This window comes from Euphorbia lathyris, chromosome 1 (genome assembly GCF_963576675.1).
Source record: "Euphorbia lathyris chromosome 1, ddEupLath1.1, whole genome shotgun sequence".
Taxonomy (NCBI): domain Eukaryota; kingdom Viridiplantae; phylum Streptophyta; class Magnoliopsida; order Malpighiales; family Euphorbiaceae; genus Euphorbia; species Euphorbia lathyris.
In genome coordinates, this window is record NC_088910.1 from 138,999,073 (window position 1) to 139,071,161 (window position 72,089).

Here is a 72,089-nt window from a genome sequence, read left to right on the forward strand (position 1 = left end):
TCTCTCGTTGATCTTCTGAGGTTGTTGCTAGGTTCAGTTTCTGATAAGTTATGTTCTCCACTTCCTTCATTTTGTGTTGAAGACTCAGTACCAAGATCTGTGTCATGTGAATCAGCTGGCTCGTGATCAACAATATTATTGTCAATGGGTGAATCATGTCCTTCATTTGCATCCTCATTAATTTCAGAACCTGCATTCTCAACCAAAGTGTCAGTAAAATTATTTTGATTTTCATTGTCAATGAAGGGTTGATTTACTTTGGTGGAGCTTGGATTGAGAGGTTTTCGATCATAGGGAAAGTGGGTTTCATAAAAATGAACATTTCTGGATAGGGATATTTTATGAGTGGCTAAGTTCATCACCTTATAACCCTTGACCCCAGACTTATACCCCAAAAAGACACATTTGGAAGCCCTTGGAGTGAGTTTAGTCTTGTGTCTGTCGAGGGTGGAAGCGTAACACAGGCAGCCAAAAACTTTAAGTTCTTGCCAGTTTGGTTTTCTATTATGGAGAGTGATGAATGGTATAGATGCAGCATTTGTGGGCAATCTATTTATCAAATGAACTGCATGTGAAGCCGCCTCTGGCCAGTAACTATCAGGCATTTTACTTTGAAAGAGAAGTGATCTAGTGATATTAAGTATATCCTGGTGTTTGCGTTCAACAACACTGTTTTGTTGAGGCGTTTCAGGACAACTAGTTTCATGAAGTATACCGTGTTCAGCATAAAATTGAACCATTTTGAATTCAGCCCCATTGTCAGTTCTTATAGTTTTATTTATTTGTTGAAATGATTAACAACATAATTATTGAATGCTAATATTGCGTCTCTGGTTTTAGATTTATGTTGCATAAAGTAAAGCCAAACAAATTTACTGTGATCATTAACGACAGTGAGAAAGTAGTGTTTACTATTGAAGGACTTTTGGATTGGACCCCAAATATCCATGTGAACCAAATCGAAACACTCTTTTGATTTGCTAAAGCTGACAGGATAACATTTCTTCTTTTGTTTAGCCAAATGGCAGACAGTACAAGGATAATGATTATCAAAAACAGGGAAAATTGGAAAATGTTTTCTTAGAACTAGACTTCTTTGAATTGAAGGGTGCCCCAAACGCATATGCCAAAGGGTGGTTTCAGGAGAAGTGATTTTGGTGGCTGAACTACATTTCTTATTGACAAAAGGGGGATCCATGTGATAAAGGCCATCTCGAACCTTAGCATATCCAATCCTCTATGAATTGTTCATATCCTGGATAACACAACATTGAGATGTGAAATATAGACAAATTGCAGAGTTTTCTGTCAATTGACTGCAAGATACAAGATTATATTGAAATTTCGGAACACACAAAGCATTACGAAGCACAAGCGTGGGACTGAGATGGATTGTGCCTATGTGTGTGACAGGCACATATATATTGTTTGGAAGTTGAACAATATAATTTGCAACTGGCTTATGAGAAGAAAAATACTGTAAATCACAGACAATATGATCCGTGGCTCCAGTATCAAGGATCCAACTAGCATGGTTAATTTCATTATTTGAAGTTGAAGATACAATACCAGAATGGTGTTCATGCTGAGATGGTGTGCGATTGTTACTGACAGATGCAATGTGAGCTGTGTTTGCTGGTGGTGAGTTGTCATTCAGGTTTTGTCATTCTGGTATGAGACGCATAATCTGATCATATTGGGCTCGAGTGAGTGTGAAAGATGAGTTATCGTTTGTGTTGTTGGACTCGTTATGCTCTGCGTTGTTGTTCTGAGAGTAAGCTTGGACTTGATTAGCTCTGCCATACTTCCTGTTCTTGCCATACCCAGGTGGAAAACCATGTTTTCTATAGAAGATGTCCTCAATATGCCCTTCCTTATCACAATATGTGCATTTTCCATTGGGATGATTTGGGCGTCTTTGGTTGTTTGGTGCTCTGTTTGGTTGGTATCTGTAATGTGTCTGATTTGAAGTTTGAAAGGCTGCAAAGGCTGTTGGTTCTGGGGAATTTTGAGTGAGAAGGGCAACTGAGTTTGCTTGTCTTTCATGTTGAGAGGTGAGGTTGAAAACCTTACTGAGTGAGGGAAGGGGATCCATGAGCAGGATTTGTGAGCTAACATTTGCAAATCCACTATTTAAGCCTCTTAAAAAGGTTATTACTTGGTCAGAATCAAGGTAAGTGCGAAAATTTTTAATGGCACCACATTTGCAAATTGGGTCACAAGTGTAGGTGGGTAATGGGCGGAAGTTTAAAAGTTCATCCCAGAGAATCTTCATTTGGGTATAATAATCTGAAATTGAAAGAGTACCTTGATTGAGAGTTTGAATTTCTTTTTGAAGTTCTAAGATGTGGATGTTATCACTCTGTGAAAAACGGTCCTTGAGGTCATCCCACACAGCCTTAGCACCATCAAGCCAAATGATGCTTTTACCGATTGTTGGAGATACAGCGTGTTGAATCCATGATAAAACCAAGTTGTTGCAACGATTCCAAGATGAAAAGAGAGGATCTCCTTCCTCAGCTGGTGTTAGGGATCCATCGACAAATTTGTATTTGTTTTTGGACATGAGCGCCATCTTCATGGTTCTGGCCCATGAATGGTAATTAGATCCGGTGAGAAGTGTGGTGACTAAAATCAATGATGGATTCTCATTCGCCGGTAAGAAATACGGGCTGGAAGGGGTGTTAAGCCCAAAATATACCTAAAATATTATCAATAATTACATCAATATTGCTACGAATTTATGCTGTTTATAACTATTTAGAAAGCTTTTACTTTCGAATATGTTTCTTTCATGCAAGGTACATAAATATTTGGTAAAATCCAAATAGGAGTAAAAAGAGCTCGAAAATAGAAGAAAAGCCCTACAAAAGGAGTCGAAGACGACGAAAATTAATAATGCCAAGTCGAGGACACGAACGAGAGCGAAAAAATAAAAAATGCTCCGTGTCGCGACCGCGGCTTCCCCTTTTCACGGTCGCGACACGCGTCCTTCAGCCATTTTACCCTTCGTCCGAAGTACAATTGATGCTCCCCCATTCTCGGTAGTGAATTTGATAATTCTCGGTACGAGCAGGAGATTTTAGAAGCATGTTACACACTTTCGTTTTCGACGGAACGCGATCGTTCGGGTGGATAAAGACATTCCTTCACAACGGACACGATCCTTCACAACGGACACGACACTTCGATCAAGACTCTTCAACATCTATAAATAAAGAGTTGATGGAGAGTTGAAAGAATGTGATATGTGTAGAAGAAAGCAATTAGTGTAGAATTTATGTAGAAATTCCGAATCAAGTGATTCAGAAGTTAGATTTCGATTCTGTTCAAAAGCAATATGATGTACACACATTGTTTACAAATTAATAACAAATTCAGTAGCGTTTAGACATTGTTCCAGTTTAGTTTTCATTTTGGTAGTAGACCGACCCAGTCTCTATTACGAAGATTCAGCGAGAAGATTGAGTAGAGGATTCGCCCCTGAGCCTGACAAACTCGAACGAAACCCAAGGAAAGGATTGACAACCCGTTCACTTGCACGCCGTCGAAGAATTCAATGCTCCATGTTCTCTGTAAACTTGTATCAATTTATATTTCATCTAATAAAGTCCGTTCTATTCGATAGATTTTTATGCAGCACTTTGGTAAATGAGCCGAAGTGGATTGATGCTGGTGTTTTCATTAAAACGTATTTAATCCAAAATCTTTACAAGGAAACTTTGTTGAACACTTAGACAAATTATTATCTCGGCAGAGTTTTAATTTGGTTAAGGGCAATTATCCCGGATAAGGGTTTTGTCGCGTTCAAAGCCAATTAATTAGAGGTTCCGTCATTTATTTCATCTTTATAATTCGTACAAAGTTTAAAGTTGTTTCTTTGCTTAATGCAAACAAATATACCTGTTTACTTTTCTAAAGTACTAAAACGTTCCTGTTTTGCAAATTCATTTTTAATCAGATATTTTCTAACATCTTCATATTCTAATCTAATTCTCATTCTAGCTATTTCAAAACCAAAACCGATTAAACGATTTTTCCATATCATAAACCTAAAAGTAAATTTAACCGATTGTAAATAAGTTTTGTTAAAAAAGCGTTCCCTGTGGGATCGATATCTTTTATTACTACAAGCGTATACCGTGCACTTGCGGAAATCGCTCAACAAGGGGTATCTTCTTGTCTTAGAGGACGATTTACAATAGCAGCCATGGTGACTGTAAAAAGGAGGAAAAGATGGAAGTGAAAAGAATAGATCCAGATTTTGGATTTTAGAGAGAAAGCTTTGATACCATCATAAGATAGAAAATTAAGGAAGAGAAAACCTTGTGCAAAATTGCTTTTCTTACCATTAATGGCTCAATGAAGCACTGAATAAATACAGATACAAAAGTAATATGCTTTTAGCATGAAAAAGATAAAACTTACAGGTGTACTAAAAAACAAAAGGACTAACAAACTTTTGGTATTTACAACAGAACAAGGAATGATGATCGTTGGATGAAATCACCCATGGTCCTTCACTGAAGCTTGCTGGCTGTTAGGATTATAGTGTGAGCTGGTGACATGTAGGGTCCTGATTGTGGCTGAATTTACATTGTTAACAACACACGTCTTAAAAAAGTGAAACGACCAAGGTGAAGGTATTGAAGTTCTAATATTAGAGAAGACAGGTTTTATAATTAAACAAGTAATAACTTCCTTTTTAATCTATTCTTGAATTATGTAATAACATTCTAAGACGCGTGCAATACACCTTCCGCATTTAACTTAATTTTTTACAATCGAGTGATCAATTAATTACATTTTACGCAAGTTCAGGGAGCTAATTGAAAATTTTATGCAAGTTGAGGGGGCTACCGGAACACTTTGAAAATTTAAGGGACCAATCAAGTTTTTTGGACAAGTCAAGGGAGCAAATGATGTATTAAGCCCTTTTTCTATATAGATATGCGAATAAATAAGAAATTAATTGTTTTTCTTATTTATTCATGTATAAAGTCTATATAGAAAAATAATAATTGTAATATGTAAATGTCAGGTGTCAAAAATTGTATCATATAAGAATCATTAACATATCAGATAAATGTTCATCCAAAATGGATTAAATGTCACATATAGAAATACTAATGGGCAAATGTTACTAAATCATACCATATGGAACAAATGACAAAATTTTAGATACCATAAAGGCCAAATAAGTTTTTATGTTAATTATAAACCAAATTACATTATTTGAAAATTAGAATAATCAACTGTAACTTAATAAACTTTATGTGTTCACCATTATAATATTTCAGTTTGATGTAACTTAATAAGCTCTATGTGTTCACCATCATAATATTTCAGTCTGATTACAATAATTTTTCATCAAACTATTATTATTTTGAAATTATGCTCTTTATTGTTTAGGCAGAATGAAAAGTTAAATAAATTATAAAAGTAATGAAACTTATGGTCTGCCATTTTTAAAAAATAATAATTTTTATTTTATTTTTTAAAAAATAAAATAAAAAATTTGAGATCAGATTAACAAACCCAACATTATCCAAATTGGAGATCAAGCCAGTTTTTGGTCTAACCAATTGGGTCGGCTGGTTTGATCTGGATCTAACAATATGGGGTTTAAATACACTTATGGTACTAAAGTACTCAAGTATTTGAAACAAAGTTGTAAAAAATGCTGGACGCTAGTCGGGTGAATATGCCCCTGAAAGATTAATCGGGGATTAATCGGATTTATATTTTTATAACTTTTATTTGTTAATCAACAAATTGTTATATAAATTCAATTAAGATATAAAATTATTTTATTGGTCAAACCATGAGGTAATTCTGGAGGATCCGCACCACCGCGGTGACACCTATACACTATGTCCACATTCAGACTAATCCCCGTTCTCTCGTTAGTAGGGTTGGCCAAAGAATTTAAGATTGCTCCATGCCGGTGATATATAAAATTATTTAATACAAAAAACACGTATATTTATAACAAATATCTTAAAAAATAGGCAAACATTAACATTTCAACAACAATGATATTGAAATAACTTAAAATGTGAATTATAATAAAGTAAAAACTAAATTTACAATAAATAATGTTTTTGTTAATCGTCGCTCAGGCGGCACCTAAGCAGTCTAGGTGGAGTCTAAATGACTAAAAATCATCTGGAGGTCAAGAAAACATCTAAAGGGACTAAGCGAGAAAATTGGAACAGATTCTCGATTTCGAACGCCTAAACGTTACCTAAGCAGTTTTTTTTACCAGTGATTAGAAATGGAACATTAAAGAGTTGATGGATAGTTGTATGGCCACAAAATTCATTTATCTTCCTCCGTTTTGGGCCCAATAAGTTTTCTTATTGGGCTGGGCTAAACCATATCTTCAATGGAGAGAAGCCCTTCAAATTTTGGGAAAATTACACAGAAATTCATCTTTGAAAAAACTATTTACAAATATATCAAATCATAATTTTGGATTACGTTAAACTAGTAAAATCAGTACTTTTAATATATTTTAAAGATTAGAATTTATAAATTAGAAGTCTAGAATATATTTTCTAGAGTTTATGATTTATGAATTGGAGTCTAGAATTTTTAAATTATGATATAAAATCATAATATATAGAGAATAATGACATATTAAGAGGTTGTAAAAAAAATGACATATTAAGAATTAAGTTTGGTGATATGACTTGCTTGTAATTTTGTACTTAATTATGATATTAATGTATTTGACCATTCAATTTTTGGGGCAATTTGATGCATTGCAATGATGCCTATATTTGTGAAACTCAAATTTTATTTTTATTATTTCATTTTATTCTAATCCAGCTAGACGTGTCCACGGGTCCGGATACCCATCCAGGTTCATATTCTTTGGGTCGGACTTGGACAATGAAAATTAATCATAGGTCCAGTCCGATCCAGGTCCGCTAAAACCCACCTATTTTTTGGGTGGATTTGGGATTGATCAAAATAGCTCTGGCCAGTCCCGCCTAGCCCGCCTATTAATATTAATTATTAATTTATATATTTATGTATTAAATATTTAAATTTAAGTATAAATTTTATTTTTTATAATTAAATTTATGTATATTTTCTTTTAAAAAAATTATGTATATATTTTTAGGTGGATTTATATGGGTTGGACTTGGAATTTGATTTTTAAGTCCGAACCCAATTTGGTTCGAGTTCACCTAAATTAATAGTGGGATGGGTTGGATTGGACCGAGCATTTTTACATAAAAACCCGGTACACTTGATCCAAGCCCGACCCATGGACAAGTCTAATTCCAGCTAAGATTATAAACGTGATGAGACGATAATTTGCCATGAGAAATCGCTATTTATTTTTTCAATAGGGTAGAAATAGTGAAAAATATTTCTCCGTAAATAATATGATTGCGAAAATCGGACCAGTCAAGAATGGGAAAAGACAAAGAGTCAAGGTTAAAGGTTGAACTGATGTTCAAAAAATCATTTAATCTTGTAAATATACTACAATATTAACAATATTTAATAAAATTATGCTTAGGCTAAAATTCCTATTGGTTCTTTCTATTGAAGCTAAAATTCCTCATATATGATATAACAATGATTGCACTGTGTATATGACCAGATGGAGTGCCTGGCTCCGATGAGCGGCGTCTCGGACCTAGGTTTCTTCTCGATTTCATGTTACCCATGGCCAACTATGTGATAATTGCCCATCTATTCAACCACAAATCTCATGACAACATCAACGTCACCCTTACGCTTATTGATTGCTCGTTCGCAATTGTCCATTTATTCTGTAGAAAATCATTCGCGACATCCTTCACCGACATGCACTTCTAAGCATCACCGGAAAAATCTCCCCAATACAAGCCCTTTATCATATTGGGCGTGCATCTTCAAGCAATCAGGGGCTTACATATTAAATAATATGGTCCGAGCCATAATAATAATTGCGGGAATAACTAAAGCTATTGGGGTTCCATTACGGTTTGACCATAAAGATACCAATAAAAAGACAATGGCAGCCGGTTGCTAAAGAACAATATAATAATGATCTCCAAATGATAATATATAAACAACCAACTAATAAAGTTTCTATTATTGACTCGATCCCGTCGCCCCCTAATTTTTGGGACGTTACACTTTCTTCTTCAGCTATAATTGGTTCATTTATACATTTTTCAGATTAGCAAGAACAGAAACAGTTGAACTTGTATATAGATCACTAGATCTATGTGGTTACAAAAGAAAGAACTGAGGGGGTGTTTGGTTCACAAGGGGTAAGAGAAAAGGAATCAAGAAAGGGAAACTAAAGGAAAGGAAAGGAATGAGCATTCATACCCCTATGTGTTTGGATATGTTTAGGAAAGGGAATGCAATTCCACCATATTCACTTTGTGGATGTTTGGTTCAAATAGGGAATCAAAACTATTTTTTTTAATTTCATATATAATAAAAAAAAATTCAACTCTTTTACTATAGTTTCCATAAAACGTGAAATAACTTCATATATAATCCCAAACAATCCAAAACGTCACTCACTTGCTACCCTTATTGATAATAATATAAAGTTCATAAAAGTTAAAATTAATCAAAGAAAATGCATAAATATTATATTTTAAAAAAATAATTATTTTAAAATAATTAAAAATAAATATTAAAACTGAATAATATGATAAAAGAAAAAAATTTGGTCAAAATTATTTTTCAGGGTAAAAAGGTAAAAATAAATAATTATAAGGATGAAAAGTGAAATTAATCTAGTGATAAAAAAATATAAGGATTAAACAAAAATAAAAAACGTAAAATTTAGTCAAAAAATATTTTTTGAGTAAAAAAATTAAAAATATATAACAAAAATGAAATTAATCCAAAGATAAAGAAATGTAAAAATAAAAAAATATAGAAACCAAAATAAAAATAAAAAATAAAATAGGGAGTAAAGTAGAATTTTATAAGGAGTGTAGGTTAGAAAGAGAGGGGAAAGGGAATAGAAAACCTTAGGGGAAAGTGGAGAATGAGTTAGAGGAGTTAGGGGGTAAACCCAAAACTAAAAAAGGGCAAAAGGAATCATTTAATTAGCAAAACAAACACCAACAAAGGGAATGAAGCCTCCCATTTCCCTTACCCTTTCCTGAAACCCCCCCAACCAAACGCCCCCTGAGATTCTGAATGTTCGAAAGACTCTAAATGATTGGATTGCACTGTTTTAGATGTTATGGGTAAAATTACACAATTTTAGATATAACAGGTAAAATTGCTCCGGACTCAAAATGTTAGAGGTATTTTTGCACCTTAATCCAAAATTCAATCGTTTTTTTTTTCTATTTTCCTTGAACTTTTTTCATTTTTTCTCTAATTTTATCTATGTTTAAGTTAATGAATATTGAAAATTAAAAATTCAACACGGTATCGAAGCTAATTTATTAACTAGCTCTGATACCATGATGAAGCAATTTATTATATCTCATTTACACTTATAAATTGTAATATGTCTTTCATATCTTTCAATGTGGGATTATTTAACTCCACTTTTTGTATGCCTCTTTTGTCGTTTGTTTGTTTATTTTATACCAATATCTTTAGCTTGTTTGGCTTCAACTATTATTAGAGGTAAATAATTTATTATTGCCATAAAGCTTACATTGGCCCTAAACTATGCATTGTATATCAATTAGCTCCCCCAAATTATTAAAATCATTAGATTTGGGCATGGGCCGGTGAGTCTGCCCGGTCTAGGACCATTTAACCAGACTTAGACACACGAAATTGGTGTCAGGTTTGGCCCGACCCAAGCCCATATAAGCCATCCAGAAACTGCGCGGGCTTGGACTATATGAATTTTCCATCGGCCCGACCTGATATATATATATATATATTATAATTTATAAATATAAAATTAATTATATTTTTTACGAGATGATATAAATTAATTTATTTTGGATTTGATGTTTCAATAGATAATTATTTTGTATTGTGCGTACTATTTTTTTTATTAAGACAAATTGATGTGGTATTTTAATTGTATTTTTTTTAATATATAGATGGGCTTGGGATTCATATTTTAGGCGCCGAGCCCGAGCCCGAACCCGAGCCCGACTCAATTTATTACGGGCTGGGTTTAGAATCGTCAGGTTTTATTAAAAACCCGACAGGCCCGACCCGGCCAATGCCCAGGTCTAAAAATCACCAATCAAACTCTTAACATATTTTCAAATCAACAATCCTCACATTTGTAACTATTTTAAGAATTAATGGTAATCTAATTCTAATCCAACAATTAAACATATAATTAATATTATTGATGTAGGAGATATATTCACCTCAAATCAAAAAAGACCCACATATATATATATATATATATAATTTTTTTTTACTAAAAACATAGACTTCTATGAATTTTGCTAACGAAAAATAGGAAGTAAAAAGTGGATGGGGAGCAGTCATATGAGACGAAGAAGGAAAGGCGAGGATGATAGAGGCGTATGCATTGAGAAGTAGTATCATTTGAGCTATCGACAATGATATGGAAAAATTCGCATTTGAAACGGATGCGAAATCAATTGCCGATAGAATCAACTCTAATAGTGTGGATATCTCAATTTTTGGTGATTTGATTGAGGATTGTAAGCAGTTAATGCTAGTTAAAGCATTCAAAATGGTTTTGTCCCTCGTATAGCGAATAGAGTGGCTCACATAGCAGCGAGAAATGCTCTTTCCTATACTAGCGAAGTTAGTTTCTTTGATTTGCTCGATTGGTTTGATCCTGTAATCTCTGAAGACGCGTTTGATTTATTTTTTTTTATTGAAATACGGACCTAGCCCAACGGGAATCCCAACCAGGTTGGTACCTCCGAAAAGGCAAAGAACCAAATATATAAATGAAGAGATGAAAAAAGTATGAAACCAGTACAAAGAATGTTTTAAGAAAATCTAAACATATCCCTACCAAGAGCATTATCTCTAGCAAGAAGGGAGCAGAAGTCTGGAAGGGTATTCCACATTTGTAAATCTGAGACCAGACGTCCGTAATTAGCAAGAGCGTCCGCCACTTGATTTCCCTCACGGAACACATGGGAGACAACCACTTGAATATGCGTTATTGAATCTAAACAATTTAACCAATCCACACGCATTGTCCAGGGAATGATCTGCGCACGGGCACGGAAAATTCGAATAACGTAAGTCGAGTCACTTTCAATCCAGAGACGAGTCCATCCACGTGACCTCGCAATCGAAACTGCAAAAATAGCAGCTTGCAATTCCGCCATGTGTACCAAAGCACAATCAAGGGGGAAGGCAAATGACCCAAGAGGATGCCCCTGACTATTTCGAAAAACCACACCGCAACCAGCTCTACCCGAGATCACGGAGGCATCAGTGTTAGCTTTAATCCAATCAGACGGAGGGGGCTGCCATCTAACTTCAATGATTCGAGGGGCCCTATGACGACGAGCGTTTAACCCGAGATTATGGAGAATAGATAACTCCACAATATAATTCTTTCTTATATTAAAAAAAAAGGAAGTAAAACCCAAAATGAAGAGAAAAGGTAAAAATCGTAAAAAAAGCATAATACGTCTCCAAACCCTTCAAGTTGTCCAAAAACTACAACTGATCCCTGAACATAAAAACGTTATAACTAACCCCTTTAATTTGCTTGTTTGGAAAAAAATCCCCCCCCCCCCAAATGCCACGTGGCAACATGTGATTGGAACTTCAAAATATTACGACTAAACTCTACTATCATGCCTTGTCTCGTGTCATTTGTTCTAAATAAGCAAGTTGAGAGAGTTAGTTGTAACGTTTTAAAGTTTAGAGATTAGTTGCAATTTTTAGACAACTTGAAGACGGGAAAGGAATAGATTAGGCCTAAAAAAATGTTTTAATTATGTGTTTAATTATTAGATTAGGATTATATTGCTATAATTCTTAAGATTATTAGAATTAAAGGTGTAAATTGTTATTTTCTAAATAAATTATGGGCTTGGTTGATAATTTTAATAATTTAGAGAACTTTTTTTTTTGAATGAATAATTTAGAGAACATTCAATTGCAAAATTTATTTGTATCAAATCAAGTAAAATAGGATTAAATATTAATCCTCACATTTTTACGTAACATACTGTTTAGTCCTTTTATTTTAAAAAACATATTATAAAGATTCCTATTTTTTTTACCACCGTTAACCCTTTGGCCATTTTGTCTCTTACTTTTAGATTTTTAACTAAACATATTTTAATTTTTAAGACAGCCATAATATGATACAAAATGATTGTGTTACTTTGTTATTTTCTGTTTATGCCGAATATGAAGGTTAAAAATCTAAAAAATAAATAAATAGAAGGAAGTGACAAAGAATATATAAACCTTATAATATGTTTTTCAAAATAAAAGACTAAACAATATGTTATATAAAAAAAGAGATGATTAATAAATTGTTTATCCTTTACGACATAACATATTTTCTAAACTCAAAATTATTAGTTAAGAAATGAATTTATATTCTTAATAATTTGATGAAAATAAACTTCATAAAAAATAATTATTCAATAATTATAATTGAATTTCAAGAGGTTTAAATGAACTTTCGTACCAATTTCACATAATTTCACTTGATTACATCTCATATGAAAGTGAATAAAATTGGCTAAGGTTAATAGAGATACACACAAAAATCCAGAAAATCGAAATACCAATTTTTTTAGGATAAGGGTCAAATTTAACCCCAATGTTTCAAGCAAAGTGTAGATTTAGTCATAACGTATGAAATTGTGCAAATTTAACCATAACATTTCAAAGCAAGATTAATTTTAACCATGCACTATTAAAAATTTGAAAAGATTGGTTTGACTGTTATTTAACTGTCACATCAGACCTTCTAAACAAGTCTGTCGATAAATTGAAGCAATTTCGTACATTTTTGTATCTATATTAATAACACAATAAATATTTTAGACAGTTTGACAAAATTTTTTTGTAATTAACTTATATGTAGCAGCTTCAGTTTTTAGTATTTTAACAGAATTTTTTGTAATTTTGTTAGTAGTGCACTAAATATCTTAGACATAATTGATATTTGGAAGGTCTGAAGTCACAATTAAATACCAATCAAACTAGTTTTTTTATATATATTTTCGATAACATAGGACTAGAATTGATCTTACTTGAAAACATTATGCTTAAATTTTCAACACTTCATACGTTAATGCTAAATCTACACTTCTCTTAAAAAGTTGAAAATAAAAAATGGATAACATCAATAAACTAAAAATTATAACTTGCTCTGATTTAAACGAAGTCTAGGATCCGTTTGGCTACTTGCTGTTTGCTGTTTGCCTTTGGAAAATGCTGCTTTTCCAAAAAGCAGAGATCTCCTGCTTTTGTAAAAAGCTAATTTTCAGTTGTAAAAGGCAAACAAGAGTTGTCTAACTAAACACGTAAAATTCTGTCTTTTAAAGTGAAAAGACAAACAAGAGGTGAAAAGTAGGTAACCAAACACCCCCTAATTAATGGGAGAAGACGAGCTGCCGACGACCTAACCTAGGCGTCAGACGGAGTTGGTGATGAACCGAATCGAACCAAATTTGATGACGGATTGTTTTAATGAGGCATGTAATTTTCTTATATGTTCTTACACCAAAGAAATCCAAAAATCCTATTAGTAGAAGAGATGAAGTCAAGAAATCTCAATCCTTGATCCATTCTAAGGTTTTATCTGTGACGTGTTACTAATAAGTGATAAAATGATATACATGTGAAATGTAGATGATAAAATTGGTAAACTGACTCAACTTATCAATTTAGGAATAAAATTGCTCCTGACATTCATAGTTAGAGATAAAATTATATTATTTTAAACAATAGGAATAAAATTACTTATGACGGTATATTTTTATACCTTATTTATATTTTCTATGTAGTTTGATTTTTAGACTTTGTTTTGTCAGTTTAAAACTCGATTAATAGAAATTAGTTTGGTTGAACAATTCAAACATATTATGGTCGATAAAGTATATAATTTTATTATTTAATATTATGATTGTAGAAATATGTTGGTATTATCATATATGGTGCATTTTACGGAAAATTATTAGAAGTATTCAGTTCTCCATGTTAAATGGACGATCTCTGTACACATTTTGTCATATGTAATATGGATCCACATAAATTATAGGAGGTCTCACTCGTCTCTAATATTTTGAAAGCCCTATACAATAAATATCAACTAGTAAAATAATTATATATTGGTCAACTTAAAAATAACTATTTAATGTATTAATTTTGATATAACAATTTAAATCAAATAATAATAATAACTTAAAGTTAAGACATTGTTATTTTCCCCGTTTTTATATATGAAAAATCTCTAACTAAATAATCTAGTTTAGAGAATTTTTTTCCTCAATAGACAATATGGCCAAACGGATTCGAAAGTGTACTAGAGAAATTCATATTCAATAAATAAAAAAACTAAGTACAAAATATTAATAAGGATAAAGTCTAAAAAAAAATTATGTGCTTTCACATTTTGTCAAATAGGTACTTGTGAAATTTCTTTTTGTCCAAACCGGGAGTGAGGTTTTTTTTTTTTTTTTTCGTGACCATGAGATGATTGAGGTTAAACCTTAGAATTAAAATGACCGTTGATGACTTTAAAACTGAAAAATTCAAATACTTGATGATATTCTAAACAACTTTAATTCTCAAACTTTTTAATTTGTCATTTAGGTGTTGTTTGCCGAGCAGGGAGAAAGTAAATGTTCAGAGAGAGAACTCCATTTGGTTATCTAAACTAAATCTTCAAAATCAATTAAGACCTCAAAACTATCATAATCATCAATTAGGTCCCTAAACTAAGCAAAAATTATCAATTACGTCATGATCCTAAGCAAAAACCATCAATTGAGTCATCATCGAAAATCATTCGGTTGAATAGTTTCAGTCCCTTTTCCCAAAATCATTTTAGCCAACACATGGATCATTACAGTCCATATCAAATCGTCATAATTCCTTATTTTAGGATATAACATGGATTCAATTGGTAATTTTTGCTTAATTCAATGATTTAATTGATGATTTTAATAGTTTAAAGTCTTAATTGACTCCGAATTTATAGTTTAAGGGTCAAATGAGTATTATGCCCTAAATAAATAAAGGTTACGTCTTTGCCTGTGGAATGGAAAGAATAAAAATAGCTGGTTTTATAGAAATTTGTTTTGTGCAGGGTTGTAATTGTAATTGGAAAAGTGGCCTAATCTAACATTTTTATAGGAAGGGCAGGTGTAAATACGTATAAGAATAGGAGAGAAGATAATGTACAGTGAAAATTATATAGATTAACGGTTTTGATATATGCAGCCCTTAGGGCTGTATATAAGCATTAAATACAATAAAATATTCTTTTGTATTTTCAAGATGTATATTTATTATGCATTGAATTTTTAAATACACCAAAATTCATTTAATGCAATCATAAATTCTTTTATATTTTCTATATATATGTGCATTAATTTTTTATTTTTTATTTTTTAAAAAGATATCAAGTAAGTTCAATTTTATCCTTACACAGCATAAAATTTGAACTTACTGATTTGACAGTTATTTGACTATCACGTCAGATATTCCAAATTTTATGCTGTGTAAGGATAAAATTGAACTTACTTGATATCTTTTTAAAAAATAAAAAATAAAAAATTAACGCACATATATATAGAAAATATAAAAGAATTTATGATTGCATTAAATGAATTTTGGTGTATTTAAAAGTTCAATGCATAATAAATATACATCTTGAAAATACAAAAGAATATTCTATTGTATTTAATGCTTATATGCAGCCCTAAGGGCTGCATATATCAAAACCGTTAATTTATTAAGGTTTTACTTAGTTGGTTTAGCTAAAAGAAAAGAGTTTTCTGATTAAAAAAATTAATAGATAAAGAGGGACACTTAACATGATTAAAAAATTTTGAGGCCTCACGAAACTGTGAGGCTCTAGGCGCCGGCCTAGGGGAACTCCCCCTAGAGCCGGTCCTGGTCCCACTATTTTAATTATTAAGTGCGGTCAGAATACATATGTCCAAATATGAACTGGAGGTTCTTTAAGTGAAATGGAAAACTAGATGCTTAATATAAGAATTCACATATTTTACATTGCTTTCCAGATCCTAAAAGTAATTTTCTCGGCTTTCCCAACTAAAAGTATGCTTGTTAAATGCAAAATTGTTTTCCTTAAAAATTGGAAAAACTGGAAAAGTTGCTTTCAAGAAAAGCTAAAATTTATAGCTTGCCGGGAAATTAACTGTAATAACTTATCAAGAAAGCTTATATTAATTTTTTTTGAACAAAAATAGTTATAACTTTTAAGATGATGCAATTTTATCCTTAACGTTGACAATTAAAAGCAATTTTACGTCTATAAGTTGGGTTAATTTGAGAAATAATAAATAAACTGTGTCTTCTCAATCATGAATCTTGTCATCTTCACTGCATACTTACGTTATTTTATTACTCATCAGTAACAAATCACAAATATATGTATACATGTTAACCAAATTGAAAAAAATTATACTGCATTGTGTACGAGAAAAGCAAATATTTTGTAGAATTTAAAATATTAATCTCTAATTCTTTTACAAAATTTTAATAAGGTAATTTTTTTTAGAACAATTAATATATAATTGATGCAGAATACGAAAATAAAGTATCTCTATTTTTTTAATAATGTTCAAAATAACCAAACTTATAAACATTAGACGTAAAATTGCTTTTAATTGTCAACATTAATGGTAAAATTGTACCATTTTAAACGTTAATAGTAAAATTACTTTTGACTGTCAACGTTACAAGTATTTTACACCTTATCGCAAATCAACTATCTGTATTGTTTGATGTGTAAAATTGCTTTTAATTGTCAACATTAATGGTAAAATTGTACCATTCTAAACATTAATAGTAAAATTACTTTTGACTGTCAGCGTTACAAGTATTTTACACCTTATTGCAAATCAACTATCTGTATTGTTTGATGTTTAAAGGCTTAATACATCATTTGCCCCCTGAACTTGTCCGAAAAGCTTGATTGGTTCCCTAAACTTTCAAAGTGTCCCGATAGCTCTCTCAACTTGTATAAAATATTCAGTTAGCCCCCTAAACTTGCATAAAATGTAATCAATTGATCACTCGGTTGTAAAGAAGTATGTTAAATGCGGAAGATGTACTGCACGAGTCTTAAAAAAAGTATAACGACCAAAATTGAGGTATACAGTTCTAATATTAGAGAAGACAAGTTGTATAGTTAAGCAAGCAATAACTTCATTTTTAATCTTTTTTTAATTATGTAATAACTTTCTAAAATGCATGAATACATCTTCCACATTTAACATACTTTTTTCTCGACCGAGTGATCAATTGATTACATTTTACGCAAGTTTAAGGAGCTAACTGAACATTTTATACAAAGTTGAAGGGACTAAATTTGTCAATATTAAAAGGTAAAATTGTTTTTAATTGTCAACGTTAATAGTAAAATTATAGCATTTTAAACGTTAATGATAAAATTGCACAAAAACTTAACATGGTATCAGAGCGTTAAACCATTTACTATTAAACTGTTTAACCCTCTTATACCATGTTAAGACATTTTTATTATTAGTGATGTACATTTATAAATTATTTATACTACTAATTATTTTCCAATGTCGGATTATTTTACGTCTCTTTCTTTTCATTAATTCATTTCTTTATTCCCAAACAACAATGTCTTCATTTTGCTGCTATAAAAATATAATGTCTTCATTTGATAATTATATATATCGGTAAATAATTTATTAGTCATCTTTTTTTTTTATCTAACACATTGTTCAGCCTTTAAAAAAAAATATATATTATAAGGTTTAGATCTTCTGTAACTATCAACCTTTTGGTCATTTTGTTTATTTTTTTAGGTCAGAGAAATAGAAAATAACAGAGTAATATTTTATATGATACAACCATGGTTATCAAAACCGGACCGGTCAAAGAACCGGAAGAGCTAAAGGGTGAAGGGTTTAAGGTTTAACCAGGGTTAAACCGGGGTTGAACCAAGGTTCAAATAATCCTAAAAAATTATAATTTTCATTTTATTTACACCTTCCAACATAATGAAAATGTTAATTTGAATTTTATATTCTAATATATAACTTAATTATCATGACCAATTATAACTTGCATATTCTGAATGTAACAAAAGCTTAACATAACTTGATTAATTTATATTCTGATATATATAAGTTATATAAGTTATATAACTTATATATATATAAGTTATATATATAAGTTATATAACCAAATTATGAAATTAAATAATATAACTTGATTTTATTACATATATTATTAATATTTTTTTTTATTACATATTCATCAAGCATGATTTAATTTATTGGTTTGTTCGATGTGAACAAACAAAAATCAATTATCAACGGAATCAAATGAAAATATGAATACCAAACCATTAACAAATATTCCTTCTTCAAAAAAAAAAATATTCCAGTACTAAATCAATACTAATTTGAAAGTTATTTTTTTAAAATGAAATTCAAGTTAATTTTTTCTTAATTGGATTAGTAATTTTAATTGAAAGTTAAATTTTTATTTTTTTTAAAAAAAAAATTACAGTTCAAATATTGAACCGTTTGGACCGTAAAAACCGTGACCGGGTTTCCGAGTCGCTGGTTCAACCAGCTGGGTCACCGGTTTTTAGCGGTTTTCTAAGATGTAATAAAATAGTCACTTCCGGACCGGAATACCTACCGGGTCCGGTTCAACCCGATTGAACCGGCCGGGCCGGTCCGGGTTTGATAACCTTGGATACAACCCTTCTCATGCGTGCTAATGTTTACAATAAACTGTCTCTCACTGTTTCAGACTACAACACCCGTCGCGAAGATCCCTGTATCCAAATATAATACAGTGTCCAGTGGCGGAACCAGAACCCAAACTAAACCGGAACTTAAATATTTAATAATAATTTTTTATAACGTTAAAAAGTATTATATCACGTAAAATTCAAAACAAAATTTTTTTAACCTTCAACGCGTTAAAACTGTAAAAATGTTATCATTTTTTAGAAACTAGCATTAAACTAATAGAATTATATTAGTTAAATTAAAATTTATCATGGTATTAAAGCTAATTTAGTTAATTGGCTCTGATACCATGATAAAACAATTTATTATATTTCATTTGCACTTATAAATTTTGATATGCCTTTCATATTTTTCAATGTGGGATGATTTAACTCCACTTTCGGCATGCCTCCTTTGTCGTTTGGCTTCAACTATTATTCAACCCTCCATTTGATCCACACATTAATCAAAATAGGTATATAATTTAACAAGAAAAAACAACGGCTGAAATACATGAATATTATACTTAAGTAAAAAATTACAACTAAGTCATATCACCAAACTTAATTCTTAATATGTCATTATTCTCTATATATTATGATTTTACACTATAATTTAAAAATTCTAGGCTCCAATTCATAAATCATAAACCCTAGAAAATATATTCTAGACTTCTAATTTATAAATTATAATCCTTAAAATATATTAAAACTACTGATTTTACTAGTTTGATATAATCCAAAATTATGACTTGACATAGTTGTAAATAGTTTTTAAAATATGAATTTCTGTGTAATCTTCCCAGAAACTTATCCTAACCTTGTAGAATTGTCCATCAAAGTATAAGAATAAAGAATAATATTTCATGCTTGGAAAAATAAAATAGTTCAATAAATAAGAGTAACAATTACTAGCTAGCTAACATTGTGCAAGTGTTGAACCAACCCGATATAGTTTGGTTCGGTTTGAACCGAACCGAATTACAATTTGATTCGGTTTATAAAAATTACTCTTATTTGGTTCGGTTTTGTTTGGTTTGGTTTTTAAACCGAACTGGACCATGCTCAGACGTGTGAGGGAGGAGTTGTACTCTTTCTATTCTCAGTATCCTACATCGAACACAATAAAGAAAACAGAGAGAGTCCCTCTATATAAATTAGAGAGTGAAAATGAGTTTAGGTCCAGCATGGTTAGTTCCCACTGATTGCCCTACAAAAATCCTTGTGGAATTTTGAAGTATTTTTTAGTTGATCCGATTTATTAGTTTGATTATGGTTCACTGGTTCAATCCTGTTTTTCATGGGTTAATAACATCACCCAGAATATATTTATATTATTATTTAGTCTTGAATTGAGCTAAGAACTTTTTAAGTTGAGAAAATGAGCTACTCATCGACAAGTTTGTAAACAATTTAAATGAACTGGTTCGTGAGGAGCTCGTGAACAAACAGGCTGTTATTCAAGCCGAACTTGAATAACAATTTGAGCTTGAATTGAGCTCAAAGTTTGGCTCATTTATAACCATAATATATAATTAAGGGTAAATTTAAAAAAAAATCCATATGGTTTCACTTTTTTTTTTTTTTTTTGCAGAAAAATGACTGTGATTTTTTTCTTTTCAAATACAAGACTATGGTTTATTCCGTTACACTATTTATGGATTTGGTGAAGATGCCGTTTATTTGCTGACGTGGCGAAGGGCAAATATGGGTTTTTAAAAAAATTGGGGTAAATTTTTTTTTTAACAACCCTGTGGTTTCACTTTTTTGCAGAGAAAGGACTGTGATTTCTTTTCTTTTCAAATACAGGACTGTGGTTTATTCCGTTACACTATTTACGGATTTGGTTAAGACACCATTTATTTACTGACGTGGCTGAAGGGCAATTATGAATTTTTTTAAAAATCGACTATAAAAGGCACTGAACAACCATGTGAGATTTGCGCTCATGTGAGATTTTATAGTAAATATTGTAGCCACAAAATAGTTACAAAAATCCATTGGTCAATATTGTAGACCCAAAATAGTTATAAAAAATTAATTAGTTAATTTTTTTAAAAACTCATATTTGCCCTCAACCACATCAGGAAATAAACGGCATCTTCACCAAATCCATAAATAGTGTAACGGAATAAACCACAGTCCTGTATTTGAAAAGAAAAAAAAACCATAGTCTTTTTCTGCAAAAAAAAAAAAGTGAAACCATAGGGTTTTTAAAAAAATTTACCCCAATTTTTTTAAAAACTCAGATTTACCCTTCGCCACGTCAGGAAATTAACGGCATCTTCACCAAATCCGTAAATAGTGTAACAGAATAAACCACAGTCCTGTATTTGAAAAGAAAAAAAAACCATAGTTCTTTTTCTGCAAAAAAAAAAAAAGTGAAACCACAGGGTTTTTTTAAAAAAATTTACCCCAATTTTTTTAAAAACCCATATTTACCCTTCGCCACGTCAGGAAATTAACGACATCTTCACCAAATCCGTAAATAGTGTAACGGAATAAACGACAATCTTGTATTTGAAAAGAAAAAAACCACAGTCCTTTTTCTACAAAAAAAAAAAAAAAAGTGATACCACATCGTTTTTTTTTTTTTTTTTTTTTGAAATTTACCCTATAATTAATGTCTAGATACATGTACCAGTGGGAAGCTTAGAGCATAAAACATAAGTACCTATACTTGTGGACTAATAACAAGAGAGGATTCAAAGATATTCATGGCAAGTAGAAGCTTAATATATATCCACTATATTTGGTTCAAAACTTCAATTGTATCTTTAAACTTTTAAATTTTCAAAATAACTCCTTATTTTTGTTAAATTGATTTAATAACCCTATATTTTTATCCAATTTCAATAACCTCCTATTCATCAAAACTTCAATTGTCATAGGAACTTTCAAAGTTCCTAATTATTTGATTAGTTGATATTTTCTTTTTTACACGTGACGAGCACTTTAACACGTCTCCTATTCTTATCTCCCATTTTCTGCATTTAACAAATTATGTTGAGAAATAAAGTGTTATTGGTTGTAATTAAATAAGAATCGGATTATTTGAAACTTTTAAAAGTTCAAGAGACGGGGCAACATGTGTACTAGGCACAAAGTAAGCATTGCCAAGGCATAATTGATTGTAATACTCAGTTTTGCCTATATTCAAATACACAGTACAATCAAAATAACAAAGCTTTTTGGCAGACCGGATAGGATCTATAATCAGTGGTGAATACAGAACTGCTATGTTAGATCCAATTTTACACTCACGTATTTAAATTCCAAAGAGATAGGGGCTGGAACTAGAGGTGAACATCGGTTCTGTTCAGTTCGGTTGGTCAGTTAATCGAACTGAAATCTCCCTCAAAATTAAAACCAAACCGAATAATAAGCTCAATAACCAAACACAATCAAACCAAATTTTATCGGCTCGGTTACTAATCGATTATATTATATATATATATATCTTTATGTTATACACATAATTGGTTTTTGGTTATACCGTAATTTTTGGAATAACGGAACCGATAACACAATTACCCCATTTTTAAAACTGAACCAAACTACAATTTCATTTAGGTTACCAGTTATTGATCAACTTTGTCACTCCTAGCCGGAACCACCCATGGTAGAGGTGATTCCGGTAGCCGGATTCCCCCAGCCCCTGTCTCCACCCGTGTCTATAATAACTGAGTGATCCCATATGAAGTATGAGATTTCACTAAACTACCCATCCACTAAATTATAAAATTAAACAAATCTATAATAAACATGAAACAGAAAAAAACATTAGTAGTAAATATATTAAATAGCAATGTAAAATGATAAAAATGTAGAATAAATAGTATATATATATATAGATATAAAAAAATATTTTTACGTTATATACATAATTCGGTTCAGTTTTTTGTTATATCAATTTTTTTGGAACGACCGAACCGATAACACAATTACCCCATTTTCAAAACCGAACTGATATCCGATAACACAATTACCCCATTTTCAAAACCGAACCAAACCAAACTACAATTTTGTTTCGGTTATCGGTTATTGGTCAATTTTGCTCACCCCTAACCGGAACCACCCATGGGGGAGGTGATTCTGGTAGCCAGGGCTACCCTGTCTCCACCCCTGTCTGAGTGATACTTCCATGAAGTATGAGATTTCAGTAAGCTAACCATCCACTAAAGTTACCACTAAAATTAGCAAAAAGCATGTCTACATTAAAATTAGCAAAATTAGCAAAATATAGCTCTAGACAGTCATATTAAGAAATCATGTGTATTTCTGATCCTTAGAAATACAAACATGTAATAAAAAAATTCTCAAACAGTTACCTTCAAGAACCAATACCGGATTTCTGGCTCTGCAACCTGCTCAGCATGATTTCTAGCTCCTCAATGTGCAGAATCTGCTTCATGGTCTCCTCAACCAAATTCATGCAGTCATCAGGACTGATATCATCTGATTCTAAGACGTACAAATCCAATGTAGCATGAAGTGAAGAAGGCAAGTTCGTCAATTTAAGACAGGTAGAACCGACGTTTCCTGATATTTTCAAACTTTCAAGATTAGGACATGAAATTTCTAGGAGACGACAGTTCTTACCAAATTCATCTAGAATAAATGTTTTCAAATGCTCAGAAGCAATAGCAAGGGCCCCTTGAAAACCACAACGGCGTAATTCTAAGTATTCAAGCAAAGGACTACCCGATAGAACATTCTCAACCGCTTGATCACTGAACTCAGAATGATCTAAACGCAAACTCTTAAGAGATTCCCAATTTACTTTCCCATTCGGCCTAAAATCACAAGCACATATCTTCATTTTAACCAATGAAGAATTATTGAAAATAAATTGCGGCAATGGATACTCATGCCCAAATTCCACTTTAGCACCATCACAATCCAAAATGAGCTCCTTTACATCTTTTTTGGCAGCGAAATGAACCCACAAAGACAATCTATAATCCAGGTACACCAATGGGATATCTTTGGAATCGATAACAAATTTCTCTGTATTCAAGCAATCAAAAAGAATTAGTATATTGTCAATCAAATTGCTGAATTATCCGACAGACATACCGTTGGAAACAAAGTTTAGGATTGGGACATCAGTCCATTTACGCTGCCACGTATTGTAAAGGTCACTCTCAAAGGCATCTTTTGTTGATGGAAAAAAGGAAATGATCCGGTGAATAAAAGAATCTGGCAAGCCACCTATGCAGTCTCCATCCTCCTTGCAGGTTGATAGAATCTTCAAACACAACGGCAATGAATATTCACAAACGATTATATAATCATTCAAATTTCAAATGCTATTATTCATCTGTTAAAAGGAAATTAAACTTAAAACAACTTTCAATGAACTGAATTTCTAATACTAAACTTACCTCCATCAACCAACGCCCAATCTCTAGCTTCTCAACATGCTGAACCTGTAGAAGAGTCTGTTGGACCAAATTTATGCAGTCATCATGACTCATTTCATCTTCCAACTGCTCTACCTCAAAGTAAAAATCTAAGGTAGCATAAACTGAAGACGGCAAATTCATCAATTTAAGAGATGTAAACCACACTAGATTTGATATTCTCAATCTCTCAACATTAGGACATGAAATTTCAATGACACTACAATCGGAGCAAACTGCATCCAAAATAAGAGTTTTCAAACTTTTAGAGGCAATGACAAGCCCTTCAAACATACCACAACAGCATAATTCCAAGTATTCAAGCAGAGGAGTACCATATCTTCAACGTCACACTTGTATAAAACCAAACTCTTGACGGACTCCCAATTTACTTTCCGAATCGGCATAAAATTACAAGTAAATAACCTCAATTTAACAAATGAAGAATCGTTGAAAAGAAACTGCGGCAACAAGTAGGGATAGATGTCGTTATTGAAATTCACAATGAGCTCCTTTACATCTCTTGTCGCAGCAAACCGGATCCACATATCCAAGTTAGGAAATCGGTCAACCATAGCAAAACATTTTAATTTGATGACGAATTTGTCGATATTGGAGCAATCATGTAGACTTAGGGTTTTGTCAATGAAATTGGAAAATTGATCGGGAGACATACCATCCTTCGGAACGAATTTGAGAACAGGGACATGAGTCCATTGAGACTTCCACCGTTTGGATAAAATCAAAGTCTTCACTAAGTCGGTTGCTGGCAGGAACGAGAGGATATGGTGAATCAGGAAATCTGGTAAGGCGCTAATGCGGTCTTCTTCCTCGCCGGATTTGATTCTTTTGTTTCGATTTTCTGAATCGCAGCTTCCAACTCGACTTCCCTGGCTTTCCACCATTGAAGCTCCGGCAGTTCCCGCCATTAACACAGTCAAAAACTGAGAGTAGCGCAAGTAGGGGTGAGATTTCGAAAATCTACAGATTGGTAGATGTCGGTCAGTTCATAATAAATAAATAAATAATGGTTCAATATATATTGACTTAATACTAAATTGCCCCTAACATAATTGATTCCAGCCAAGTCGAATTTGGCCTGCTCAGACTGAGTTGGTCATAAAATTGACCAGTTCAAGCTTAACATTATGTACGTGAGCTACTCACAACCTGTTTGCGAGTGTGTTAGCGAATTTTTTCACGAGCTTTGCTTTCGAATAACTCCTTAATTTAGTTTATTAATTTCGCCCGCAAACAAGTAATTAATTATATTAAAAAAAATTATATTAATTTGAAACTTCTTTAATATATATTAATTTTACATAAAACTACATTGTTTTACATTTTTCTCTTATAGAAATATTATTAAAATAATAATCGAACCAAACTTGCTCACAAACGTGTTCATAAACATTATAATCGAGTTTGCTCATAAACCTACGATCGATCCTGCTTACGAGCTCTCGAGACGAGCTTCATCGCGCTCAAGCTCGATTGGCTCGTTTATAATCAAACCGAACTTGATCGAGCTTTTATCAAACCGAACACTGAGTTACTCAGCTCATTTTCAACCCTAGAAATTCCACGTAGCTGATCAACGGTCAGCTAGGTGACAGCTATGTGTATCTAGATAGCAGTTACTTGTCGTTTTTGACCAACAGTAAAAGTTAACTATTGCTGATGCTGCAGCTACATCTCTTTTTCGATATCTTTTTGCTCCTGAAATCGCTAAAGTTACTTAAATGAGATAAAATTCAAAGTTAAATGATTTTATTGAGATAAATTAAAGTTGAGTGACAATTTTAAAATAGAAATTAAAATTCAAGGACCAATATTACATTTAACCTATTTGAGGTCATCATTAAGCCTGACATTTGTTTTTCCGGCAAATTGAATCCTTTGTCACATAAAGTTAATTCAAATGGTTAAATGTAGATTGATCACTGAAATTATATAATTATTTCAAAATGGTCATTCACCTTCAATATTGTCTCAAAAAAACCATCAAACTTTGAGTTTTATGTCAATTATATCACTTTGCGATTTCAGGTATTAAAAAGCATCAAAATGATGATATAGGTGACACATCAGCATGAGTCAACTCAGACACCCAAACGACGACATATGAAATTCATGTTTGCATCACCTAGTTATCACGTGTCGGTATTTTTATGGAAAAACATTGTTTTTATAAAAATAACCGACACATGTCAGAGATATGAATTGGTTCATGTGGACGTGTCACTTATGTTATTATTTCGAGACCTTTTAACCACTGAAATCGGTGAAGTGACCTAATTGAGATAAAACTCAAAATTAAGTGATTAAATTGAGACAAATTAAAATTAAGTGACCATTTTGAAACAACCGTATAAGTTCAGTGATGAATATCCACTTTTCTATTTTTTTTAATATCTCTTCAAATAATATATATTAATTATTTGAATAATTAATTGTAATAATTAAAATTTTAAAAGAAAAAACTACATTTAAGAGTAACATTGTCTTTTAAATAAATTTTTTATCTATTACATCTATTTTATTCTATTTTTTTTTTTTATAGAAGTGCTAAAATTTCATTAAATAATACGATTGCTAGTACATGACGACAACAGTAAGGAGTAAAACCTCACATACATATAGGCTAAGCCTAATATATGATCCACAAGTACAAGAAAAACACAACGAAAAGCAAAAAAGACCATTAAAGGCACAGCTAAAGTAGAAAAAAGTTGAAGCATATATTTATCGTATCTCCAAATTCGCATCGGAGCAACTGTAGTCCAATCTTCATCCTTTGAACCATTCTGAAACTTCGGATCTAAGTCCTTTCTTTTGCAACCACGTAGATGCAGTGATCTACGGATAAGATCTACCTTTTCTGCACTTGCTACAATAGAAAAGAGTACAAAAGTAAAGATCTTAACCAATACGTTTGGTATAGGTTGGAAGATATAACACCGTTTTTATCAAATTTTAGGGACGAAGTTAATTGACTATTTTAGGATATGTTAGGGAGCTAATTGACGATTTGGATAATCAATTGAATTTTGGATACAGGTTAGTAGACAATTTGAGTCTTAATATATATTTTCGGGATAAGATGTAAAAATATCTCTAACTTTTATGTAATGTCTGAAATTGACAAAACTTGTCAAATCAATAACTCTATATTCATATCTAGACCTGACCATGAGTCAAACTGGACTGAGCCAGACTCGGGCCTACCGGGCTTTCATATAAAAATGCTAAGTCAAAACCCAATATTAATTTAAACGGATTCGAACCGGACTGGACTCAGACTTAAAAATCAAATCTCAAGTCCAACCCATATACGCCCCTCTAGAAATATATAATTTGTAATTATAAAAAGTATTTATACTAATTCAAAAAAAAAAGTATTTATACTTATAAATATATAAATTAATAATTAATATTAATGCTTCAAAAAAATATAACCCGACCCATACTATTTTTTATCAATCCCAATCCTGCCCAAAAAATATGCGGGTTTTAGAGAGCCTTGACCAGGCTAGGCCTATGATAAATTTTCATTGTTCAAGTCTGATCCAAAGGAAATAAGCCTGAACACGTACCCATACCCATGGACAATCATTAATATAAGTATAATCCCTATATGGACCATGAATATAAGTATATAATCGTATAAGATATGGAATACTCGGATAAAGGATATTAGGAATAGTAGAAGAAAATTTTCAAACTTTGATGATTTTTTTTTTTTTTTGCTGTTATTGCGGAAGTGAAATCTTTCAAGTGCAGCAGGTAAAGTTCTTCGTCCGTTGGAGATTTGGCAAGACGCGGGATGATATGAATATAAGTATATAATCGTATAAGATATGAAATACTCAGATAAAGTATATTAAGAACAGTAGAAGTTCTCTTCTAACTTCTACTGTTCCTAATATCCTTTATCCGAATATTCCATATCTTATACAATTATATACTTATATTCATGGTCCACACGGTGTATCTGTCCAATTCCTTTCAATAACCATCTATTCGTGTCCATTACATTCAGTAACTCCCTTATCTTATCTCCTTGTATCCAAAAACCTGAAAACTTTTCAACTGCCCTATGAACTTTCAAAAGTTCCTAATTATTTATCTATTTGATATTTTCTTTTTCACACGTGGCACGTGGTGTGACATATCTTCTATTTTCTCTATCCAACAAATTCTGCTGACAAATAGAGATTTATTGAATGCAATTATACAAAATATGGGTCATTTGGCACTGTTCAGTTCGGTTTCTTAGTTAATCAAATCAAAATCTCTCTCAAAATTAAAACCGAACATAAACCAAACCAAATTTTATCAGATCGGTTACTAATCGATGGCCGACTAAAAAATTATTATAATAGGTTGAAAAATTTATAAAAAATTAAAACATCTAAAATAAATATGAAACAAAAAAAAATATTAGTAAATATATTAAATAACAATGTAAAATGATAAAAATGTAGATTAAATATTATATATATTTATTTATGTTATATACATAATTCGGTTAGGTTTTTAGTTATACCGATTTTTTTGGAACAGCCGAACTGATAACCGATAACACAATTACCCCATTTTCGAAACCGAACCGAACTACAATTTTGTTTAGGTTATCGGTTATTGGTCAATTTTGTTCACCTCTAGCCAGAACCACCCATGGCAAAGGTGATTCAGGAAGCCGGATTCCCTCAGGCCTCTGTCTCCACGCTTGTCTATAATAACTGAGTGAGCCCCTATGAAGTATGAGATTTCACTAACCTAAACCATCCACTACATTTACCATTAGAATTAGCAAAAAGCTATACCGCACAGACGCGAAGTTAGAAACGGGCATGGACACGGAAACGGACATGGGAAACATTATTTCTAAAACATAATCTTCATAAAATAGCCTAGAAACGAAAATGGACATGAAATGCAGAAACACCAGTGAGTAGAAGTATCCGTGCAACATAGGCAAAAAGCATGTCTACATTTTAACAAGAATATTGCATTTCCTAACTACTAACTAGAAGTATCGGTTTGTCAGTTAATGGAATCAAAATCTCTCTCAAAATTAAAACCGAACATGACCAAACCAAATTTTATCAGTTCGGTTACTAATCGATGACCGACTAAAAACTATTATAATAGGTTGAAAAATTTATAAAAAATTAAAACATCTAAAATAAATACGAAACAAAAAAAATATTAGTAAATATATTAAATAACAATGTAAAATGATAAAAATGTAGATTAAATATTATATATTTTTATTTATGTTATATACATAATTCGGTTAGGTTTTTAGTTATACCGATTTTTTTGAACCGAACTGATAACCGATAACACAATCACCCCATTTTCAAAACCGAACCGAACTACAATTTTGTTTAGATTATCGGTTATTGGTCAATTTTGTTCACCTCTAGCCAGAACCACCCATGGCAAAGGTGATTCCGGAAGCCGGATTCCCTCAGGCCTCTGTCTCCACGCTTGTCTATAATAACTGAGTGAGCCCTTATGAAGTATGAGATTTCACTAACCTAAACCATCTACTAAATTTACCATTAGAATTAGCAAAAAGCTATGTCGCACGGACACGAACTTAGAAATGGGCATGGACACGGAAAACATTATTTCTAAAACATAACCTTCATAAAATAGCCTAGAAACGAAAATGAACACGGACACAAAATGCAGAATCCGTGCAACATAGGCAAAAAGCATGTCCATAGCAACTTCCAAAGCAAAATCCATCATTTCCAACTCTAATATTTACATATTACAAGGAACTAAAACTTAAACTCAGTTGTAATGAGGTTGAATTCTAATATTCAGCTGTAAAATATAGCTCTAGACAGTTATATAAAGAATTTTTTTGTATTTCTGATCCTTAGGAATGCAAACATGTAATAAAAAAAATTCTCAAACAGTTACCTTCAAGAACCAATACAGGATTTCTGGCTCCGCAACCTGCTGGGCATGATTTCTAGCTCCTTAACGTGCAGAATCTGCTTCATGGTCTCCTCAACCAAATTCATGCAGTCATCAGGACTGATATCATCTGATTCTAAGACATACAAATCCAATGTAGCATGAAGTGAAGAAAGCAAGTTCGTCAATTTAAGACATGTAGAACTGACGTTTCCTGACATTTTCAAACTCTCAAGATTAGGACATGAAATTTCTAGGACATGACAGTTCTTACCAAATTCTTCTAGAATAAATGTTTTCAAATGCTCAGAAGCAACAACAAGTGCCCCTTGAAAGCCACAACGGCGTAATTCTAAGTATTCAAGCAAAGGACTACCCGATAGAACATTCTCAACCGCTTGATCACCGAACTCAGAATGATCTAAACGCAAACTCTTAAGAGATTCCCAATTTACTTTCCCATTCGGCGTAAAATCACAAGCACATATCTTCATTTTAACGAATGAAGAATTATTGAAAATAAATTGCGGCAATGGATACTCGTGCCCAAATTCCACTTTAGCACCATCACAATCCAAAATGAGCTCCTTTACATCTTTTTTGGCAGCGAAACGAACCCACAAAGACAATCTAGGATCCAGGTACACCAAGGGGATATCTTTGGAATCGATAACAAATTTCTCTGTATTCAAGCAATCAAAGAGAATTAGTATATATATTGTCAATCAAATTGATGATTTATCTGACAGACATACCGTTGGAAACAAAGTTTAGGATTGGGACATCAGTCCATTTATGCTGCCACGTATTGTAAAGGTCAGTCTTAAAGGCGTCTTTTGTTGATGGCAAAAAGGAGATGATCCGGTGAATGACAGAATCCGGCAAGCCACCTATGCAGTCTCCATCCCCATGGAGCATGATAGAAGAATCTTCAAACAAAATGGCAATGAATATTAACAAATGACTATATAATCATTTAAATGCTATTATTAATCTGTTAAAAGGAAATTAACTTAAAACAACTTTCAATGAACTGAATTTCTAATACTAAACTTACCTCCATCAACCAACGCCCAATTTCTAGCTTCTCGACATGCTCAACCTGTCGAAGAGTCTCTTGGACCAAATTTATGTAGTCATCATAACTCATATAATCTTCCAACTGCTCTACCTCAAAGTAAAAATCTAAGGTAGCATAAACTGAAGACCGCAAATTCATCAATTTAAGAGATGTAAACCACACTAGAGTTGATATTCTTAATCTCTCAAGATTAGGACACGAAATTTCAATGAATCAGAGTTTTCAAACTTTTAGAGGCAATAACAAGCCCTTCAAACATACCACAACAGCATAATTCCAAGTATTCCAGCAGAGGAGTACCAGATAAAACATTCTCAATGGCTTTATCTTCAACATCACACTCATGTAAAAGCAAACTCTTGACAGATTCCCAATTTACTTTCCCAACCGGCATAATACAAGTACATTACTTCAATTTAACAAATGAAGAATTGTTGAAAAGAAATTCTGGCAACAAGTAGCGAAAGATGTGGTTATTGGAAATCAGAATGAGCTCCTTTACCTATCTTCTCGCAGCAAACCGGATCCACAAATCCAAGTTAGCAAATCCAGCAACCATATCAAAACGTTCTAATTTGATGACGAATTTGTCGATATTGGAGCAATTATGGAGAATTAGGGTTTTGTCAATGAAATTGGAAAATTGATCGGGAGACATACCATCGTTCGGAACGAATTTGAGAACAGGGACATGAGTCCATTGATACTTCCACCGTTTGGATAAAATCAAAGTCTGAACTAAATCGGTTGCTGGGAGGAAGGAGAGGATGTGGTGAATCAGGAAATCCGGTAAGGCGCTAATGCGGTCTTCTTCCTCGCCGGATTTGATTCTTTTGTTTAGATTCTCTGAATCGCGGCTTCCAACTCGACTTCCCCCGCTTTCCACCATGGCAGCTCCGGCAGTTCCCGCCATTAACACAGTCAAAAACTGAAAGTAACCGTAAGTAAGTAGGGTTGAGATTTCGAAAATCTATAGAATGGTGGGTGCCTGTCAGTTCTAAATAAAGAAATAAATAATGGTTCAATATATATATATATATATTTTTTATGGGAATGGTTCAATATATATTGGCTTAATACTAAATTGCCCCTAATGATCTTGTAAAATCATCCATCAACTCTCCAATTTTATGAAAATAGTTAGGGGTAGGAAAACCAAATTGAAACCAAATTGAAAATAATGTTAAGCGAAATAAAAAGATTATAATCGGTTTTGATATATGCAGCCTTTAGGACTGCATATAAGCACATTAAATACACTTTTATATTTTAAAGATGTATATTTATGGTGTCCGCTATCCTCACTTCCTTTAAAAACAAAGTAAATTTACTTTGTTTCAATAACGAATAGTATTGCGACATGTGTTAAATTAATTTAAAATAAATTATATTATATTAAAAGTTGACCTGCTATTATAGATTACCACTAAATAGGGAAAATTAAAGTTACACAAGATAGAATATAATTCTATCCACCAAACTACTTTACGGAAATTGACACTACTTTACGGAAAATCTAAAAAACCTTTACAAATTTCCGTAACATTTCTATAATTTTCCGTAAATTAATTATTTTTTGTTAAATTATTAATAAAAAAATAATTTTAATTATATCCACCAAACCACTTTACGAAAATTAACATTACTTTACGGAAAATCTAAAAAACCTTTACAAATTTTCGTAACATTTCTATAATTTTCCGTAAATTAATTATTTTTTGTTAAATTATTAATAAAAAATAATTTTAATTCTATCCACCAAACCACTTTACGAAAATTAACACTACTTTACGGAAAATCTATAAAACCTTTACAAATTTCCGTAACATTTGTACAATTTTACGTAAATTAATTATTTTTTGTTTAAAAAAAATTGTAATTATATCCACCAAACCACCTTACGAAAATTAACACTACTTTACGAAAAATCTATAAAACCTTTACAAATTTCCGTAACATTTGTATAATTCTATAAAAATTAATTATTTTTGGTAAATTATTAATAAAAAATAATTTTAATTCTATCCACCAAACAACTTTACGTAAATTGACACTACTTTACGGAAAATCTATAAAACATTTACAAATTTCGGTAACATTTTTATAATTTTACGTAAATTAATTATTTTTTGTTAAATTATTAATAAAAAAATAATTTTAATTCTATCCACCAAACCACTTTACGAAAATTGACATTACTTTACGGAAAATCTATAAAATATTTACAAATTTCCGTAACATTTCTACAATTTAACGTAAATTAATTATTTTTTTGTTAAATTATTAATAAAAAAATAATTTTAATTCTATCCACCAAACCACTTTACGAAAATTGACACTACTTTACGAAAATTGACACTACTTTACGGAAAATCTATAAAACCTTAACAAATTTCCGTAACATTTCTACAATTTTACGTAAATTAATTATTTTTTGTTAAATTATTAATAAAAAAATAATTTTAATTCTATCCACCAAACCACTTTACGTAAATTGACACTACTTTACCGAAAATCTATAAAACCTTTACATATTTCCATAATATTTGTATAATTTTACGTAAAATAATTATTTTTAGTAAATTATTAATAAAAAATAATTTTAATTCTATCCACCAAACCATTTACGTAAATTGACACTACTTTACGAAAAATCTATAAAACCTTTATAAATTTCCGTAACATTTCTATAATTTTACGAAAATTAATTATTTTTTGTTAAATTATTAATCAAAAATAATTTTAATTCTATCCACCAAACCACTTTACGAAAATTGACGCTACTTTACGGAAAATCTATAAAACCTTTACAAATTTCTGTAACATTAGTACAATTTTACGTAAAGCAATTATTTTTCTGTAAAATATTAATAAAAATAATTTTAATTCTATCCACTAAACTATTTTAAGTAATTACAATACTTGACGTAAAATCCATAAAATCTTTACAAATTTTCATAACATTTGAACAATTTTACGCAAATTAATTTTTTGGGAGTTTTTTTTGCGCTTTAGTTAATGTATCAGTAGATTAGTTAGATGTAGTAACCGATATTTTGAAATCTTTTATTTCTGATGTAATATTATGTTGAATGTTTTTTAGGGTTTATGAGTTATTTGTTCTAAATAAGCAACTTGAGGAGTTATTTATTCCACTTGAGCAATTTGATGAGTTATTTGTTTAAAATAGGATTAAGGTGCAAAAATACCCCTAACGTTTTAGGCCAGGATCAATTTTACCCCTAACGTCTAAAATGGTGCAATTTTACCCTTAACGTTGGAAGCCAGGAGCAATTTTACCCCTAACGTTGATAAATTGGTTCAATTTGAGAAATAATTGATCAAACTATCTTCTCGGTCATGAATTTTGTCATTTACATTTCACATGTGCATCATTTTATCAATAACAGATCGCAAGCATATGTTGGGATGTAAAAAAAAAAATAAAAAAATATACTGTCTTTTTGTACGAACTAGACAAGAAAAAATAAAAAAAATCACCGAATTTATAAATATTACTCTCCAATTCTATTATTAAATTATAAAAAATATGAAATCTCTTTTTTAAAAACGAATTGTTATACAATTGGTGCAGAATAAGAAACAAAAATATATGTGTTTTATAATAGTGTCTGAAATTAATCCAATTTATTAATATTAGGGGTAAAATTGCTCCTGGCTTCTAACGTTAGGGGTAAAATTGTACCATTTTAGACGTTAGGGGGTAAAATTGCTCCTAATCTAAAAAGTTAGGGGTATTTTTGTACCTTAACCCTTTAAAATAAACAAGGTAGGGGATAAATTATCACAAATCTAAATTCGGGGGTCAGTTACGTAAAATTATAAAAATGTTACGAAAATTTGTAAATGTTTTATAGATTTTCTGTAAAGTAGTGTTAATTTACGTAAAGTTGTTTGTTGGATAGAATTAAAATTATTTTTTATTAATAATTTACCAAAAAATAATTAATTTACGTAAAATTATAGAAATGTTACGGAAATTTGTAAAGGTTTTATAGATTTTCCGTAAAGTAGTGTCAATTTACGTAAATGGTTTGGTGGATAGAATTAAAATTATTTTTTATTAATAATTTACCAAAAATAATTATTTTACGTAAAATTATACAAATATTACGGAAATTTGTAAAGGTTTTATAGATTTTCGGTAAAGTAGTGTCAATTTACGTAAAGTGGTTTGGTCGATATAATTTAAATTATTTTTTAATAATTTAACAAAAATAATTAATTTATGTAAAATTATACAAATGTTACGGAAATTTGTAAAGGTTTTATAGATTTTTCGTAAAGTAGTGTTAATTTTCGTAAAGTGGTTTGGTGGATAGAATTAAAATTATTTTTTATTAATAATTTAACAAAAAATAATTAATTTACGTAAAATTATAGAAATGTTACGGAAATTTGTAAAGGTTTTATAGATTTTCCATAAAGTAGTATCAATTTTCGTAAAGTGGTTTGGTGGATAGAATTAAAATTATTTTTTTATTAATAATTTAACAAAAAAAATAATTAATTTACAAAAAATTATAGAAATGTTACGGAAATTTGTAAATGTTTTATAGATTTTCCGTAAAGTAGTGTCAATTTAGGTAAAGTTGTTTGGTGAATAGAATTAAAATTATTTTTTATTAATAATTTATCAAAAATAATTAATTTCCGTAGAATTATACAAATGTTACGGAACTTTGTAAAGGTTTTATCGATTTTCCGTAAAGTAGTGTCAATTTTCGTAAAGTGGTTTGGTGGATAGAATTAAAATTATTTTTTATTAATAATTTACCAAAAATAATTAATTTCTGTAGAATTATACAAATGTTACGGAAATTTGTAAAGGTTTTATAGATTTTCCGTAAAGTAGTGTTAATTTTCGTAAAGTGGTTTGGTGGATATAATTAAAACTATTTTTTTATTAATAATTTAACAAAAAATAATTAATTTACAGAAAATTATAGAAATATTACGAAAATTTGTAAAGGTTTTTTAGATTTTCCGTAAAGTAGTGTTAATTTTCGTAAAGTAATTTGATGGATATAATTAAAATTATTTTTTATTAATAATTTAACAAAAAATAATTAATTTACGGACAATTATAGAAATGTTACGAAAATTTGTAAAGGTTTTTTAGATTTTCCGTAAAGTAGTGTTAATTTTCGTAAAGTGGTTTGGTGGATATAATTAAAATTATTTTTTATTAATAATTTAACAAAAAATAATTAATTTACGGAAAATTATAGAAATGTTACGAAAATTTGTAAAGGTTTTTTGGATTTTCGTAAAGTGGTGTTAATTTTCGTAAAGTGATTTGATGGATATAATTAAAATTATTTTTTTATTAATAATTTAACAAAAAATAATTAATTTACGAAAAATTATAGAAATGTTATGAAAATTTGTAAAGGTTTTATTAGATTTTCCATAAAGTAGTGTTAATTTTCGTAAAGTGGTTTGGTGGATATAATTAAAATTATTTTTTATTAATAATTTAACAAAAAATAATTAATTTACGGAAAATTATAGAAATGTCACGGAAATTTGTAAAGGTTTTTTAGATTTTCCGTAAAGTAGTGTTAATTTTCGTAAAGTGATTTGGTGGATATAATTAAAATTATTTTTTTTATTAATAATTTAACAAAAAATAATTAATTTACGGAAAATTATAGAAATGTTACGGAAATTTGTAAAGGTTTTTTAGATTTTTCGTAAAGTAGTGTTAATTTTCGTAAAGTGGTTTGATGGATATAATTAAAATTATTTTTTCATTAATAGTTTAACAAAAAAAATAATTAATTTACGGAAAATTATAGAAATGTTACGGAAATTTGTAAAGGTTTTTTAGATTTTCCGTAAAGTAGTGTCAATTTCCGTAAAGTAGTTTGGTGGATAGAATTATATTCTACATTGTGTAACTTTAATTTTCCCTATTTAGTGGTAACTTGTAATAGCAGGTCAACTTTTAATATAATTTAATTTATTTTAAATTAATTTGACACATGTCGCAATACTATTCGTTATTGAAACAAAGTAAATTTACTTTGTTTTTAAAGGAAGTGAGGATAGCGGGCACCGTATATTTATTATGCATTTAACTTATAAATACACCAAAATTCATTTAATGCAATTATAAATTTTTTTATATTTTCTATATCTATATTAATTTTTAATTTTTAATTTTTTAAAAAGATATCTGCATTTATTATACATGGGTTAAAGTGCAAAAATATCTCTAACGTTTTGGATCAGGAGCAATTTTACCCCTAACGTCTAAAATGGTGCAATTTTACTCCTAACGTTGGAAGTCAAGAGCAATTTTATCCCTAACATTGATAAATTGGATTAATTTGAAAAATAATTTATCAAACTGTCTTATCGGTCATGAATCTTGTATCTACACTTCACAAGTGCGTCATTTTATCAGTAACAAATCACAACATATATTGGGATGTGAAAAAAATAACAAATAAAAAAAGTTATATGTCTTTTGTATGAATTAGACAAAAAAAAATCATAAAATTCACCAAATTTATAAATATTAATCTCCAATTTTATTATTGAATTACAAAAAAACATGAAATTATTTGTTTAGAACGAATTGATATGCAATTGGTGCAAAGTAATAAACAAAACTATCTGTATTTTATAATAGTGTCTAAAATTGACATTATGGCTACAAACGTTAGGGGTAAAATTGCACCATTTTAAACGTTAGGGGTAAAATTGCTCCTGACCCAAAACGTTAGGGGTATTTTTGCACCTTAACCCATTATACATTGAACTTCTAACGTTCTTTAAAAAATGCAGATTTACCCGTAACTATGAATTTATGCAATATTACCCCTAACATTGTCAAGTAAGTCCAATTTTATCCTTACACAACAGAAAATTTGAACTTACTGATTTGACAATTATTTGACTATCACATCAGATATTCCAAAGAAGTTTGTCGATAAAATAAAACAGTTAATTGTATTTTGACGGGTTGTATGCAGTTTTTTTGTGTGTAACTTTTATCTGTCAGACTTAAATATTATCGTTTCGATAGTTTATTTGTAACTGTGTTATTTCGACAGGTTATTTGTAACTTTTATTCTGTTACTAACACAGTTACAAATAACATGTCATAATGATAGTAGTTTGCTTTAAATAAATTAAAATAACTAATATAATAGAATTTATGATTGCATTAAATGAATTTTGGTGTATTTAGAAGTTCAATGCATAATAAATATACATCTTAAAAATACAAAAGAATATTCTATTGTATTTAATGCTTATATGCAGCCTTAGGGTTGCATATATCAAAACCGTTTAAAAATAGTAGTTAATTGTTACGGTTACAGTTTTGGTTAAGGGTGAGTACAGTTCAATATAATTTGAAGATTTGAAAATCTTCAGAATTGTATCTAATTAATAAAGTCAACGGTACAATTCGGTTCGGTTCTACCGAAAAATGCATTGTATCTCATTAAACTTTTATAGTTGTATAAAACTGTTGATTCAACTTTAATTTGTTTTAATAAAATCATTCCAAATTTTATTTAATTAAGTCATTCTGACAACTTCATGAATAAAAAGATATCAGAAAAATAATGTGACTATCACATAAAAAATAGTTCAACTTTTACCACTAACCGAAACAACACATGAATACTATCTAACTTAACGAAATAACACATGGCTACCACCTAGCTGATCGACGGTCAGGTAGGTGGCAGTTATGTGAATCTAACTGGCAGTCACATGTCGTTTCAATCAGCGGTGAAAGTTGATGCCACCTTATTGAACGAAATGACACATGACTACCACCTAACTTTCATTACTGACCTAAACAACACGTGGATACCATCTAATTGAACGAAATGATACATGGCTACCACCTAACTGATCGATGGTCAACTAAGTAGCAATTATGTGTATCTAGATGGAAGTCGCGTATCATTTCAATTAACGGGAATTCCAAACTTAGTGGTTCCGCAACAAATCGTAGATTAAATGAATGAAGCTCAAATTTACCTCAAATGTATTGGAGAATGGATTAAATACCGGTGATTTTCACCTGGTCAGTAACTGGCCAAGTGAATTTGAGCAGTCACCATTAGATTTAGAATGTATAAATCTGAGCCGTATGATTGTTTTAATTTTCACCATATGATTGCAATAAGCCTAGATCTAATGGTGACTGACCAAATTCACTTGGTCAAGTCACTGACCAGGTGAAAATTACTGATTAAATACATTGTTGTTCATTAAAGTTTTATAATTGTCTAAAAACATCATTCAATTTTAATTTATCTCAATGAAATCATTTAATTTTAGATTTTATTTCTATTAAGTCACTCTGACAACTTTAGAAACAAAAAGACATCAGAAAAATAACGTGACTATCACATCAACAGTAGTTCAACTTTTACCACTGACTCAAACAACACGTGGATACTATCTAACTTAATGAAATGACTACCACCTAGCTGATTTGTTTCTAGATGACAGTCACGTGTCATTTCGACTAACAGTAAAAGTTAACTACTTCTGATGTGGCAACCACATCTTTTTTCCAATATTATTTTGCTTCTGAAAGTCATTAAAGTTACTTAATTGAGACAAAAATCAAAGTTAAATGATTTGATTGAGACAAATTAAAATTAAATGACAAATTTAAATTAACCATTATTATTCAGTTGCCAATAATACATTTAACCTATTTGAGACCATTATTTAAGAACTTGGATTTTTTTTCTTAAAAATCCTTGAACCCTTTGGCACATAAAGTTAATTCAACTCATAAAATTGTTTTCTTTTTACCAAATTATTAGAAGCACTCGATTTTCCATATCAAACAGAAGACTTTCCATACATATTTTACTATATGTAACGTGGATCCACACATATTATAATAGATAACACTATTTTAATTATTAAGGGTCTTTTACATAAAGATCAGAAATGATAAAAATATTTATAATTTAATCAAATTAATAATTTTATTAGTATTATATCAGATATATCATTTTTTATTTTAAAACTGTCAAATATTTTTGAATTTCTATCATCTTTTAACATTCTCTAACCATTTCTAACCAATCATTTATTGATAACTTCCTAATTGACAAAATGCAAAATATGATTTGCTATAACTGTAAATTACTTTTTATAAAGGCTTTTCTGTGTAATTTCCCCAATTATTAAACAGTGTCACAATACATGTGTCCAAATGTGAATTGAGAGTCCTCCAAGTCACATGGAAGACCAGACGCTTAAATAAGAACTCTGTTTTTTGTGCGATTTGTTGAGATAAAACAACAACTCATTTCGACACATGTATTATGACATCACTTAATAAAAAAAATGGAGTTTCTTATAATATGCGTATGTCCATAATACATATGACATAATATGTACGAGATGTCATTTATTTGATATGGAGAACTTCTAATAATTTACCGCAAACAATAGCTCCAAAAAGGTGAAATAAACATTTTGACCCTGTTTGGTAAAAAGCTTTTTAGGGTAAAATTAGAGGTTTGAGTCACTTTATAGGTTTTGACTAGTCAAACCTCTAATAGTGATATTAGATGGAAAAAGGTAAAAGAGTTTATTGTGTTCAAAAAGTTGATTTTGAAAAAGTTAATTTTAAAAGCTTTTTTCAATTAGCTTATTGCTCAATTTCTTTGAAAAACATTTTTACCCCTAGTTACTACCCTTTAACCCCCAACTAAAATATAACCATAAAATATAATTGTAATTATTTGTCATTTTCACAAACAGCTAAGTTTTACCAAACAAGTTTATACAATCACCTAGTAAAATCAACTAATAGTAAAGATAATAAATTAACAACTATTTGCCAAATAGGGTTTTTACCTGCTGTTTGCAAAAGTTGATTTTTCAAAAAGTAGGGACACTATTTTTGGAAAATATCACTTTTCATATATAAAAAGCAAACGAAAAATCTCTAACCAAACACTTAAAAAAGCGAGTAAAACAAACACCCATTTAATTTTTGTGGACAAAATATTTTATTCTAACACCGTTTTTATTAGATTTTACGGATGGAGTTAATTGACTATTTTAGGTAGGTCTCCCCACTCCAAAGGTGGGGTAAACCACAGACCAATGAGGGTTTACAGTGGAATTTACAAATCACCTACCAATGAGGGCTAAATTTTGACAGAGTGGGGAATCGAACCTCAAACCTGTCAAGCAGAGGTTCAACGCCTTACCACTCGGACCAACCCTCATTGGCAGGAGCAATTTTGCCTTTAATGTTCATAGTCAAGAAAATTTTATCTCTAATGTTAGCAAATTGGGTCAATTTCAGACATTATTATAAAACACATATATTTTATTCCTTAATTTGCACCAATTGCATATCAGTTGGTTCTAAAATTTTTTTTTTCATGCCTAATCATATGTTTATGAACTATTATTAATGAGTGATAAAATGACGCACATGTGAGGTGTAGATAACATGATTCATAACCGAGAAGATAATTCGATGAATTATTTCTCAAATTGATCCAATTTGTCAACTTTAGGAGTCAAATTGCTCTTACCTGTCAATGTTAGAAGTAAAATTGCTAATAACTATAAACATTAAGAGTATTTTTACACCTTATCCCTATATTTTATGGTCCGATTTAATAATCTCCAAAGCTATTTATTCCATTTTAGTTTTGAAAATTGTATATTATATAAGTTAACGATACAATTTAGACTGATTTTAGAAAAACTTCAATGTTTAATTTAATTTTGGATGAAGTATAAAAAAGTACTTAGTCTAGCTAAAGTGTACTTTTGATGTTGCTCGATTCATTAATTCTTCCCGATATGGTTGTAAATGAGCCGAATCGTTCATGCGCGATTTGGTATTCGGCTCAATAAAAATTTGATCGTGTTCGATTCGCTTTGTAAACGAACCGAGCCTAAATATGATGAAGCTTAGCTCGATATCTCGCGAGCAAACTTGATTATAAGTTCATGAACATGCTCATAAATATGTCTGGTTCAATTTTTTTTTTTATTAATAACATTTCTAGGGTAAATAATTTATCATTCCCTCATTTTTTAACTAACATACTATTTAGTCTCTCAATTTTAAAAAACACATTATAAGGTCCTTATCTTTTGTTAATATTAACCATTTGGTCCTTATTTCTATTTTTTTAGATTTTTAAACGTTATATTTAACATAAACAGACATGCAGAAAATAAGAGAGTAATATGGTTATTTTATATTGTACTGTGGTTGTCCTGAAAGCTAAGATATGTTGGATTAAATCTCTAAAAAAATAGATAAAATGACTAAATGATTAATATTGACAAAACATAGGATCTTATATATATATATATATATATATAATTGTTTTTCAAAATAGGGGGACTAAACAGTGTGTTACGTAAAAGACTGGGGACTAATAAATTATTTATCCATATTTTAATAAAAGGGGAAATATAAAACAACGTAGTAGTTTTGTAGATTTCAAAACTATGTAGTTTTGCATTAAAGAAATTTCAGATCAATATAATTAGTGACCATAAATAATAAGTTGTTTGCAAGTGAAGTTCATGAACTCGATTAATGAACTGCACGCGAGCAAAACTCATTAACTGGCTCGTTAACAAGCTCGTAAGCTACCCACGAATAGAATTTTGAGCTCGAACCTATCAATTTTCTAAAGAGCGGAGCCTTAATAGTCCAGGCTCTTTAATTTATATCTTCGAAATTATTGTACATTTTTTTTTGTCAAATAAAGCAAAAACTCAACATGGTATCAGAGCGTTAAACAGTTTAACTTTAACGATTTAACGCTCTGATGCCATGTTAAGACATTTTTATTATTAGTATTGTACACTTATAAATTATTTGTAATACTAATTATTTTCCCATGTGGGATTATTTTACGCTTTCTTTTGTTAATTTATTTCTTTATTCCCAAATAATGTCTTCATTTTGCTGCTATAAAAAAATAATGTCTTCATTTGGTAATTATATATAGGTAAATAATTCATTAGTCATATTTTTTTATTTAACATATTATTTAATTTTTATATTTTGAAAAACATATTATTAGGTTTGTATTTTTTTTGTCACCGTTAATCTTTTAGTCTTTCTATCTATTTTTCTTTAGATTTTTAACATTTCTATCGACATAAACAGATAGACAAATTTGAATCATACTATAGTTGTCCAAAGTTAAGATATGTTTGTTTAAAAAAAAATAGATAAAAGACCAATGAGTTAACAGTGACAAAAAATAAAAATGTTATGATATGTTTTTAAAATAGAAGGACTAAACAATGCGTGACGTAAAAAAGGTGAGAACTAATAAATTATTAGATTAATTACAAATAGATACCATGTGGTTACACTGATTTGCAGATGCGTACATGTGATATTTTTCTTTACAAACGCAATCATGTGGTTTGCAAAATTTTGCATTTTTTTTACTTTGCCAAATTTGACTAATAACGATCTCAAAATGAATTGTTTAGTATTATCTCTCATAGAAGCAAGTGTTCTAAAATCTAAAAAGTAGAAGAATTGAAATTGATTAAAATATCATTTAACCCTTGAAAATTTTCATTTCGAGGTCGTTATCGGTCAAATTTTGACAAAGTGAATCCAAATGCAAAATTTTGCAAATCATAGGCGTTTGCAAAAAAAAAAAAACAATGTTTAACTTTTGACTCCGAACCGCAAAAAATGTAGTTTGCTTAGACTTATACAACAACACCATTTAACATTTTTTATGAAAACAACAGTGTTTTGAAACTTTTTACAAAAATCTCCGAAAATAAGCTTCTCGTGAAAAGTTGTTTCTATATATTTAATGTTAACAAAATTATAATTCTAATTTTCAAACATATTTATTCTTTGATATTTATTCCTATTTCTATAAGAAAATTGTTGAAAAAACAAAGACCATGCATGGCAAATAGCTGTTAGCTGATTACATTATCTGTTAGCTGATTACCTTTTTGGTTAGTTGATTTGATTAGATGATTGTGTAAACTTGTTTGGTAAAAAACTTAGCCGATTGCTAATAGCTGTTTGTGTAAATGACAAATAAGGACATGATAAAACATTTATTTGAGGTTAAATGGTAGTAATTAGGGATAAGTATGTCATTCAAACGAGATGAAGCAATAAGCTAATTGAAAAAGCTCATAAAATAAGCTTTTTCAAAATTAGCTTTTTGGAACTAATAAACTCTTTCAAACATCTCTTTACCAAACACCACTATTAGAGGTTTGATTAGTCAAAACCTCTAAAGTGACTCAAACCTCTAATTTTACCCCAAAAAGCTCTTTACCGAATAGGGCCAAAGTTTTACCGAATATGTATTGTATTTTTTATTGGAATTTTTAAATAAAACCACATGGTTTCCCCGATTTGTAAATGGGTGCTTGTGTTTTTTTCTCTCTAAAAGATGACTGAGATCCCCGTCCTTAATAAAAATAAGAAATTTTAGACTGACACTATCAATTTTGATTGTTGATAACCACAAATTAGAAATTTCAATAATTAAAATATGGCCATATTGCATAGTAATAACAACAATTTGTTAAAAATAAATTAATTACTAAACTTAATTTTTAGTTAAAAGAAAAAAGAAAAGAAAAAAAAAAAGAAAAAAGAAAGAAAGAAAAAAAATGCAATCACGTGATGTGTGTGAGAGATGTCAAAGTAATAATTAAGTAAGGTTGATTTTTATTCAACTCTTACAACTCTAAGTCTTTAGTCAAAAAAAAATCAAAGTATGGGTATTGTCTTTTTAATTAAAGTTTTGTCCAAGAAATTATTAGCCTATAAATAAGGCTTTGTAACTTGTAAGATTTGTAAGATTCGTGAGTGAATGAATAGAAGAATTGAGTGCTAAGTAGAGTTCTTTTTTGTCCATAATTATTATCATCAAAATTATAAAAAAATATTGCTTCAAAATTACAATTTCATCATTCATAAATAACAATTGTAGTCCCTCTACTTCAACAAAGTGGTATCAGAGCCACGTTAAGAGAGTCAGTCTTTCGCCAAACAGACCCTATAAAAATGTCAGACGGTCTCAAACTTCCTTATCAATACCCTCAGCTCACCAAAACCAATTATTCAAGTTGGTGTATTCGAATGAAGGCGTTACTCGGATGTCAAGATGTCTGGGACATTATTGAAAAAGGCTACGTAGTCCCAGCCAACGAGGCAGCGCTGTCACAGGCAGAAAAAGATAGTCTGCAGAAAAATCGTAAAAGTGATCAAAAGACGCTTACTCTCATCCATCAAGGTTTGGATGAATTAATGTTCGAGAAAGTAGCCGAAGCTACAACCGCCAAACAAGCGTGGGAAATCCTACGAGTTTCTCTTCAAGGGGAGGAGAAAGTTAAAAAGGTTCGTTTGCAGATGCTGAGAGGAGAATTTGAGATGATGAGGATGAAAGAGACGGAGGCCATTAGTGATTACTCATCCCGAGTAAAATCTGTCGTAAATCAGATGCGGCAGTATGGAGAAAAAATTGAAGAGTCCAGAATTGTTGAAAAAATTATGCGATCACTACTTCTAAAATTTGATTACGTAGTGGTGGCTATGGAGGAGTCTAGAGACATCAGCGAAATGTTCGTTGATGAAGTTGTAGGGTCATTACAAGCACGTGAGGAGCGGTTTGAGAAACGAAGAGAAGATTCTGCAGAACAAGTCTTAGCAACGAAGGCTGTGTTTAAAAATGGCGAAAGTAGTCAGTCGGGCAGAGGACGCGGAAGAGGTCGAGGAGGAAATGGTAGAGGACGAGGAAGTGGCAGAAATCAAGGCAGAAATGAAAACGGCAACAACAACAATGACAGAAGCACTCAATTCACCAGAGGCAGAGGAAGAGGCCGAGGACGCGGTCAAGGAAGAGGAAACTGGAGGCCGAATGAAGGACGCGACAAGTCCAATATTCAGTGTTATAATTGCTCCAAGTATGGTCACTACGCGGTAGAATGTTGGAGTCCGCCTAAGGAGGTAGAGAGACTGCTAATAATATTCAAGATGAGGAAGTAACTGGCACTGTGTTACTTACCTACGAAGGTGAAGAAAATCGCGAAAATAATATATGGTATCTTGACAATGCGGCAAGTAATCATATGTGTGGTGACAAGAAGATGTTCGTGGAACTTTATGAATCCGTTCGCGGTAATGTTGTATTTGGAGATTCCTCCAAGGTTCCTATTACAGGCAAAGGAACAATTCTTATTCGGCTCAAAAATGGCGCTCACCAGTTTATTGATAATGTTTATTATATTCCTAGCATGAAAAGCAATATTTTGAGTTTGGGACAGTTACTAGAGAAAAATTATGAAGTTCCCATGGTGGACCGGAAACTACTCCTATTGAATGAGAAAAAGGAGTTGATTGCACGAGTACCAATGGCGAAAAATAGAATGTTCACAATTAACATTCAGACGGACGTGGCCAAATGTTTGAAAGCTTGTGTGCAAAGTCCCCCATGGCTTTGGCATTTACGGTATGGACATCTCAATTTTGGAGGATTGAAGCAGTTGGGACAGAAGCAGATGGTAAACGGATTGCCTCACATTGACCAGCCTCATCAACTGTGTCAAGGATGTCTTGTTGGAAAACAATTCAGAACCAGTTTTCCAAAGGAGTCCATGTCAAGAGCAAAGGCACCACTTGAGCTAGTTCACACAGACGTGTGTGGACCGATCACTCCACAGTCTCTTGGTAAAAATAAATATTTTCTACTTTTCATTGATGATTATAGTAGAAAAACTTGGGTGTATTTTTTGAAGGAAAAAACAGAAGTATTTGAGACATTTAAAAAATTCAAAGTCCAAGTGGAGAAAGAAAGTGGTCATTTTATTAAGGCACTCAGATCAGACAGGGGTGGTGAATACATGTCCATCTCTTTCAAGCAATTTTGTGAACAACATGGAATCCGTCATTTCCTTTCAGTCCCCAGATCACCTCAGCAAAACGACGTAGTAGAAAGAAAGAACAGAACGGTGCTCAATATGGTGAGGAGCATGTTAAAAAGCAAAAATTTACCGAAGGAGTTATGGGCCGAAGCAGTAGACTGTGCTGTCTACCTGTTGAACAGATCGCCAACTATCAGTGTTTGGGATCAAACTCCACAAGAAGCATGGAGCGGAATAAAACCCATTATTTCTCATTTGCGTGTTTTTGGCAGTGTTGCTCATGTCCATGTACCAGATGAAGAACGCAAGAAGCTAGATGATAAAAGCAAGAAATATTTATTTGTGGGCTATTCAGAACATTCCAAAGGGTACAAAATGTTCGATCCTCAGACTCAAAAAATAATCATCAGTAGAGATGTCACCATTGATGAAGAAGCAGTTTGGGACTGGACCGATGAAAAAGAAAACAGCTACAGTTTTTATCCTTTCATGGATGAAGACAATGATCAGGAAGAACCAGCCACAACACCAGCAACTAGTGCAACATCAGCAAGCTCATCCAGTTCGAGTTCGTCCTCGAGTGATGGAGACAGTTCAGATGAACATCCGCCCGGAAAGCCAAAAAAAATCATACCTATTAAAGATCTCTATGATGTAACAAGAAATCTCGATGATGAATTAACTCTTTATTGTTATTTTGTTAATGATGAACCAACCGATCCAGAAGAAGCAATGAAAGATGAAAAATGGAGAAAAGCCATGGAAGAGGAAATTCATTCGATCGAGAAAAATAAAACATGGGAGCTGACGTCACTTCCGGCCGGTCAAAAAACCCATTGGAGTTAAATGGGTGTTCAAAGCAAAGAAAGATGCAAACGGTGAAATTGTCCGACATAAAGCAAGAATGGTGGCGAAAGGGTTCAGTCAACGATCCGGAATTGACTACAATGAAGTTTTTGCTCCTGTTGCCAGAATGGAGAGTATCAGACTGATAATTTCTGTAGCTGCTCAACACGGCTGGAGAATCCATCAAATGGACGTGAAATCCGCATTTCTCAACGGATATCTGGAAGAGGAAATTTATATCCAACAACCACCTGGGTATGTTGTGAAAGGTCAAGAAAATAAAGTGCTAAAATTGAAAAAGGCACTTTATGGTCTTAAGCAAGCACCACGAGCCTGGAACAGTCGCATTGACAAATATTTTCAAGAAAATGGTTTTGTCAAATGCCCACATGAATATGCCCTGTATGCAAAGGTGAAAAATGGAGATATGTACTTGTTTGTTTGTATGTGGATGATCTCATTTTTACAGGGAACAATCCTAAGATGTTTGAAGAGTTCAAGAAGACAATGGCTCGTGAGTTCGAGATGACTGACATTGGTCTAATGTCATATTATCTTGGCATTGAAGTGAAACAGAATGACGACGGAATTTTTATTTCTCAAAGTGGTTTTGCGAAGGAGATCTTAAAGAAGTTCAAGATGGAAAATTGTAATTCCGTCAGCACGCTAGTCGAATGTGGAATCAAGTTGACGAAAGATGAAGGTGGAGACAGAGTCAATCCGACATTATTCCGAAGCTTGATCGGAAGTCTCAGATATTTGACGTGTACGAGACCGGATATTCTTTATGCAGTCGGCTTAGTAAGTCGATACATGGAAGCCCCAACGGTGTCACATTGGAATGCAGCAAAAAGAATTCTCCGTTACGTGAAAGGTACAACTAATTTGGGATTACATTATTCAAAAACTGACGATTTCAAATTAGTTGGATATTGTGATAGTGATTGGGCCGGTGACAAGGATGACCGAAAAAGTACAACTGGTTTTGTATTTTTTCTGGGTGATACCGCATTTACATGGAGTTCGAAGAAGCAGGCAATTGTGACACTGTCAACCTGTGAAGCTGAATATGTTGCTGCAACCTCATGTGTCTGTCATGCAATTTGGCTCCGAAAATTGCTAGAAGAATTTCAGATGACTCAAAATGATCCGACAGAGATTTTTATCGATAACAAGTCTGCACTGACATTAGCGAAAAATCCAGTGTTTCATGATCGTAGTAAACACATTGACACGAGGTACCATTTTATTCGGGAGTGCATTGTACAAAACGAGGTGATACTGAAGTACGTGAAGACGCAAGACCAGATTGCAGATATTTTTACGAAACCGTTAAAGTACGATATGTTCAGTCATTTGAGAGATCAACTAGGAGTTACAGAAAATTAAATTTAAGGGAGATGTTAAAAATAAATTAATTACTAAACTTAATTTTTAGTTAAAAGAAAAAAGAAAAGAAAAAAAAAAAGAAAAAAAAAGAAAGAAAAAAAATGCAATCACGTGATGTGTGTGTGGGAGATGTCAAAGTAATAATTAAGTAAGGTTGATTTTTATTCAACTCTTACAACTCTAAGTCTTTAGTCAAAAAAAATCAAAGTATGGGTATTATCTTTTTAATTAAAGTTTTGTCCAAGAAATTATTAGCCTAAGGCTTTGTAACTTGTAAGATTTCGTGAGTGAATGAATAGAAGAATTGAGTGCTAAGTAGAGAGTTTCTTTTTTGTCCATAATTATTATCATCAAAATTATAAAAAAATATTGCTTCAAAATTACAATTTCATCATTCATAAATAACAATTGTAGTCCCTCTACTTCAACATAATTTATCATAAACACTAATAATTAATCAACTAATATAAACAACTAACAGTAATAGCAAACAACTAACTACAACAATTAACAACTAACAACTATCGACTAAAAATAAACTAAACATGTCCTAATTTATACATTTAGAGTATGTTCGATCTAGCTGTTATTATTTATTAATTGTCAATGTTGTTAGTTTTTTTGTTGTTACAAACCGAACCTTGTAGTTTACAAAATTTTCATTTTTTATTGACTTTACCAAATTTGGCCGATAATGACTTCAAAATAAAATATTTCAAGAATTAAAAGTGGATTACTAAACCTAGCCACAAATTCCTATATTTAGTCCCGTGAAAAGACGAAACTGCCGTTTCAAAAAATTAACTAATCCTCTCAAAGATTTAAATATTAATAATTTATATTTTCATTGGGCCCTTAAAGATTTAAATATTTTTATTACTTAATGCATTTAACGAGGTTATTACTTTAATCCATTGGTCCAAATCGGGACCAAAAGAATTTATTATAAAAACGAGGTTATTACTTTATCGAGGTTTAACTGTATATATAATGTTGGCTTAAAGCACTATTTGGCCCCTGATCTATCCAAAATTGGTGAACTTTCACCCAATTTGAATTCAAACTTAATCGAATCATTATCTCATTGATAAGTAACAAAATTTTGACACTTGAATTTAATAGATTTTAGTTTAGGATTTGTTTTTTGTTTTTTATTTTTTTTAATCTAATTAATTATTTCCACATAATTTGAAAAAAAAAACTTTAAGAAATATCACGTTTCAAGTTTAAGTGTCAAAATATCGTTACTTATCAATTCTGTTAAGTATACATATAAATTAGGTGAAATTTCATCAAATGGAATAGGTCAAGGGCCAAATGTGACCAAATAATAGGTCAGACGCCAAATGACACAATTTTGGATAGATTAGGGGCCAAATAATGCTTTAAGCCTATAATGTTTGAAATAAAACAATAAAAATGAACTATAAACAGATAATTAAACTAAACATGTTTATGAACTTGTTCACCTGCTCAATCTGCTCTTTATGGGCTAGGCTTGGATTTTTATTTGATGCTTCCTCTGCCCTGAATCTGCACCTAAAATGGATTGAATTTGTGATTTGTCTAAAAAACACGAGCTCGTTTACCCTTAAATTATTATTTTTTTAGATCAATATATTTTTTTAAGTTTTTTAGGTATAACACTCATTTTGATTTCTAAACTAAAATTTTAAAATTAATTAAGACCTTAAACTATCAAAATCATCAATTAAATTAAGCAAAAAATAAGAAATTAAGTCTTCACTACAAAAAAGAGAGTCTATTACGATACTTTTTTAGTAACGCTTTTTGACATGTGTCTGTATTTTTCATATTTAGCCACACTTATATATTTATATCAGTTTTTATTGTCATTTGACAATGCTTTTTAACTGTAATATTTATCACTTTTGGGGTTTTCGATTCACAATATCTCGTATTTTGCCAGTAGTCCTCGGTGTCTCATTTGGCCATTCAAAGTAATATTTTCAATTCACTTTTAGGATTTTTATATTTTGGCATAATGTCAGGAATTCCAAGCTAAATAGTACATTTCAAAGACATGGATTCCATATAATGGTTCATGTGTTTGTACATGTGAGGTTGAGCTTGAAACAACTCATCAATAGTGTAAATTACACTCATGGCCACTGAACTTTATCTATTTTCACATTATGGCCACTCAACTTCATTTCTTTCCGGTATAGCCACTGAACTTTACAATTTTTTAACACCGGTGACCACTCAATTTTAACTAACTTCTTAAAATGACCGTTAACGACCTCAAAATGAAAATATTCAAGAATTAAAGTTATTCAGAACGATATTTACCATGAAACCATATTTTTTTATTTTCGAAAATCACATTTTTTGGAGATTTCTCTCTCTAAAAATTACCTTTCTCTCTCCTAACCAAACAACACCAAATGGTCGTTTTGAGGTGTTAAGTGGCCACCGGTGTTAAAAAGTGTGAAGTTCAGTGGCCATACCGGGAAAAAATGAATTTCAGTAGCCATAATGTGAAAATGGGTAAAGTTCAGTGGCCATGGGTGTAATTTACCCTTACTTTGAAACTCCATAGTTTTTTTTAGTTTTGCTTGTAAAAGAAGATTCAAAGTTTCTTTATTTCAACTGTCAGTTGCAGATTACGTATAATGGTTACAGAGGAATTTTCCTTTGCTAAGACACTTTATATTTGATCTTATGAGTTGAAACTGATGCAGGTTTGTGTTCCTTAATAAATTATTTCCGGTGGCGAATCCAAGATTTGAGGGAGGGGGGTAAAATTCTACGTAAAAAATTTTTAGACATGACAAAAAATGCAAAATTATTCAATTTTTGGTGACAAAAAATGCAAAATCGTTCAATTGTCATGCATTATTTTCATGATTTTTTTTGATAAAAAACGTAAATTATAATGTTTCCGACTCGTAATCATCCATTTCCGGGATTTTCGGGTTGTTACGCATCAAATATCCCTAACGTTTTGGGTCAGGTGCAATTTTACCCTTAATGTTTGTAGCCAAGAGCAATTTTATCCCTAACGTTGATAAATTGGATCAATTTCAGACAATATTATAAAATACAGTCATTTTATTCTTTATTTTGTACCAATTGCATATCAATTTTGTAATTTTGCACCAATTTTACCCCTAACGTTGATAAATTGGATCAATTTCAGACACTATTATTCATGACCGAGAAGACAGTTTGATGAATTATGTCTCAAATTGACCCAATTTATCAACGTTAGGGGTAAAATTGCTATTGGCTTCCAACATTAGGGATAAAATTGTATCATTTTAAACGTTAGGGATAAAATTGCTCATGACTCAAAACATTAGGGGTATTTTTTAATAGGATGAAGGGGGGCAAATGCCCATTTGACCCCTACATCCGCCCCTGGGTGCTGCGCACCCTGACAAGTTCTCATCGATTACCACCAACTATGGAGGGGTTTGATTTCATAAGTGCATTGTGTAGAAATTTGAGTAAAGAGATTCCATTGAAAGAGAGGTATATGGATATTCCTCCTTTTGCTGCTATATAATTTAGCTTAATGCTTTTCCGGCCCTCTTAACTTGTTCAAATTGGTCATTTTACCCCTCCAACTCATCGAATGTCCTATTTACCCCCTAACTCCATAAAATGGTATTTTTCACCCATTAACTTGTCTAAATTTGTCATTTTACCCCTTCTCAACTCATCGAATATCCTATTTACCCCCTAATTCCATAAAATGATATTTTTCACCCCCTTAACTTGTCCAAATTTGTCATTTTACTCATTCTCAACTCATCGAATATCCTATTTACCCCATTAACTCTATAAAAGTGGTATTTCTCACCACTTATGATCCTATTTACCCTCTTAACTCTATAAAAAATGGTATTTCTTATCCCTTTATAGTAGTAAAAAAAGTTGAAAAGAGAAAGAACGAATAAAAAATACAAATAACAAGAACATTAATATAAAGGGTTAAGGTGCAAAAATACCCCTAACGTTTTGGGTGAGGAGCAATTTTACCCTTAACGTCTAAAATGGTGCAATTTTGCCCCTAACGTTTGTAGCCAAAAGCAATTTTACCCCTAACGTTGGTGATTTGGGTCAATTTCAGACACTGTTATAAAACACATATATTTTTTTTCATTATTTTGCACCAATTGCATATCAATTCATTCTAAAAAAAAAGGATTTCATGTTTTTTGTAATTTAATAATAGAATTAGAGATTAATATTTATAAATTCGGTGATTTTTTTGATTTTTTTTGTCTAATTCGTACAAAAGACAGTATTTTATTTATTTATTTATTTATTTTTTTCACATCCCATCATATGTTTATGATTTGTTACTGTTAAAATGGCGCACATGTGAAGTGTAGATGATAAATTCATAACCGAGAAGACAATTTGATGAATTATTTCTGAAATTGACCCAATTTATCAACGTTAGGGGTAAAATTGCTCTTGGCTACAAACATTAGGGGTAAAATTGCACCATTTTAGACGTTAGGGGTAAAATTGCTCCTAACCCAAAATGTTGGGGGTAGTTTTGCACCTTAAGTTAAATACATTATATGTAGGGATAATGTACCAAAATAGGCCTATGATTTTTGGGGAAGTATCAATTTAGGTTCTACTTACAAAATAGCATAAATATAGGTTTAACGTTTAAATAACGTTATCAATTTAGGCTTCGATAACGGATTGTAAGGGGTGAAAAATACCACTTTTATGAAGTTAAGGGGGTAAATAGAACATTCTATGAGTTGGGGGATAAATGAACAAGTTGAGGGGGTGAGAAATACCACTTTTATGGAGTTAAGGGGGTAAATAAGACATTTGATGAGTTGAGGAGGTAAAATGACCAATTTGGATAAGTTAAATGGGTTGGGGAAGCATTAGGCCTATAATTTATAATTCTGAGCTGTGATTGTGATTCTGCAAGATAATATTTTCACTTGTTTTTTTTTATCTTCTTGTTGTTTACTTTGTTAGCAGAATTTGCTAGAACAACTTTTGAATGTCTAAATGCAAAAGGAATGCAGAGTTGATGTTCATCCCTTTTCTAGAGGTAAATATGCCTTTTTCTCTTATGCAATTCTAAACCGATTCAGCAACCACTTTCTATTAGGAAAAAGACTACTGCAACTGGTTTGATTTTATCCCTGAATATGTTATTCTATCACTGAATCTTCAATGATATCATGGCTATGAAGCACGGACATGGATACGGGTGCGGACATGAGCGCCGACACGGGTGCCGACACAACAAACGGCATTTTTAGAAAATATGAGACACGGTGCGGCGGGGACACGTCAAATTTTATATAATTAATTATATATATATTAGATATAAAAATATATAAAAAACGTGATAAATCACAAATAAATCATTCTCTAATCCATAAAAAAACATCGATAATATGGAATCCGAATATCCCACCTAGGAGAAGGAATGGTTTCTGTTTATCCCAAAAGAAAAAGAAAATCAGAATCCCAGGAGAAGAACCCAGGAGAAGAATCGCAGCGCATGAGAAGGAAGAACCCAGGAGAGAAGAAATTGTTTCTGATTATTCCCCAAACAAAAACGAAATAGTGATGTTGATTTGCGCATGAAGGAGATGGAATCGCGATTTGCAGGAGATGGAATCGCGATTTGCGCAAGGAAGGAGAGAAGACCTAACAGATTATAATTTAGGTTTTTTTGGTAAATTGTATAATTGATCCTTAAATTTAATAATTTTTTTTAAAAACCCTAATCTTTAACTTTTTTTTACCCCAGCCGAGTCTAGATCCGTGTCCCGCCATGTCCACCGCCGTGTCCCATTTTCCGGCCGTGTCCCCACCGTGTCCCCGAGTCCGGCGAGTCCAACTTGGCCACGGCGACCCCGGGGAAGTGTCCTTGCTTCATAGTATCATGGTTTATATTAATAATTGTCTTAGGCCTTGATTAAATCTAACTCTAATATGCGAGAGGAATGAAGAAGCATTTGGTTTGACACCATAAGACTCAATATATGGCCTCCTGGTGTTCCAGAATAGACCATTTTGAGATATGTGCACTTGACTAAGAGTGGTGGTTTAAGACCAAGTCTGTTTTCATATGGGGCTGTTGTGCCATCACGCCTCAAAGCTCTAGAGCTATGAAGCACGGACTCTTCCCCGTGGCCGTGTCGAACTCGTCGGACTCGGGGACTCGCCGGGACACGGCGGGGACATGGGACTCGACAGGGACACGGATGGGACTCGACAGTGACACGGTAGGGACTCGGCGGTGACACGGTAGGGACTCGGCGGGACATGGTGGGGACTCGGGGGATACGGCGGGGACTCGACTAATGGTGAAAATATGTAAAAGTTTACGGTTTTTTTAAATGTTTTAAAACCATGGTTCAATTACAAAATTTGACATAAAAAAACCTAAACTACATCTAATTCTCACCTGTGTATCACGATTATAAACGCTTAGAGATTCTTACTCTTCCTTCTTCAATTTGTTTTGTGATTTAGCAAGTTTTTTTTACATATTTTATATCTAATATATATGTAGAATTAATTATATAGAATTTACCGTGTCCCGCCGAATCCGTGTCTCACATTTTCTAAAAATGCCGTTTTCCGTGTCCGCACCCGTGTCCACATCCGTGTCCGCACCCGAGTCGGTGCTTCATAGCTCTAGAGGAATCAACATATTATAGGTTAAGCTTCAGAATGCTTAAGGGAGATAATTTGGTTATTATGACATTATTCCTTCCTATTGGCATTGTTTTGTAAGATAATATCATGCTTAATAAGAAGGGAGTGGATGTATAATCTCACCTGTGTATGTATCACCCGAATTAGAATTAGGTATTCTCTCCTTCCTGCGCAAATCGCGATTTCAACCCCTGTGCTGCGTACATCGCAGTTCTCCTAACATCACGATTTCGTTTTTGTTTGGGAATAATCAGAAACAATTTCTTCTTTGGGTTCTTCCTTCTCATGACCTGAGATTCTTCTCTTGGGTTCTTCTCCTAACATCACGATTCCGATTTGTGATTTAGCAAGTTTTTTATATATTTTTATATCTAATATATATATAATTAATTGTATAAAATTTGTCGTGTCCCCGCCGCACCCGTGTCTCATATTTTTCTAAAAATGTCATTTACCGTGTCGCACCCGCGTCCACACCCGTGTCCGTGCTTCATAGATTATTTCCTATGTTCATCAATGACTGCTTAAGGTCATGTTTTCTCAGATGAACCTTTTTCTTGATCATTCTTAAGTAATTGGCCTAGAATGCCTGCAGGGATGCAACTTGGGTGAAAATAATGATTCTTTCCCGCGTGGTTTATCATATTTGCTGATATAACTTGTTTTGTTCTGTAGTGATATTAAGTTCTGTCAAAGGAACTCTGAGTGAGATACTATATAATCTTTGATGCATAAGCTAAGGATGCTAGGTGAGCTATATTCTATTGTGAAATTACTTAGCAATTTTTTGTTAGGCTTAATACATCATTTGCCCCCTGAACTTGTCCAAAAAAGTTGATTGGCCCCCTGAACTTTCAAAGTGTTCCGATAGCTCCCTCAACTTGCATAAAATGTTCAGTTAGCCCCCTGAACTTGCGTAAAATGTAATCAATTGATCACTCGATCGTGAAAAAGTAAGTTAATGTGGAAGATCTATTGCACGAGTCTTAGAAAAAGTAAAACAACTAAAATTGGGCTATATGGTTCTAATATTAAAGACGACAAATTGTATAGTTGAGGAAGAAATAACTTCCTTTTTAATCTATTTTTGAATTATGTAATAACATTCTAAGATGCGTGGAATACATCTTCCGTATTTAACTTACTTTTTCACGATCGAGTGATTAATTGATTACATTTTACGCAAGTTCATGAGGCTAATTGAACATTTTATGCAAGTTCAGGGGGCTATCGGAACACTTTGAAAGTTCAGGGGCCAATCAACCTTTTTGGATAAGTTCAAGGGGCAAATGATGTATTAAGCCTTTTTGTTATGAAAGGAAAATATATATGGTTATGTTTAATCTAGTACCTCTATGCAGAGTCGTCTTAAACTTTTTGGGGTCCCTGTGCTAAATCTTTCTTAAACTCTTAATAATTAATAGAATTTTATATTAAGGTAGTAAATTTTGAATGGTTGAATATCTAAATCACATACGCATTCAATGTAATGAAAAGTGTAAATAAATCTTATTACATTATGTTATTATTTTTTCTATTTAAGCTTGTATCTATATTTGACTAAGCACATCTTAAATTTTGGGGCCCTTATAATTTTGAGGCCCTGTGCGTAAGCGCTCCTTGCACACTCTCATCTACTCCACTGCCTCTATGCGTCATCAAGTTGAAACTTCAGAAGTTCTATTTGGTTGCATTTTCAAAAATGTTTAATCCTTTTGTAATACTTGAAGTTTTTGCTGGAAACGGTGAAGTACTCAGAAAAGCTTGTCAAGGTTGGAGAAAATTTGTATTTGACATTGTGGATGGATTACATCAAGCTAGTAAAGTGAAAGACTTATAGGAATTTAGAAACTCGAGTGTCTTTATTGTTGGTTCACTTGTAAATCTTGACAACAGTAAAATTTGTGTTCTGTTTTTTTAAGAAAACAGAGTTTTATGTTATTAGTCGATAATAACACACTTGCTCAATAAAGTGGTATTGCTGTGCTTTATTATATTATTGTGTATTTTTGGGGGAAGTAAATAATTTATATATATCATTATTGAATCTTCAGTGATGGAATCCATCAGTGATAATGAACCGTGGAAAAAATAGTATAGGACGACATAATAGAAAAAATAACGACGCAAAAAATATAAGCGTTGCAAGTATGATGACACTTGTATTTGATATGTCGTTGGATTGAATTTACCCACACATGGTTTTATATGTCGTTAAAAGTAACGACACGCGATTTAATGACGCTTGTGACGATGCTTTTGAAAGCGTAGGTAAACATTTAAAGACGCCAAAAAGTGTCGTTAAACCTTAAATTTTAGTGTCCTAATAGACCATTTTTTTGTAGTGCTTTATCCTATCCTAAAATCAAAAAGTGCGACTATTTGATATGGACTGTAATGATATCTGCATTGGTTCAAATGGATTTGGGGAAAAGACTCTAAAACTATTCAACCGAATGATTTTCGATGAGGACCGAATTGATGATTTTTGTTTTAGAATGAGAACTCAATTGATGACTTTTACTTAGTTCAGAGACCTGGTTGATGATTTTGATAGTTTAAGGTCCTAATTGACTTTGAAACTTTAGTTTGGGAATCCAAATGGGTATTGCGTCATTTTTTTTATATTTATGCTGAAAAATTATAACATGATAGTCACGTATCAACCATGTGATAGCTAAACACACACACACACACACACACACACACACACACATATATATATATATATATATATATATATATATATGGCGGAGTTCTCAATGGTGAGTCTCCACCCATGGTGAGTCAATAGGTGACCTGCTATAGCAGGTTACCAAGTTACCTAAATACATATTTCTCTCTCCATGATAAATACCATTACGTTTTTTAATAAAGGCTATTACGTTTTTTTAAAAAAGGTTTCTCTCACCACATTAAATTCTTCTTCTTCACCATCGCTATACCTCTGGTGTCTGGTTTTATACTAATTTTTGTATTAATCTTACTAATGGATACTAAATCCATATCTTTCTTTACGGTCTTTTTATGTTAATTTTTCTGATTGATTCGAGATCCATATCGTTATAATAAATACATATCATTCTTGTTAATTTTTTTCTGGCTGATTCGAAATATATATCGTTAACACCTCTGATTCGAAATATAATACATGGAAGGTATTTCGATTTCCTTTGATTCATAAATCGATTTTGGTTTCTGATTTCGACCACCATTTTTATTAGTAACTTCATTCAAGTTCATGAAGTTGAAGATAAGCTTATGGATTTAAGTTGATTTATATAATTATGTATTCGGTTAATTTTTGATTTGGGATATACAATTAGAATTGGAAATTTGGGATTGGAGTATGATCAAAAAGGTGTCTACATGGAAGTGATAAAACTATGGGTATATAAAGGTGTTGATGCTTCAATTATGAAAACTGCAACAATTTGTAACGAGGAATATGATTAAGAAGACGTATACATATTTTGCAGAAATTTGAAACATAAGTATGAAGAAGATGTCTTCTTATGCCATATATATATCAGAATCGTATAACTATCAATAAAATCTATACTATTTTAACGATGTAATCTCTTTATGAATATGTCTCACTCAATTGTTCACAATTATTTCTGATTTGAGTATGAGTTGCAAATTGTTTAATTAAATGAAAGATATCCTTTTTTTTGTATTGTTTTTTTAAGTTACTAAAAAAATAATTTTGCAGAAATTTGAAACATGTCTTCTTATTCAATATATATCAGAATCGTATAACTATTAATAAAATCTATACTATTTTAACGATGCAATCTCTTTATGTAATATGACTCACTCAATTGTTCACAATTCTTTCTGATTTGAGTATGGGTTGCAAATTGTTTAATTAAATGAAAGATATCCTTTTTTTGTATTGTTTTTTTAAGTTACTAAAAAAATAACAACCATGAGATATAACATTGCTAAATTATGTTATAGCTAATATTAAATGAGCAATGAAAAGGTACAACAAGTAAAGATTGACATTCGATGAACTAATCAATATTGCTATCAGAGTTCTCTTCCAAATCGTCATCCTTAAATTTATGACAATTCCTTGAATCATGACCAGTCCGACCACACGTTTTACAATGGTTAGGAGTATTTATTTTTCTTTTGGTTTGGCCTTTGTTTTGGGGTTTTGATGAAGAAGCAACCTGCTTTGATTTCAGCGTACTAGCCACGGTAGGTCGACCCCTTGGTTTGCTAACAGTGGAGTCCAAAACAGGATCATGAAACGTTCCTTCAGCATTTTGACGATGTTGGGTCTCGTCCTCTGGGGGGTATTTGGACAATTCCACATTCAAATCAGATACAACTTGCATAGCACTTTGAAAAGATTTGTCCGATCTTGAAGCAATGTATGAAGTTATACCACAATTCTTTGAAAGTGATCCGTACCTCAAATTTCTAGCTAATTCCGGATGAGGGTACTTTCTTTCCTCATGGTTGGTTAAATAATCAAAATGTTTAGCATCTTTCAGCCAACGACGATTCACCAAACAATCAGGGAAATTCAGTATCTCCAAACTCTTCATAGAAGCAAAAATATGTCTGCATGGAATTCCTTTCGTCTCAAATGAATAGCAATCGCATTGAATTGTTGCTCGATCATCGGAAATCGTAACCGTGCGCTTTGCCACTTTACCCCCGAATGGTTTTACATTACAAACAGCTTGATTCTCCTCACGGTCTATGATGGTAACATATTTTTCCGAGCGTTGCATCTCCCGCTTTATCCTTTTATAAATTTCCCTCGTGAAAATTGAAGAAACATCATCCTCCACACTTGGCATCGAACTTTGGTTGGGCAATGTTTCGGTCATATTGGTTCTATAGTGTTCTTCCATCTCGTTGAAGTGTAACATTGACAGAGAAAACTCAAAGTGTTTGAAAAACTTCCACAATGATACTCTGTTATCCAAGTCTTTTTTCAACAAAGAATTCATTGACTCGCATCGGCCCGTAGCTTTTGCACCACCAAAATAATGACCACGAAGAAAAGTGTCTGCCCACAGCTTTCTAGTTGCATAATGTGCCTCTATCCATGCATTGGCTTCCAAATTGTATTCTTTTACCATCTCATTCCATTTAATCTCCCATTCGGCCTCTTCGTAGTATCTAGTGTGTTACAAAAAAATATAAACCGCGTTATCAGTATTGAAACCAGTAATGAAATTAGTATCAAAGGGATCGTAAACTTAAAACCATAAATATAATTTTTTACCTGAAAATAAACTTTCTAAATTCTGTATTGAAACCTGAGGCTTTAATATGTGCAACTGCATTTTTCAATATATGCCACGAGCAAATACGACGTGGAATTCCCGACATTATAGCTTCTAGTGCTTTACTCATTGATCTGCAACCGTCCGTTAGCACTGTTTTCGGCATCTTGCCATCCATACACCCTAAAAATGTTTCCAATAGCCAAACATAATTTTCTGTTGTCTCATCTTGGAGGAGTGCAGCTCCAAACACACATGTCTTGTCATGATTGTTTGATCCAAGTAGAATAACCAATGATTTTCCGTACCTGTAAGGAGTATTATGAATCAGATACAAAGAAGAGATCCAATAATAAAAACTTATTAGATTTTATTGTAACAAAGAAGGGGATTATGAAAACATACCCGTTAGTCTTGTAAGTAGCATCAAAAGACAAACAATCGCCAAACAATTTGTAATCAATTTGGCAACTCCCTTCAGACCAGAATAAATTTCTTAGTCGTCTATCCTCATCTACCTCATACTTGTAGAAAAACTTATCATCTGCTCCTTGTTTCGATTCAAGTAAACACATCGCTCTATTTGTGTCGGTATCATCCAAATTTGAATTATCTTTTGGAATTGCCCTGTACAGGTCTTTTTTCAGGAATCCTAAATCTTTCCAATTACCATTTACTTCTACAAAGTAATTGTAACATTGAAATATATTAATTCCAGCTCTCTTCATTGAAAATGCTTGCTCCTTAGTAGGATCATCTATTTTTCTGTGAGACCTCAGAAATATTTTTTCGCTCAATACTGCTAGTTTGTGTGTATGGCTGGTATTGAAGCATTTAACTATCCAATTTTTATTTTCCTTATCGATATTAATTCTGAATTCCGTTGCACACATCATTCTTGTTACAAGACGTACTTCCCGAATCCTATTTTCTGTATTACAATATTTTGGTTCTCGTTTACCTTCGCATGAGCAAACCCAACTTCTAACAACTATATCATTGTTTTTGTCTTTCCTTTTTAACTTTTTCCTAACACTAAACCCCACCAGCTTTGCATATAACATATAAAAAGACTCAGCTTGTTCAACACTTACAAGTTTCTTGTTATCGAAGTCCGATAACTGTATATCCATTGGATCTTTGTCAATTTTCAGAAAAGTGAGCAGGCTCTTCCACTCTTCAATATCTGGTTCGATCCATTTTCCATCCGCCCCTGTTTCTATAACCAATTCATCTTCGTTGACATCGATTGTCTCTTCCTCATGTCTTCCATCATTACTATTTTGGACATTGCGGTCTTCACAATCAGCAGGCTGTTTTGAGCTCTCCATATCCTTTCAATAATGGTATTTGAAATGAAATTTGTTGATAAAATGTTTACAGTAATCCAATTTAGCGTTTGTGTTTATTTTAAATTCAAATTTTCGCGAGCCCCAATGATATTAATGGACAGTTGTGTCGACATTAATTACATATTGTAACCCCCCCAAAACACCTCTAATATTAGTATATGTAGAATGCTTTCAATGATTTGAATTGGATGGGTTGGTTTGAGTTGTTTCAATTACAAGAGAGAGGTTAGGGTTTTGAACCCCATGAATCTCATTTTATTTTTTGAGTCATTTATATTTATTTGAACGTCCATTTTTAAAAAGAATATGAAATATTAATCCCTCCATTTGGTAGTATATGACGTTTTAGAAATATTAATTTGTGCTTTTATATATGTCGTTTTGTATTAAAAAGACGACTTTTTATAACGATTTCTCTAATTTGCCCCCTATTTATGCAAATAAACTTAATTAAGACATACAAATTAATGTGGGTAAATTATTAATGTTATTAGTCTCACTAATATTTCATTAACATATTAAAAAGAACGGAGCGAGTCGTTACAATGTTTATGTTAAATATTTTTTATTTTCAAATAAGTGTATTTATTTTAACATAATTGAATTATTTAAGTAGTGGGGAAATAAGACTTGGCAATTTGTGATGCATTAAGAATAAATAGAAAAAAAAACATATATCAAAACGATTCCAATTATACATACAACCAATTAATTCGCACGTTGTAATTCATGCACAATAGCTTACAAAAAAACACAATAACAATTGTAATTTAAACAAACGATTGTGCTTTTTCTAATAGTTCGGTTTTCCTCTTATTATAGTCCGACTTCGCAATCCACCAAGCTATTCGACATCTTTCTTTATTGGAGTTGAACTACAAAACAAACGGAAGAAAAATATAATTAATAAAGTGTAGTGTATTTAAAAAAAAGAATTCTCAATGACTATCATAAATATTACCTGAAAAGTACTTGAATCAACCTGACAATGCTTGATCATAAATAAACTCACAAAAACTCCACAGTCGAAATCATTTGGTTGTCTAGGAATATTTTTTCCACGGACAATTGTAAAGCTAACGAAGTTGTAATTTGCGGGATTGCTTTTTAGTTGTTCCTTAAAGCCCATGTTTAAAGCGCGTAACTACAATTATTCATATACATTATTTCATAAGAAGATAATAATTGTTTTTTGAACTGAAGTAGTATTAAAAATCAAATAAAACTTACAATTTCAACAATCAATGTCTTATGATATATTGGTGTGTTGGGACGAGCCAACGAGTCCCAAACTTCTACTACTCCCTTGTCCATCATAATCCGGGATAGAATGGAGTGCTTTTTATGTAAAATAGGGATATAAATCTGAAAGACGTCTTCGACATTAGAATTTATATAAGAATTATATACAAAATTTGAACTTATATCTATGTAGATGCTTACTTCATTGCAATCGTGAAGTAGACCCATGTATCGCTCGAAATATGTCATACGTTCCCAAGATTTGGACAATGGTAGATTATGATTAGGCAAGTGCTCTTTCTGTGTTTGGAGAAATATAAAAGGTTGGTACCAACAATGACATGTAAGTGTATCACAACAAAAATAATAATAAAAAAAGCCTACCGTAATTCTTGCTGGTAGATACCAGTTTATTTTACCACCATTTTCTGCGGTTGACCTTGCATGTTCCGTCAATATTGATGACACCATTGTAACAACCTGTTAATATGTAAAAAGATCAGCATCATATCTTGTATGCAATATTTTAGATATTTATTTACAAATAAATACCTCAACTTCCAATTCTTCATTTGGTCCGAGAAAACGAAATTCAAACCGACTTAGTGAACAAATATCGGTTTGAGCTATAATTTCACTGTATTAGATGAAATTCAACCTTTTTTTAGAAAACCATAACAACTCCAATTATTAATGTAAAAAGAAATTGCAAAAAGAGTTTTAAAATTATACCTGGAACTTGCATTTGAGAAGATGTATTCCAATAAAGGTATTTCTTTAGGAGATGTTTTGTGTTTTAAATTAAAATCTGAAAATGTCACAACTCTAGGAAATTCTGTCTGAAGTTTGTTGTTTACAGCTTCATTAGTAACTCTAACTATTTGAGAAGCACATCCTTTACGGTTAACTGTTGCTTTGATTCGCCTACTCAAAGGCGACACCCTCCTTTCAACTGAACTTTGCCATTTCTTGTCATTACCCATTTTCGAATTCTTACAAATAGGTATGTATGGATTATGTGGATGAATAAGTATGTATCTATATGTTTTGGTATTGTATATGGTTTGATTCCTTGTTATTTTAAAAATAAGAAAGTTTTAATTGCTAAAGTATTGATTGAATAAAAAAATGCACAACTTCCTGTTGGTCCCTTATAACGTAACAAGTTAGTTCCAAGGGGGGGGGGGGGGGATAGGAACTATTTAAAATTTAAGTACGTTAAGGCTGACTTCTTTTTCTTTGAAAAAGGATTACACAGCGCGCTGAGTAAGTAAGACACTAGCTTAGTCAACTGGTGACTAAGTCAGCTTCTTTCGTTGAGTCAGGAGATAGCACTTTGAGTCTATTCCTAAACTCAGATACTCAATACACACAACTCAACGTGACCTCTTTACTTGGCCAGTTTTGTTTAAGCAAGCAATATATATATTAAGGAGTTTAAGGTTAGAAAGATATTACTCAGCAGATTTATCCAGGTTCGGCCTCCAAGCCTACGTCTTGTCCCCGGAACACGTTCCGAGATTTCGAATTCTCTACTGAGCTCTTTAACGGTAGTGTATCAAACCTTTTACAACTTAGAAGCTGAGTATAACAAGAGTACCTTCCTCTATACCTCTACTCACTCCTAAACTCATGCTGAGTACTATAACCGAGTACTTAGCCTCTCCTTTCTAATCTCTAGAAATGATAAAGATTTGTCCTAAACAACAATTGCTAAGACACCTTAGATGATTGAATAATCACTCTAGACTTTTACACGAAAGATATGTAATTTGGTGTAAGAATTTGCTTTGCTTTTTCTTGCAGAACTTTGCGTAGAATTTTGGTCAGCGTAATGGCTTGATAAAAGTTCTGTGTGGAATGAAGCAACTGAAGGGCTCTATTTATAGAGACGTCTGAGACATCGGTCATTTCGAATTTCGAAATAACCGTTGGAGGGAAACGGCTTCCTATCGTTGTCACTCAGTTTTGCTCAGAGCTCTCGGCCAATCAGATTTGAGTATCTTCTGTCCTCGGTTAATGTTGAGCAGCTTTTAGTCAGCTCGGCAGAATGTCTCTCCATTTATGGTAAGGTCAACTAGACAGTGTTCTATGTCTTCTGAACTTTACCCAAAGTGGAAACACTTTGTCTGGAAGTTGTTCTTGCTCGGCTGCTGTCTTGTACTCTTTATTGATTCAACTCAGCGGCTTCACTCCGAAGTTGTTCAACGAAGGTCTTCTAGATCCTTCTCTTGCTGAGTTGCGTTTTGATCATAACGACAACGTTTTGCACACGCGGGTCGAGTTGTCTTGATCTGTTTGACTTGGGCCTTGACTTCCGTATGGGCCTTGGGCTTTTTATTCTTTATGTCTTATAAACAATTTTAACTCAACATTGAACAAACACATTAGTATAATAAATTAAAGCATTTGAACTTAGTGTGTGTAGAATATAGATTAATTTTACTTAAACAATTTTGTCAAATCAAAATCATGTGGAAAGGTGTTTCAACAAACTCCCCCATTTTGATGTTGGCAAAACTATTCAGCGAGGAACTCAGTGTTGAGCTCCCCCATGATAGTTGACCTATTATTGCTTAGCAAACTCCCCCATCAGGGTTGAGCTACTGACTTAGTTTTGAACTCTAAACATTCTAAGGTTTAATCGAGTAGGTCTAAGGTCAGTTTTCAGATATAGGTCAGCTCATGGAACATATTCTATATTACTCAGTATTAAGCGGAAGGTGTAACATTCAGAGAGCACTGAGTAATTATTTTGTTCAATGGTTTTTATGAGACAATGTTTTGTAAGCATACAGGACAATGTCAAACATTTGATCAGCATGGGATACAATCAACAAGTATTATAGACAGTAAACACAGTTGATTTAGTTGAAGATACATAATAACATAATACTCAGCATCATATGAAATAACTCAAGTTAGGATAAAGGATGCAAGTATTGTATTAAAGTGAAGTAGTCAACATACATAGCAAAGGATGAGCATAAGAAAAAAAACATATAGACTACAGACTAAGTTAAACAAAACTGAGCTAGCCTATTTCTACTTCTTTTTCTTTTGCTTAGACTGACTGCTTCTAGGAGCCTCGTGCTGAGTTCTAGCTTGTTCTTTCTCCCCCGTTTTGTCAGCATCGGGAGGAGCACGAATTCTAAAAGAGTCGGTTAAGACAATGGCGGTTAGCACGACAGACAGCTCCTTAAGTTTGTCGGCACTTTCATTAATGCCGTCAAAGACAATAACGCCTTCATTCAAGACCTCTTTTGGTATGCCGATTTCAGCAGCGCTGAGCAGGCTCAAGATGTAGGCTTGAGACTTACCTACCCAGGTAATTGTATCTGACAGCGCAGCAAAGACTTGATGAAAGGTCTTGAGCAGTGCTGAGTCATAGTATTGGCGCTGGATATTATTATGACGCACATGTGTGAAGGTCCTTTGGGTAGTGACCAGAATCTCATTCTGCTTCATCTGGTCAGTGTCCATCTCTTGTTTATTTAAGTTCAGCAGACGAACTGCTTCGCTTATTTTCTCCACCGAGCATTGAGAGTAGGAGGCCAGCTGATTGTTGGTCTTGATTTGCTCAGTGTGAAGCTGGGAAAAAAGCATCTTAACTTCATCAGAAGTGGCATACTGAGTATTCGCAGCTGACAAGGTCTGGAATTGGCCTTGAAGAGTGTTAAGATGTTGAACAGTTGTCAGTTGGAGCTCAGCCAGCTTGGTTATTGAGTCCTGCTTGGGCTGATGTGATTGAATTGAAATCATATCACTTAGCAGATCCTTCAGTCCTTTAACCTCATTTAAGAGCTGAGTGACTTGGACAGATGAGTTGATGCATTGTTGCTAGACCCAGCAGTAGGTTCAGCAGATTGATGAATGTCCTTAATTAATGACTGCACCGAGTTGATGAGTTTTCTACCAGACTCGGTGGCATGCAGATAGTTGAGGGATTCATCATCATGTTGCCTAGTTTCCTCAGTATGACCAGTTTATGGAGGAGTCAGAGTTATGATAGGGTCAGTGACTGGAAGTGTGTTTTCAAGCTGTACTTGATTTTCTGGAAGAGAGGATTGATCGGCATTAGTGATGGTCGGTGAAGTAGTAATCCTAATGCTGTCAGTGATGATTGGTGCAGGAATATTCTGAGTCAGCACAGTGCTTGGAGCAGCAGTATTGACGAGAACTTGCTCGATCTGACTCGTTAAGTTAGCGGAACCATTCAAGTCGGCTTGTTCCTTTGGTGAAGAAATAGAGGCTTGCTTTTTCAAGAGAAGCTTGTTGAGAAGAAGGTGTTTGCTTACAGAAAAACTTAAGCTTAAGAGAAGAAGGATCTTTAGTCGGCTTTTGAATAGGGAGGTCAATGACCGTTTTCTGAGTTGCCTTTACTAATCTTCTTCTACGAGGAGGAGTGGGATCAGCTTGGATAGATTCTCCTGAGTGAGAAGGAGAAGTTTCTTCTTAATCAGCATTGGGCTGATTAGCTTGTACTTGTACTTTATCTCCAGCCAACTCAGTGTTTGTTGGGTCAGCAGCTTCCTCTTCACTCGCTGTTTCCTCAGCGTCATCCTGATCGCTGTCTCCTTCTTCTTCTTCCTCATCATCCTGATCTGTGTTATCTGATTCTTCTTCCACCTGAGTGATGAAGTGATCATCCAGTTCCACATCATCTTCTTGATGCTCAGCTTCAGTTCCTTGACATTGTGTGAAGTGAGAATCACTAGGAACAATGATGTCAGTGGGGATAGCATCAATAGGGGTCAGCTCTGAAGACTTTTTCTTCTTTTGAGGTTGCTCATCAGCATCTGTTCTTTCCTCTATTTCAGGCTCATCTTGCCTGCTTCTCTTCTCGGCTGACTTAAGTCTCTCCTGACCTTTTTGAGAAGCTGACTTTAGCTTCTTGGCCTGAGGCTCAGCCTTCTTTGAAGGAGTCCCAACATCTTTCCTCTTTCGGGCAGCTGGAGCCTTTGTCCTTTTGCCCTTCTTTGGGACAGTTGTCTCCTCATCAGCCTCATCAGCATTTTTGCCTTTCTTAATTGGTTGGTCATACTTTAAGGCATGCAGCGAAGCCGATGTGATCTCAGAGCCTTGGGCCTCAGTTTCCTCGAAGAGATCAATTTGATGATCTTTGAGGATTCTGGTTATGAGTGAGCCCAGCCTTAAAGTTCCAGTGCTCCTCTGGAAGCCGGCTATTAAGAAAACTGGCATGTTGATGGGCTTGTAGGTCACCATATTTCATATGAAGCATTGCTCGAAATTTGTCGCTGAGCTAGTACAGTTAATCTTGGGGTAGATGTAATTGGTCAGCAGATAGTGTGCCATCTTTTGGTGCTGGCCCATTGATGAACTTGAGATTTCTCCAGAATGGCCAGCGGGCTTGCAGAAGGTGGCAACGTACCCAGTTCCTTCATGATCACCCTTCCTTCTCAGCTTTGTTCCCTCATTCTTCAATTTCAGCAAATTGGCAAGGTAGGTAGGGTTGATGAAGATTGTTTTCTCCTTTACCACGGTTACTAGGTAGTCCTGGTTATCGTTAGCAACCCGTAAGTTATGGTAGAATTCCCTTACTAGGTCAGGGTAAGTGGGATCTCTAATGGAGAACAGCTCAATCTAGCCATTCTTCGATATCCATTCACAGAATGGTTGCTCGGTTGTTACGAAGGCCTTAGAGAACCATCGTGAGAAGTCTATTTTGCACTCCCTAACGTCTGCGAAGACTTTGGTGTAGGTTCTGACCTTGGTCGGCTTTCCCTTAGAGGAGGTGGCTTGGCCAGCTTTGCCTTTGCTCGGCGTAGTGACCTTTGTAGTTTCTGGCGAAGTAGTTTGCCTGGAAGGTTCATCGGAACTGGTCTTAGGGTGACCGGCACTGGAGATGTTAACGGAAACCTTAGTCATAGTTTCAGAGAAAGATTGGGAAGTTTTGAGAGTTTTTAGAGCGAGAATGCTTATGCCAGAAAATTTGGTAAGTGTAAAGAGATAACAATGGGGATTTGCCCATTATTTATAGCGGTGAAAAGTGGATCTTATCGAATCTATGTGTCAGTTTTGCCTTGGGATTGTCAACCGACAATGATCCTGGATTTTATGACACATTCGGCGCATACGTCATCCTAGGTGGCTATTCGCGTGCTCTAGCATTAAATGCAACGGATCTTATACTCAGCGTTTAGAATACTAAGCGTTTTATATTCTGAGTGGTCAGTTTTATACATACAGATGATTTCTCAGTTTGAGATAACTAATCGGTGCCAATGTTTGCTCAGTATGTGATATTTATTCATTTAGCATTAAACACTCAGCATACATTTATTCACTCAGCAAACAATGGATCATTCAGCATGTTAATTCACTCAGCATGATTCTATATTAAGAGCTGGAATTTACTGAAGAGGATTAAACATACCAATGGCTTCTCTCAGTATGCTGAACTGTTCACGAGCCAGTGGCTTTGTGAAGATATCCGCAAGCTGCTCATCCGTTGGGACGTAGGTCAGCTTTATCTCACCCTTGAGTACATGGTCTCTAATGAAGTGATGTCTTATGCTGACATGCTTCATCCTGCTGTGTTGAATTGGGTTCTTGGATAGATCAATTGCACTTTTGTTGTCACATTTGACCTCAATGGTCTTTGTTTGAACACCATAGTCTTCAAGTTGGTGCTTAATCCATAAGACTTGAGCAACACAGTGTCCAGCAGCAATGTACTCAGCTTCAGTGGTAGACAAGGCTACTGACGCCTGCTTCTTGCTGAACCAGGATACAAGACAGCTTCCTAAGAAATGACATCCTCCAGAGGTGCTTTTCCGTTCTAGCTTGTCTCGTCCATAGTCAGCGTCTGTGTATCCAACGAGTGTAAAGCCATGAGTGTTGGGATACCATAAATCTGCGTTCACTGAGCTTTGCAAATATCTAAGGATTCTTTTTATAGCTATGTAATGGGATTCCTTAGGGTTAGATTGATATCTAGCACAGTAGCATACTGAGAACTGAATGTCCGGTCTACTTGCTATTAAGTAAAGTAGAGAGCCTATCATACCTCGATACAATTTGCTGTCTACCGACTTACCATTCTCGTCAGCGCAGAGGACGGTGTCAGTGCCAATAGGAGTGGATATTGGCTTGCAATTTTCAAGATCATATTTCTTTAATATCTCCTTGGCATATTTAGCTTGACTGATGAAGATGCCATTTTTCCCTTGTTTGATTTGAAGTCCAAGGAAGAAGTTGAGTTCTTCCATCATCGACATTTCAAACTCAGTCTGCATTTGTGATGGGTGTCGAATCCACCAAAGATAATTATAACTTTACTTAGCCGAAAATAAATTGTAAAAGAGCAAGTAAAGGTCGTACCCAAAGGATTAATACTAATCTAATCACAAATATAACCAAGCAATTAACAAAAAATAAATAAGGGGGATTGAAATTATTGATTAATGAATAAATAAAAATTGCAGAATCAAACTGAAATTGAATGTAAAATTATATGTTGGAATTTCAGTTAAAGGAGATTCCGCAGGCCAAACAATTATTTCCCATCGATCATTGACAGTGAGACATTATCTTAATTAACATGATCTGGATTGGTTATAGCCGTTCCTTATTCATTCCCGACCTAATCCTTCCTTAATTGTAAAGCAAATCCTAGAGCGCCTAAAGATAAGCTCCTATTCGACAGACAGTTCTAGCTTAGCGCTTAGAATTTAATCTGTCAAAAGCATTGGGAATTAGAAGGACCCAACCTAAGTTAACCGAATTCTTAGCGATTCCGATTCAAACCAAATTACATATTCATACGCTTGATAATAGCTAGGATTTCAGATGATTACAAATCCTATTTCCTAACATTGTTCGATGAATGAAAAAGCAAAAGTCTGGCCAAACCTTCACCTGAACTTTCATTGAAGGTATGATTTCATAGATCAATAAATATGTAAACAGATCACATAAAATTAGATTACTGAAATTAAGAACAACAATCTCACAATTGAAAATAATGCTCGCCTTTGATTAGTCCCTTAACCGAATAAAGTATTTAGCTACACATAGTCATGAAATCGACTATGATAGCCATTAAAGACGATAATAAATAAAGCTAACTAA

At 32.5% G+C, this 72,089-nt stretch overlaps 2 protein-coding genes across 2 annotated transcripts; both read right to left on the reverse strand.

Moving 5' to 3' along the window:
- Positions 1 to 22,713: 22,713 nt before the first annotated feature.
- Positions 22,714 to 25,285, reverse strand: LOC136211115 (F-box/LRR-repeat protein 25-like). The gene is made up of 3 exons (XM_066002657.1): positions 24,274 to 25,285; positions 23,966 to 24,137; positions 22,714 to 23,896 (listed from the first exon to the last, which is right to left on the reverse strand). The coding sequence occupies exons 1-3, from the start codon at positions 24,583 to 24,585 to the stop codon at positions 23,220 to 23,222; spliced, it is 1,161 nt and encodes a 386-aa protein (XP_065858729.1). The 5' UTR covers positions 24,586 to 25,285; the 3' UTR covers positions 22,714 to 23,219.
- Positions 25,286 to 26,886: 1,601 nt separating this feature from the next.
- On the reverse strand, positions 26,887 to 32,258 carry LOC136211116 (F-box/LRR-repeat protein 25-like). Its single transcript, XM_066002658.1, has 4 exons — positions 31,973 to 32,258; positions 30,987 to 31,160; positions 30,235 to 30,913; positions 26,887 to 27,181 (listed from the first exon to the last, which is right to left on the reverse strand). The coding sequence occupies exons 1-3, from the start codon at positions 32,223 to 32,225 to the stop codon at positions 30,237 to 30,239; spliced, it is 1,104 nt and encodes a 367-aa protein (XP_065858730.1). The 5' UTR covers positions 32,226 to 32,258; the 3' UTR covers positions 26,887 to 27,181; positions 30,235 to 30,236.
- Between the last annotated feature and the right edge of the window lie 39,831 nt (positions 32,259 to 72,089).

Coding starts and splice junctions, on each gene's coding strand:
- LOC136211115 (XM_066002657.1), bottom strand. CDS start 24,585: ATGTTTGAAGGGCTTGTCATTGCCTCTAAAAGTTTGAAAACTCTTATT. Junction 24,138..24,273: donor TTGGGCGTTGGTTGATGGAG/GTAAGTTTAGTA, acceptor TTGTGTTTGAAG/ATTCTATCAACCTGCAAGGA. Junction 23,897..23,965: donor CCTAAACTTTGTTTCCAACG/GTATGTCTGTCG, acceptor GCTTGAATACAG/AGAAATTTGTTATCGATTCC.
- LOC136211116 (XM_066002658.1), bottom strand. CDS start 32,225: ATGGCGGGAACTGCCGGAGCTGCCATGGTGGAAAGCGGGGGAAGTCGA. Junction 31,161..31,972: donor CAAATTCGTTCCGAACGATG/GTATGTCTCCCG, acceptor TTTTGTTTGAAG/ATTCTTCTATCATGCTCCAT. Junction 30,914..30,986: donor CCTAAACTTTGTTTCCAACG/GTATGTCTGTCA, acceptor GCTTGAATACAG/AGAAATTTGTTATCGATTCC.